Raw genomic sequence first — 72089 nt, 5'->3', positions numbered from 1 at the left:
AATTTGTCTATGGAAAAATGCTTAAAAATAATTGATGAATTGATGCAAGAAAACAAAAGTTTAAAATAAGAAGGTCGCTGATCTTGAACAGAGGATTGATGATATGGAACAATACTCCAGGGCAAATACCATAGAAAATACAGGGAATCCTGGTGCAGCCAAACGAAGACGTCGTCAGCGTTGTGAAGGAAGTGGGAAAGCTCTGGACTTAACCGTTACGGACTCCATGATTGACGCCTGTCATCGTCCCTTGGTAGCAAAGTCGGTCACAGCGGCCCCCCGCCTGGCATCATTGTCAAGTTTGTTAGGCGCATGGACAAGGAGGATTTCATGAGGAAGCGTCGTGTCAAGCGAAACCTATCTACCAGACACATGAACATGCCCATGGACCAAAATGGTGTACGTCAATGAGGCCCCTGACACCGGCGAGGAGGCGGCTACTACTGGGGGCGGCGCGGCAGATCAAGAAGGAAAAGAACTTCAAGCACCTCTGGGTGAGGGGCGGCAAAATCTTCTTAAGGAAAGACGATGGAACCAATGTAATTCAGGTGACTTGCCAAGCTGACTTAAGTAAACTGTAATTTTTATTTGCCTAAAAACGAAAGAAGTATACTTATAATTTTTATTTATTCTTTGTATATAATTTTTTTGTTTATATAATATATTTTACATTACTATATGTGGAACAAATATTTATTTTGGCTATAATTTATTCATATGTATTTTACATAACACTTAACAAATATTTTATATAGATATATGAATTATTTTTATCTTATAATAAAGTATAATGCAATCATATTAAAAGATTGTGTAGATTTTTGTAAATAAATAATAAAATTTTCATTTAACTGCTTAATTGAACAGTATGATAATGTGCAAGGATTTATGACATGTATATTTGGATACAGTTATAGATAAGTGTTTGTGAAATACTTAATTATTACTTTATAGATTTTATGTAGCAATTATAACTATGAGTTTTGTTTTAATTTAATTTTTTCTTAAAATGTATAGATAAAAATGTCTTTTTTTATTGTTTTTCTTCAGTTAATGAACGATAAAATTTTAGTTGTTCATCAAAATGTTAGAAAGTACGAGACAGAATTTTGATATTTTCATTTCTGAATTGCAGGCAAATTGTATCTTTCCTGATATTATCATCTTATCAGAAACATGAATAAGTACAAACGAAGTTGAATTTTATAAAATACCAAATTATAATTTAATAACTCAATGTAATGATAATTAATAGAGCTGGAGGTGTGGCGGTTTATATTAACGATTTAAATCAACAATGTAAATTGTATCCAATTTGAGTTACAATCGGCAGATGCGTTATTGATATCTTTTGTTTTTTTTTGTAAAGAAACATTTTATTTACTTGCTGTATATAGGTTTGTGTTTAATGCAGCTGATATTTTCATCGATGAGTTGAGGAACCAATTTAAATAAGTCAAATTGTAATTTTTAAAACATGGCAAACTTTTTACTTATTGGAGACATTAATATAAATTTATTGGACAATGTCTGTGCGTCTGTAGATAGTTATAAACTCTGATGGCTGTAAACGGGTTTGAGAGTTTTTAATACGGGAGCCAACACGAATTACAGAACAGTCTGAAAGTTGCATCGATCATGCTTATATGAGAGTATCCAGTAAAAAACAGGATTATTGTAGACGCGTCTGTGATGCACGCGGACATCACAGACCACTCCATGGTCTGTGTGAGCGTGCAGGTGTGCGGTGCGCGGGGAGAGGGTGGCAAGCCTTTGCTGTACTCGCCCCGCTACCGCTCTGATTACGCTCGGCTCGATCAGCTGGTTGGATAGCGCAGACTGGTCCTCTTTGTCTATAATCAGGCAAATGCGTCTTTGGCGTTTTGATGAGTTTGTGGGAACTTTACAAAGTTTCTTAATACAAAGTAGTGTGGAATTACGACAGATAAATCAATATAAATTAAAGAAGCCGTGGATTACTAATTTTATTTGTTCAAAAATTAAGAGAAGGAACCATATTTTTAAACTGGTTAAGAACTACCCAAACAATACCAAATTGAAACTATATTACTTAAAATTTAGAAATAGACTTCAAACATACATAAAAGAACAAAAAAAATAATTTTTATAAACGAAAGTTTAAAAATTGCAATAGAAATTCCCAAGGGCACTTGGAAAGTTTTGAAAGAAGTGACTGTCAAGCTAAACAAATCAAACAGACCTATAACACTAGACATAAATCACACATTGATTTCTGATCCATTTTCTGTTGCAAACTATTTTAATGATTACTTTTTAAACATAGTGAGTAAACTAAACTTAAACGATCCTCAATTAAAAAATTTTCCTCTACTGCATTATAAAAAATTCCTTTACAAAAGTATACCAAGTAAATTCAATTTTTATTGATACAGTTCTACCACATGAGCTGGTGAGCGTTATTAAATCACTTAAAAATAATACTTCACCGGGTCTAGGATGGAATTAGTTCCTTCACGATTAAGAATAATCTATCCCAAAATCATGGATGTCTTGTTGTACATAATTAATTTGAGTTTCAACAGTGGAGTCTTTCCAACGCAGTTAAAAAATGCAGTAGTAATAACCAATATTTAAAAAAGGTTCTGATTTGAACAGCAGTAATTATCGTCCTATATCTTTGCTTTCATGCTTCTCAAAGATTTTTGAAAAACTAATGAAACAAAAAATTGTTAAAATTTTTTGAAATGACTGATTTTTGTATTAATAATCAATTTGGATTTAGATCTGGTATGAATACAGAGAATGCACTGTTGCATTTCATGACAGATGTGAATGATGGTTTGAATAGGGTATATGTATTAGTGGTCCTTTTCCTTGATATAACAAAAGCTTTTGTCACTGTGAATCATAAAATTTTATTGGATAAATTACATCAATGTGGAGTGCGTGGAATTGCATACAAATGGTTTCAGAGTTACTTGGAAGATAGGAAGCAATGTGTAAGAGTTAATTCTGTATTAAGTGACTACTGGAATAATAAAGCAAGGTGTACCCCAAGGATCTGTCCCTGGGAGCAATATTATTCATTGCCTACATAAATCACTTCTGCAATGGTAGTTTACAAGGAAAAATAACTTCTTTTGCTGACGACACAGCTCTCTGCTATTCAGAATCTAGTTGGAACAGTATAAGGTCCAGTATGGAAAATGATTTGGAAGCGCACTTCAGTGGTGGTTTACTATGAATCACATGCTGCTGAGTGTAGAAAAAACTAAATATATAAATTTCAGCCTCAAAAAAGATATTAACTTCGAAAATCAAGTTTATTACAAATGTGCTAAGTGTCTAGGTGTTCAAACTGTATGTATTTGGGAATAGTTGTGCTGGAGTTGATAGAGTAACGCATATAAAGTATTTAGGAAGTTTTGTTGATAGCGAGGTTAATTGGAAAATTCACATAAATCATTTAAAAAACAAAATTAATAATATTTTAAGGTATTTTTATTTTTCTAGGAAGTTATGTAATGAAAGAGTTATGCTTATGCTATATTTTTTCATTGATACAGAGCAGAATTGATTATGGAATTATCTTTTGGGGCAGTACATACGATACTTATCTGAATGCAATATATGTTTCCAACAAAAACATGCAGTAAGGTTAATATTAAATAAAGGAAAGACAGTCCATTCTCTCGTCCACTTTTTTTGGATTTAAAAATTTTACCATTAAAATATATTTTTGTTTATAAATTTCTGAAAATTTTTCTTTTGCAAGAGTGGTAATATGCCACAAAAAAAATATAGAATATAAGCTAAAATTAAGATCCAGGAATCAATTTACAGTTCCTAAACCAAATTCTACATTTTTTACAAGAACATTAAATTTTATAGCACCAAGAATTTTTAACAAATTAACCAAGCAATATTAAAGAATTATTAAATATTGACACATTTTTGAAAAGACTTAGAGAGTGGCTGCTAATTTTGGAACACATTGACTTTCTGATTCAAATTCAGCAATAACATTTTATGTTTGTATACCATAAATATTTTCCATCTTTTTCGCTTAGATGCTCTTTTACATACAGTAAACTGAAAAAAAATAATATATAATATTTTCTATATGACATATTTATTCTATCATTGTTGTTTCAATAATTTATCATGCAACAAAGAAAAGAAGCACTGATAGGTAAGAAGAAAATTGGCCGAAAAAGTTTAAATAAAATATTCATTCTTTCACAATCTGGACGCTGTAAAACAAGTTTAATGTTTAATATTTGGAACCTCCGAACAGGCCACGTGCCCTTGGAGGCCCTAAATTTTCTCTTCTGATATTTATATAATCTAGTATATTTACAAGTTTTTTTTATAACAATATTATATGTAAGGAGACTGAAAAAAATTATGTTAAGTTATTTTTTAAGTTACGTTATGTTATTTTTAAAAAATCTAAAACATGTTCATTTAGTACATATAGTCCAGTCTTGGCAAGTATAACTATATTGTTTATGATTTTTAATCATGTAAGTTCTTCATATATTTTATGTATGTTTTTGTGGCAGAAAGAGAAAATAAATACATTTATTTATTTATTATAATTTAGCCGAGTTTTTAGGAATTGAAGTAGGCGTATTTTGCTATGAATAAATAGAAAAGAACAAAATGTATGTCAGTGTGAGAGTATATTTAAAATGATGTTTAATATACTATTGTATTATTTCTGAAATTAATATATCACAATTAACTACCATTGACAATGGTGGTGGAGGAACGAAACGCATTTGTAATAAATTAGATATAGCTTATAATGTAGAAATTGCATTAGGAGAACTGTTATATTTCTAGAGGTTTTAGATCTCTCTAGACGAACCTTGACTCCAGGAGCTAAGTCTGTGAAAGTGCCAGAATTTAGACGCTGCACTAAGTGGAAGATAAAATTGTAAAAGAAGACAAAGATTCACTTGAAAAGCTATACTTTCAAATATCTAAAAACATATACAAATTTAATTGTTCTTATTCGTACTATGTACATTTTAAAGTTAGATAATTCAACTTTCGGTAGGATGTTAAGGTAAATCGAATAAATAATTGAACTAACAATAAACTACCATGTGATGAAATTAATAGCTAAATTTATTACTTAGTTTATGTTTAATTAATATTTTTAAAGTCTATAAAATATTAAACTGTTTTAAAAACATATTTGTTATTTAATATTAGGAGAGAATTTATTTTAGTACTTTTGTGAATTTGAAAACGTTTCTGGTTTGATATTAGGCGCATTTTATTTTAATGTGGATTTTCATTGTTGTTCTCGATATTTGTGGCAACTATAATTAATTTAACGTTATATTTTGATTTTGATTATTAATTATATTTTATGATTTTACTTCTTCCTTAACTGTAATTTCAGAGGTTATCCTACTGGTATTTATAATGAAATATGACATTCATATAATTACTTGTTTTCTTTTGAGGACAATTGTAAACCAGTTTTCCCTCAACGCTTAGGGTAACGGCATTGACAATTTCATAAACTCATTTTATACCAGCTTTTCTGTAAAACGTATCAATAGAATTTCATAACTACAGTAATCTTTCCAGTCTAAGAAATAAGTTCAGCAAAGACTAATGTAAGTATTAAAAATCCATATCTTAAATTTTACTTACGCAATTCCTGTCCTGTGATTATTAGTTGCTAAATTTAGGATGTACAATAGTTTAGTTAACGAGAGATGATGACGGTGGAAACTGTTATATTTGAACAATAAAAGTAACTCATCTGCAAGTCTTGATCCTGGTCCTGGTCCTGGTTGTCTGTTCGGTAATGATTACACTCTGCTCTGCAATTTTTAGACTACACCAAACTAATATATACAAAATACTAAAACAACTGTAGTCTTTCCCATATTGTTTCCCTGGATTTACATGAGTTTGATATCGATTGTTCAGTATTATTCACAAGTTTTCTAATTTTTATCTTTTACCTTCTTTTGTGGTTTAACCTCAAGTCAAATTTAACGAAATACTTGTCATGGCAGGTTTCCTGGGTCTCGTAATTGTTAGTATTGAACACCTTCTTCCAGGTTTAAGCTATGTCAAATCCCGAGCCTTATGCTTAGCTGCTCCAATATCTCCTTAATACGCCTAAGAAAACCAATGATTCTTACTAAGTGCCTTTAGCACTGACTTACAATACGCAATAAGGAAATTAAAGGTTAAATTATTTAGCGGGTTATAGGATTTATTAATAATGTCATTCAATTCACAATGGTAACCAAGATGCTTACTAAAGTCATTATGATAACGGTTTATTCCTGCAGTGCTTTCACATTTTAAAATTTCTGCTGATAAATTTTTCAATACAATAGTTCATTTTAGTTTGACGTGAAATGGGAATAAAATAATTATTAGTTACAGTGAAAATTAAAATTCGTAAAGTGATTTGGAAATATATTTTCCTTAATTTACCACTTCAATAGACTGTATGCTATATCTTGTACTGGGAGAGAGAAATCTGGCGTTAAAATCAATAACTACGTGAAGACCTCGAACATTATTGACCATATGTCTATCAAAACTGGTTAACGCAGTTTTAGACAGTTATTAAATATAAAAATAGTCATACTTTACTTAGAAGTTTAATTCTTAACCTGCAATCACAAAACTTTTTCAAACCAATTTCTATATCTATGTTACTTGAAATTGCCAGAAACACTTCTGATATATATCTTTTAAGAAATAACTCTCCCCTTTCATTTTAAATTTAAATCAAATATTAGATATAAAATGCGTAGTGGTAATGTGTGGAAAATGTTGAAGAATTAGATTCTGATTCAATTCTTTCTGTACTTTTTACGAACAGACAGAATTAAAAACAGCTCAAAGGACAAGTGTTTACATACTAATTATCAACACAATGCATTAATTAAGGATAATGCCTACGAAACAAAAAGATTATACTACCCGACCAGAACGTTTTTTTTTTTTTTTTTTTTTTTTTTTTTTTTTTGTTCTCTTAGGACAAGAAGCTTATAAATTGCACTTAGTCCTGTAAGGACCTTTGCGCTGCTTCCGGAGTGATAGGATATTCAGGATGGGTAAGGTTAGGGAGTAGGGGCCGCCTCCTATCGAGATCCATGAGGAAGAATTAGGGCACTACATCTCAAAGTCATCCCGGAAGAAGGGAGGCCAGCTGTGAACCAGCCTCTCCAGTCAAAGTAGGCAGGGGGTGGCACACCCTTGTTGAGGTTAACAAGAGCCTCTGAGGTAAGGGAACAAACCCCACCAACTCCAACAGCCATCATCCACAGTAGGCTAGACCTATCGAATTGCCCATGAATCCCAGAATCTCAACATTTGCGGTTAGTGATGTGCCGCTACTGGACATCCATAAGGTTGCCCAGATTGAAGTGGCACATCGGTTTTTGCTGTGCCCAGTGGTGGGTTCAACTGGTAGGTATAAACCAGCCAGAAGTGATCCCTGCTGGGTAGACCAGAACGTATTAATTAAACACCGCTACAAAAGCTAATTAAAATAGCAAGTGTAGAACAGACTTTATATATTAACTTTTTCTCCATATAGAAGAGCAAGTTCTATGACGGTGCTTGTCCATAACTATGGCATTATTGATACCTTTTAGGTGATACTCAGTAGGCTCAAACAATTTATAATATGTCTGCTGGGGGAAGTAAAAATGTCTGCAAGATATCTCAACATTGAAATGAGCAACATACTTTAAGTTTTGCATGCAATTTCAGCGAAGCCTGTCACGTGACACGTGGTGTGGTATAATCCTACCTTCTTGTAAGTCATCGTGGAATAAAACTTGTTCAATGACGAGATGTTCTCTCAGAATATAAAAATTGAGAACTGTTCATATTATAGGCAGTTTTAAGTGAGCAGCCCCTTTCATAAAATACATGGTCAATGTTATTTATATTTTGAGTAAAAGTTATTGCTAAGGATACGAATCCCCGAAATGTAAGAGTAGAGTGCTAGAACCAGTTTAAAATCTTTGTGTTGAAATAAGATAAATCAATATTTCAGGTTTTAAATATAAATACCACTTTCTTGTCCCATATAACATTTTTTTTAATTTCACTGAATTGTACACCTAAATATTTGTTTAAAAATAACCACCTTAATTAATGACCTAAAGTACCATATAATCTAAATTAAAATTGTGTCGTTGCTTGTATGATTTATAAATAGTTCATTCACTTTGATATCATAATATTCCTTCTAAAATTAAATTGTTTAGTTCTGTAGAGTGATATCTCATTTTAGAAATTCTGCTGACCTATTTTTCACCTAATTGACTTATCATGTGACTATAAATTATTATTTATTACAATGTACAAAAGGTAATTTTAAAGTTTAATTGGAATATATTAAGGCATTTATATTAATGTATATCACTGCAATTTTCTATTCCATACTTCTTGTATTCTTACAGAGAATTTTAGTGTTAAATTCATTAACTAAGTAACCAACTAGAACATTAGAGACCATATTAATCTCGAAACTGATTAACACACTTTTAAAATATTATTAACCCTAGAACTGGCAGTCTTTTAATCCTGTAGTGTAGGGCTCTTTTAAAGCTTCATGCAAGGGGTTTTTAAGAAAATTATAAAAAATATAAAATAAAGGCAATATATATATACAGGGTGATTCAAAACTAAACGGCAATCTCTCGAGAGCTTATTCTATAGCTAAAAAACGAGTAAAAAAGTTCATATAACCATATGCCCGGAAACGCTTCGTTAGCGAGTTACGCCTAGCGAAAGATTTCGCCCGGATTTCAGAACCCTTGGTGAAGTCAGGCCGTATAAAAATGGTAAAGGTAGTTACAAAGATACAAATACGATTGTTTTTTATGTTTTTATATCTGAAAAATTTATTAAAATTCGTCCCAGAGCTGTAAATGCAATACTTTCAGAGATATCTTACGTAAAACACAAGAATTGGTGCAAAGAAATAACACATTTTTGTGTTTAACGTAAGATTACTTCCATAAATGTTAAATAAAGGTAATTTTTTTCTTAAACAGATTTGTAGAACATTTAATTCTGAAAAGATTCATGTGAATTACTTAGGAAAAAAAATTAATAATAGGTATTGAAATTTAGCTTTATTTAAAAATAAAACAGACGCACAAAAATGCAACTTTTTTACTTTTTTTTAGCTATAGAATAAGCTCCCGAGAGATTGCTGTTTAGTTTTGAATCACCCTGTATATATGTATATAGAATTATATATTTTTGTGTTTAGGATGAAATATAGAATTACACTATATGGTAAAAATGACCATAAAATATCTGTACTAAAAACCTTTTTTTATGAAATTTAAAATTTACGAAAAATATTTCTTAAATTTGGGGTGACCATACCTAGCAAATGAAGTTATGGTGAGAAATGTTTAAAAGAGAGATAGATAGCCATTATGTGTCAAAATTTAACTGATTTCAGAAAAACATAAAAATTATATACATTTATGGAAGTATCATAAAAGTATACAAAAAACAGCAGCGATGCACATAAATTCTGAAAATAGGGCGTATACGTAAGACTTTAGTAAAACAAGTTTTGCTAATACAATTTTCCATGAATAAATATTATATTGCATATTTTCTTACTCAGAATTATATAAACTGTAAAGCACCAATGAAATAATCTCCATAAATAATTTTTTCGAAAAGTAAAATAGTCGCATTTTACCACTATTCAAAACTTTTGCAAAACAATTTCATGCAGCAAAATATAAAATGGGTTTGAAAGCTTGTACAATATCAAAATTTATAAATTTATGGTTTATAAGTAATGGAAAATATTATGAGTTTTAGAAAACCATAAATATAACCAAATATATGAAAAATACCAAGTTTATAAAATAAAGTATACTAAAGCGCACCAGCCAGAAAAAATGCAAATCTACAATAAAATACACAGTGTTACTAAATTAGATTATCTTTCTTTTAATACCATAAAACTTATCTGTTCCGCAGCGTTTTTCTTCCCAAATCCAGTGTTGCATGCATTAAATCGATAAGTTGCCTGAGTATATTGTAGAAAGTAATTATACGAGGGAATTTTTGACCAACAAAATGTTGTGGGTTAACACTACAGAAGCTGCAATGGCCAAAATAATTTTGTGGAATAACAGTTGGAGGGTTAAATATAATAAAAAGAAATAGTTTTTTTTTAGTAATTCTATTCTTAAACGGCTAGCATAAACCGTTTTAAACTCAAGGTCAGTTTTTATCCTACTGGAAAATATCTGATAGATATAGTTTAGGAAATAATATTAAAAATAAACTGTAAAACTATTAGCAAATATGTATGCACAATACGAACTAAGGCTGAGAAGTTCAAGACTTTGTGCATTAAATTCTTATTTGATTCTTTCAGTACACTATGGGTACAGACAGAATGAAAAACAGCCCAAACAAAAGTATTGAAATAAAAAGTATAAATGCTATTTATTGGTTAAGGATAATACGAAACAAGAAAATCGTGGAATTAAAACATATACAAAGATAAAAATTCATTTTACACCATTAACATTACTGTTCCAGTGTTTTGTGCTGTGATTAACCCTTTGACTGGTGGGTTTTTCATATGTAAAATTGTCCTAAAAGTGGGGTTTTTTACTTTTTAATTACTTTATTTTTTAGTGTTTTGCGTTTAATACATAAGAAATGTGGTATAAAATAACCAATTTTACATTTTTGAAGTGGTTTTGTTTTTATAAAGAAATTATTGTAACTATGCACAAACGTTTTTCTATTTACAAAATATGGATATAAAATAAAATATTGTCAGTAATTTTTAATAAATATTGTAACAAATAAGTGACAAGTTTGATTACAAGTAAGTAAATGTAAACAATTAATTGTTTGTAAACAATAGAATTATAACTAACTGGTTACACGAAACAGCTGAGTGAACACTATTTAGGTTGCTAAAGGACAGATGAATAGAAATAGACGTAAATGTACCTGCAATCTAGCGGGAACGATGGAAACTACTAAAAGTGTTTTTAATCTATTCCGCTAGATCGCAGACGCATTCAGACCGAAGGTTATTTATCACGAAACTGTAGCGTGAATACTGTTAAGTGCCTTAGCGGTCCCCGCACGGGTGTCGGGATTACCGCAAGCGGCACGCGGCGCGCTCTCGCATACGTTGCGGGAATACTAGTCAAAGGGTTAATTATGTTAGTTAGTTAAGGATGTAAACTGCGTTGGCTAACAAGAGATAATATGAGGAGAAACTTCCCCTAAATAATAAAAGTAATTCATCTATGTAAGTCCTGGTCCTGGTCTTAGCCATCCCAAATTATTCTAGATGATTTGTTACGTACTGCATGTTGAATGAATTCTGAATACAAAAGATTTGAAACATCAAAAAGTAATTTACCTGTCCTTTGATGTTTCCATTGATATTAAGTAGTTTTTTGTACGTACCTACGTTTTACGTGTTTACCTACATTTTCTTTTACAAACATTGCTTCTTTACGAAAACAAGTAACTTACTTACGTTTAACCGGATTCTTGTTATGTGATTACCTAGCCATAAAAACATCACATGTTCGTTTATTAAAACTAATTTTGTTTAATTTTTTAGTGTAAGCTGGTTACTAAACATTCATTTCTTAGGCAGTTGTTCAATACACTAACCAACCTAAAGGTTATTTGTGCATATATAATCCAACTTGATATCACCTTATTTTCTATAATGGTTTATATACATATGTATTAGTTAATATATTTTAAATGTGTATGATATTGTTTTACTTAATGCATCTGAAAATGTTACGTTACTTATTTTTGACATAAATTAGTACTTAGTTTAAATGTATTCTCTGCGTCATCTAAGTAACTGATGAAAGAATTAACAAGGATAATCTCCTTGAACATGAAATGGTGTTAAAAAAGTCGGATTTAAATGCATGCCTAAGCCTAATTTTCTTCATAACTAAATTTAGGTAACATTTATTACATTTATAGAGGTAATAACATTTCTTTAAGTTAGATAAAATAAAGAATCAAGCATACTTCCAACAGCAAAATATTCTTTAAAGCGTAGTTTTATACATCTTTACTGATGGTACATGAAACAATTGAATCCGTCTCATTGGTTATTCTGTTACCTTGGAGACAAGTTGGCTACTAGATGACAGATATTACAGTCTGATACTGTTGTTATATAATATCGGCGCTACTACAACAAAGCGTTTTGTTCCTTTGACATGTGTAAAAGGAAAGCAAACAGAAGAAAGATTATAAATTCTCTTTTTATAAACATCAACACTCTTCCATACCTGTAAGAGCCATCTTTTAAACTTAAATTGGAGGTCAACGGCTTAAAGGTGAGTTCCGAACCACCACCAATGGCCGGGTAGGCTGACTGCTTGCACGGACAAGATCGCTCAGCGGCCACCCATCCAAGCAGCAGTCACGCTCGACGTTGCTTGATATATGTTGTGAAATATTACAGTGCGTTTCAAGAATTGAAATCCACCCTCTCTTTTAGGTATCAAAAACCGTAACACATATGGTTAATGAGCGTGCAAAGAAACTTAAACTTTAAAGTGCTGCAAAGAACTTGCCTACTATTATACAACATTAGTGGCACAATAATATAAGGTATTATTGAAGCTAATACTATTTACTATAACATAATATAATAAACATTATGATAACAAAATAATAAGATAGTCTTAATCTAGCTAAGGAGATCAGCTGTTGTCCTGAAATTGATTTCTGGCCACTCCAACCTTCCCACACACTGAGCATCATGTGTTCACAATGGATTGCTTTTCTAGGTTAAGTCTATGTCCCAATAATTTTGATAAAAATAAAACACCTTTACACTAATATTGCGAAAATTTACTCCCATGTATTACAAGAAAATGTAACAGGGTTGTTATACATTTTTACTTTTGTATTAATGTTTCACAATAGAGCCACTACGTAAAATATGTTTCTTTTTTTAATACCTATTTTTAGAATTGGTACAAACTACTTCCGATAAGACGCGTTACTGCAACCTAGTGTTTCCACATCTAAAAATTTACGATATTGAGATTCTTATTTAAATTAGAGCTGTTTAGAGTTTACATTTTCAAAATTGGAGTTACACGTTCTCAAACCGTCACACTTCATCTTTTTGTAACCCAAGTGTTGGTTTCACATAGAAGTTACATGTAATAATTTTGTAAATAAACAATAATTAATTCCTACAATGTTTAAAGTTTACAAAAGTACCTAATGTAGAATTCAATCTTATTTCTCTAGAGTCTGCAGTGTAAAGTGTTTATCGTGCGAATACACAGAAATGGATTAACAAAACTTACTAAGGGACGTCGATTGGAAACATGCAATGCTATTCGCACATTAAAAACGAATACGACGTCGTTCAAGGCACTCACGAATAACATTGATTGTTCAATGAATAGAAATTCCTTAACTTCAGAATGGAAAACATTTTACAACTTCCTTAAGTGTTTTTTTTTTTACGAATACAAGTTAAATGTATCTGTAAATATTTGATATATTTTCAAGTACAAACGATGTTGAGAAGCAACATTACTAGTAACAATTTCAGGCACCCAATCTTCAATACTGTAAGTACCACATGATATCAATAATAGAGCATAAGTAATATAGTTGGGTTAACATTATTTCTTCTCATATCTGCTAAATACTATTTATCCTTATATCCGCTAAAAAGTATTTATCCTCATATCCGCTACAACTTTGTGAGAGCTACCTGTTCACATATAAAACCCAAAGATGATGAGTTTTAGAGACATTATTTATAAAAAAGGCAACCAATGAAGAGTTTTTTTTTAAGGATTTTCTAACCTAATAAATATGTGGAGCAAGTACTTGTTATAATTCATTGCAATAAAATTAAATCACACTAATGCAGTTTATACAAATTTATAGAATAGTAATACTAAAACAGGAGTCATAAGTACTGTGGCCATAAATATAAACTTTTTGACAAATTTTATTGATCATATATACAAGGCAAACAAAACACTGCGTGGCGTCGGAAATATAATTCCCTCAAGCCTGTGCTCATATCCTTTCAAAGCCAAGTAAATTGTCTGCGACACCTCGGGTAACGGCTAGTTTCTTTATAATAATTTTTTGTTACATTATCTATAGATAAGTACTGTCTAATAAGTAGTTTTCTGACGTTTTGGGAACCTGATAATTAAACAAAATGTGTTTTGAGCTTACAGAATTTAAACCTTACTGCATTGATATATATCTAATGATATGGTACATTAGTAGAGTGGTAATAGATAATACTCTTTGCGAATCAGTCTTTACGCAGGCTAGTGACATGCAAATCTTAATTAATAGTTAATCACTTATAAGGACATAAAATATGTCAATTCTAAAAAATACGATATGTCGGTGAGCAAGGAAAAATTTTGGATAAGCGATAAATGGGTTGGAGAATGTAAGAATATAAAAATTGGTTTAAACAGGTCCCTCTTCTAGCCCCCCATAAAACTATACCAATTTAAGGGGGTTTGGATGAATAGGTTCACTTATATATTTGGTTCATTTAGCTATCGACTAATCGGTTTCATGTGAAATTTAGTGCAATTTTTCCCTTGTATTTTAACAAGGGAGAATAATTTAGGCTTTATTATCTTTATAAAAGTACGTTGAATAGATATTATAAAACTTATTCATTTTTAAAATATTAAATTTTAAATTTAATGTGACCTTGAGTATTAAAAATATATGTAGACCTGTTTCAGTAATAAATGTTTACACGTATCGTTACTTTGATCCGCAAAGTAAGCGTTCTGCCTAAATGAACATCGTTATATTTTAATTGAGTATATCTTTCCCAACACAGCACTGCCATAGCAATAAACCTTTGTATTGATTACTCATAGCTGTATCAGAAAAGGAAACGATCTATTTGCTGTTTCACCTTTAGCTGGGCATTTAAAAGTAATGTTTCACTAATTAATAACATGATCGCAATTGAAAAACATAAACTTAATGATCTTGAACAACTTTTAGTAGTAACTATTCTCTCAATAGCTTTTTAGCAATGAAACATTTAAAATCAGAATAAATGATGATGAACTGCAGTAAATGGGACATAGATAAATTATGACCTACACAAACACGTGCAATCTGTATATATAAAGCAAAGAAAAACCAAACGTTCATTGTTAACTATATTCCCTGTCTTTGGATAAGTTAATTTAATATAAGCTAATTTACCACGTAACTTCCATTATTATTTTAACATTACTTTTATTACTTGTTATTGTAGACAGGGTTTTATTTCATTTGAACTATCAGTTTACAAAAAAACTTAGTTTTTTTAGGACTTATGTTAAATATTATATTAAAAAATAATATTATATATATATATATTATATTATATTAAAAAAGGACATCCTTTCAGAATTTGAAATTCCTCCATATGCTTATAGAGAGTAGTAAATGTTTTTAGTGTTGAGGCGTAAGACATAAAGTGCCTTTAACTATATGATTAATTTGTCGTTAGCTTTTGGCCTAAATTTTCAACTAATCATATGATTTAGTTGTTTAAAAATATTGTTTAAAAATGTGTGTGTGTGTGTGTGTGTGTGTGTTTTGCCAAACATCACTTAATACGAAAAAGCGAAAATCTTTATTTTTTGACAGGCCTATATCTCAAAGTGAGTGAATGCAAAAGTTAAAGTGAAATGTTAGATATGTTACACACATAAAAATATGTTTCATGAATATCCAACACCATGCCTATTTTCAATTTAGTATTAGTAGTTTCTAGATTAAACCAAATTTCTGGTCTTCCATTTGTTGCATGATACAGGTCATCTGCTGCCATTCGCAGCCTTTTGAAATTGGACCAGAAAGATTAGAAAAATGTAAACTATTCAATATTGATTACTTGAATACTTTTTACGTTTATAGTAAGAATGTTAGAAGACTTTTACAAAAATGGCCCACTTATTGCAACATTATTATTATAAAAGAAAGATTCCTCATAATAATTTCAAAGTTATTTTTATGTGGTGATAGAGAGCCTTAACAAACTGAGAGAATTTTCCAGCTCCAACTTCTCCCATTTTGTTATTAACGACGTATATATCTGTGTCGCAATGAAACCATGATGTGGTAAATTGTGCTAGTCGTGAGCCTCATCAACCGCAGACCTGTTTCCTCGGCTTCTACTCCCATTATGTTACTTATGTCATACATCGAAGGCTTAAATCTGTAAATACCCAAGGCCACTCAACCTCTAGCTATGTTTGCTCGGTTTTTGACTTTTCAGCTCTAGCTTCGACTTGGTTTTCCAGGACTTAAGGACCTAGAAGATGCGAGGAGCCGTGGTGCTGACATTCTGCAGTCTTGCCACTGCATGCTTGATTACCAACTGTCCAAAGGGTGGCAAACGCAGTATATCTACTGTAGACAACACTTTGGGAACTGAAATAGTGAGTCTAGTATATACAGCAACCTTTTTTGTTAGCAAGTGATATTTTGTTTAAGTTTAGGTTTGTACACTTTTCAGTGATAATTTTAATTTAATGTAAATTTTACGTCAACTCTCCAGTACTACAAACTTAGCGCTAAATGAACGTTTACAGCCGCTCTAATTCTCTCTGTTCCAGAGGAAGGCAAGATTCGTGGTTATTTTGTGCTGAACTCATTGGTAGAAATAAAACAATCAAGACTGAACTATAGAAGTGAATTATTCCACACAAGAACAACTTTGTATATCCCACTTTTCAAATATTTCAAAACTACTGCTAAAAGATTAAAGTATGAATGTGTTAGTATCTTAAGAAGTTTAATTCAGAAAAGGTGCAGTAAATTGAATTTATATTAAACTGTAAGATCATTTGTTTCGCTAACTGAGCCTGGTAATAGAATATGTACATTTGTTACATTAACTAGTATCAAGACTATAGGTAGCACTCATTCTGCAAGTCATTCATCTAATGCAAAGTTCAGTTTGGACTACACCATGACAAAAGTTTATACTCCTTCCAAAACAAACAAAAATCAAACTTGATAGACATGTAAAAAAAATAGAAGAAACTTAAAAGACTTTGAAGCGTTGTTACCTTAAATTGATAATAAAACTTTCGGATGCATAATAATAAACTTCAAACCTGTACAATTTGCGTTTTTATGGTTAGTTAATGATAATGAACTTCAGAGTAACTCTGGCCTTGTAAATTTCTAGAGTTAACAGAAAATTTTATCATCTTTCAAGATAAGTGCTGAAGGTATTATGATTAATTCAGAGGGAAAAGTAAATTTTAAAAAGAACTGAAAATTCTTAACTTGACGTAAGTCATATTTCACCCATATACTATTGTACAAACAGAGGACTTTACCAGCACGTCTGGCCTTGAGTATGTGAGTGGCGGAATAACGTTATGCGCTTTGTTCCGAAAACATTTCCTGTGGCTCATCGGCAGCATCCTTTCTAGGAATCATATTGACATAAATAACTCATCATGCTTACTAAAATCAGTTTGTTCTGTGCTTTACTGATAATATCTGACGAGTTAAAGTCAAAAGTCAAAGGTAGAATTATTCATAGTCAGGTTTGCTGAATCTTGAGTAATGTTTAGAAATTTATGAAGGTAGAGGCAGACCATCAAACTGTTAATATTCTGTTATCGAAGGCTCGTCAAAGAACTGCTGCTGCAACTGGTGTATCAGAGCGAGTTGCTACTCAAATAAACAGTAAGATTAAAAAATTAAAGGTTAGTAATCAGTGTGAGGTAAGTTTTACAACACCAAATAAAATCCGACAACGACGTAAAAGAGTTACTAATTTAAATGACTTCGATAAATGTATAGTGATGAGACTAGTATACCTACAACTTTCGCACTATAGCACATCAAATACCGACTGCAAAATTATTGAGGGAGGAGCTAAGGGTTGTGAGAAAAGTTTGAGGTGGTAAAGGTCCTGGAGTTTAGTTAGCAAAGGACAGCAAATAACAGAAAATTATTAATTGAAGAGGATATTATAGAATCCTTTATTCTATCAATTGGAGATTTACAGATAGCAATGTCAGTGACCCATAAGAGGACCAGTTGAGCGGGATTGAAAAACGTTTATGAAATAGACCATTGTAAGACACATTTGATATTAGGAAATTATATTTTTTCAAGCCTCTTAATAAATTAAATGTTATTGAAGTCACTGAACGTTAAATATTTAAAGAAATCCAAATAATAGCAATAAAAGGACACATCCTTGTTTTTTCTCAACAAATTACAAATTGTTATAGTTTTGTTTAACATGTTTTTCAAAATAATTTATTTGTTGATACTTATGGGGAAACCGAAATGGCGAGGTTAAACTGATGTTAAAGTGATTTTTGAACCGTGATCTCAGTGGCTGGCACGTAAACACAACCCGCCACACAGGTAGCGTTTCTTTGTTGAAAAGGTAGTATTTGGGTTCCATGCGCGCATCTAAATTCCTATATTTGTTTTCTGGAGAAACACCTAAGTAAGATCTCCTGAAAGCAAATTAGGCTTTGTTAGAGCAAGTGCAAACTATCTCCTCTACTTTTGTTTTTGAGTTTACATTTTAACTTGTGTCAGTTCTGTAAACAGCGAGTTTATCTGGGATGAAGACGGCTGATACTTGGTCTAACTACTAGAGCTAGTACCAGTCAAGAAATGTTTCAGCTCAAGCATCCACAGGCATTCAGATCTCGGAAGTGTCATCATTACAGAAATATTACCAACAACGTTACAAAAATATTTCCAAATGCAACAATAAATTTTCCAGCAACTTCCCTTTTTGTGAGCTTTAATGAAATCTGGACTTCAGGAAGACTGTTTCTGAATTTAAAATAAGATCGGAATTTTTCTTGCTCAGTTTACATTAAACTCCTTGTCCTTGTCCTTTTCACATTAATGATTTACAAATAACCAAAAGACACTGGGATTTTCAGACGTAGATATCTTAGAAACAGGTCACTTAGAGTTTCAGCCAGGTGGTGAGGTGTGGAGTCTGCGAGCCGAGGTCAAGTTCTGAGAGTGCGGAGAACTAATGCCGAGAATAGGTGCTGGACACTATTGTTGGTAGTGTTAGCACACTATCGGTCAGCAACCAAATTTTTAGCTGTTGGCAATCGATTCAAGGAGGCAGGGCCGCATTTACAAATTCGGCGCCCCTAGGCCTACAGACCAAAGAGCGCCCCCCCCCCCCAGAGGACTCTGATTACACTGACGTAGAAATCCAGTAAATTTCTTAATTACGTAATTTTGATGAAAGATAATTACAATAGTATATATATATATATATATATATATATATATATATATATATATATAGAGGAGTGTTTTGAATAAATAAAAGCAATGAACCAATGAATGAGTCAACGTCGCACCCCGGACCTAGTTGACCTTGGCCACCCGCCCCGCCGAGCGCCAACACCACCCGCCGCCGCAACTTTTTTCTTTTGTGTACTTTAAAATTTATGCGCCCCCTAAAATTTTGCGCCCTAGGCCTGGGCCTAGTGGGCCTATAGGGAAATGCGGCACTGCAAGGAGGTTAAAATCAGAAATGAATACATAACATTAAAAATAAATTCAAGTCAAGAAAAAGAAAATTAGGAAAAAAAGATAAAAGTAAAAACATAAATTGGTTTCTGATCAACATTAATCTCATCAAGGAATTTAACAAACAATCCAACATATCCTCTGAGTTTGGTTGCTATGTAGGCATGTCTTCGCTGTGGACCTGGACTACAGGGCCGCTGCCTAGGCCCTGCCGTTTGCTGTGGCCCGCGCCTGGGCTGTCTGATAGCCACTCCTAGAATAGTGAGACAGTGTGCAGGTGCAGCAAAAGGTCCCAGCCCACACGGCAAGCCTTGTATCACCCCCTCCGGTCCGGGCGTCTGTGCCACTGATGGTGTCTGCTGCAATTCTGGTAGGTTCTACTTCCCTTCACCTCAAATCAGGCATATTTACACAAATTTTGAAATATCTCAATACTAAAATATGACAGAACAAGAAGTGAAGGTTCCACTTGCCATTTATAAAAGGGAATTATAACAAGAATTTAAACTCAAAAAGAAAAACTTTGGCTTGCCTTATATTCAGCCAACATTGGTTTTGTATAATTTATATTGCTGAATTTAGATTAACTTAATTGTTATAAACCTATTTTTCATAAATAATAGTCATTAAACCAGACTTAAAAACAATTATTTCTGGAACTAACAAAAGAGTGAAGATTATTCAAAACATCTTCTAGTGTTGTATTTGTTGCTTGGAATATGATAACATACACATACACACTTTTATATTAATATATATATATATAATATATATATATATATATATATATATATATATATATATATATATATATATATATTTGCTCATTGATCATTTGCTGTAATAAGTATAGATAAAATTTGTGAAATAAAAATAATTAGTACTTATATTCTGTTTACTAGCAGTCTTGAACATTATTTATTTAAAATAGGGAGTTGCATTTTTCAGACTAAAAATTATATAACTACATCTGACTATTGTGTTTACATCATATAAAAATCCTAATAACATTATAAATGAGAAAGTGCCTTTGTTTGATGCTTTTCTTTCATGCCTAAACTACTCAACTGACTGTACTGAAATTTTACATGGACATTCTTATGGTCCCTGGGATGAATATAGGCCCATTCTTAGTTCGAAAATCCCTGACATAAAAAAATAGGGCTAAGCCCCACCGGTTTTTTAAAGGAGCGAAAAGTGCCTTCTTTTTCTCTAAATTTGTGTAATATTAATTGAATGAGCCTGCCAAATGTAATCAACTGTTCTGTGTAAGCATAGTTTGTTTATGTTGTCTATTTATTGTGAGTAAACTGAACTCAACTGTGTCAGAGGGGATAGTTCCCCTCAAAGCAGCTTCTGAGACAAATATCCCAATGACTAATGGAGAGCAGAATCATTAGTGTATTTTAGCATACTCTTTAGTGATGGGGAGAATGGTACATTTTATGAAGTGTACTGCACTGGAGGACCAGCATGGAGCAGTACTCCACGGCACCAGCGTCAGCGTCCTGGCCATACGCCGATTGACCTCGCCCTTGTGGCGAGGTCGGAGGCGTCTCTTCAGGCACTGCTGGACGTCGTCGTCCCAGCTGCGACGTGGGTTGGACTCCGGTTCAAGCCCACCAAGTGTGCCACGCTCCATGTTGCCCGGAGGACTACTAGACCGTCAGTCTTCCGGATCTACGGTGCGCCGCTTCGGGTCCTCGGCGAGGGGGATTCCTACCAACACCTTGGAGTCCCCACCGGGATGAAGGTGGATCAAACCCCGGTCGCCACCATTGCCAGGTTGGAAGCTGAGACTGAGGCCGTCCTTCGGAGTGTGCTGGCGCCTTGGCAGAAGCTGCACGCCTTGCGGACCTTCATCGTTCCGCAGCTGGAGTTTAACCTCAAGACCGCGCGGATCCGCAAGACTGCACTTAGGAGCCTGGACAGTAAGATCAAGTGTGGTGTGAAGAAGATCTTCAACGTCCCTTCACGCGCCAGTGCCGAGTTGGTCTATCTTCCACCTTCCTGCGGCGGGGCTGGACTCGTCCCGCTGGCTGACCTCTCGGACCTGGCCCGCCATCAACCACACGTTCAGGGCTCCTCACCTCACCGGATGCCAGGGTGGCCTCGATTGCGCTGGAGGGATTGGCGGCCTCTGCGGGCCAGAGGAGTGCCGCCCGCGCTGGAATGGAGTTCCTTGTGGGATACCTCAACGGGCGACTTCCCCGGGAACTCCAATGTCGCCACCACTTTTTCTGCCGCGCGGGCGGCTTTGAATCGGCTGAAGAAACGCCTGCCTGACCTGCGCTGGGGTTGGTGTGCCGGCAGCAGGGCAACATTTCAAATCACGATCCCTGGGGATAGGGCCCTCAGGATCGTTGACAGGGGCTCCCGTCACACGCTGTCCGCCAATCTGCGCTCCTCGCTGCAGCAGCACTTCAGGGCCATCCTTTCCGCGAAACCCGACCAGGGAAGGGTGGCCAGGGTCACCACCACCTGCGCCACTGCCAACCACATGCTGCACGAGGGACGCTACACACGCTTTGCGGACTGGCGGTTTGTTCACCGGGGCCAGGTTGAATGTTCTCCCTCTCAACGGCTGTCGACGCTGGGGAGTCAACGATCGGCGTGTAGGCGGTGTGGTCAACATGATGAGACCACCGCCCACGTGCTCTGCCACTGCACCTCCAGCCTCGCTACTGGCATCACGCGAAGGCACAACGCTGTCCAGGATCTCCTCGTCGCTGCCATCAGACCTACGGAGGGAGTTGAGGTCCGCGTGAACCAGCGGGGTGCCCCTGCAAGCGCTGCTCCAAGGCCGAGACGATTTTCCCGGAGGAGATGGTGCGTTGCCGTCCGGATGTGGTGATGATCGACGCCCACAACAAGATTATCAAGATCGTCGACATCGCCACTCCGTATGAGGACGGCTGGCGGGCCATCGAGGCTGCGCGGGAGAGGAAGCTGGACACCTATGGACCACTCGCCCGGATGCTGACGGCCGGAGGCTACAGGACTTCCGTGGACGCCTTCATCGTCGGCTCCCTGGGTGCGTGGGACAGCGCCAACTGGGGGGACCCTGGCACGCCTCGGGGTTCACCGTAGATACGGCACATCCCTCTCCCGTCGCTGCGTCTCCGAGGCCATTCGCTGGAGCCGAGACGACATATATGTCACCCATGTATCCGGCGTCCAAGCAGTGGCAAGACTGAACTTCCATGTGTTTTTATAGTTATTTATTTATTTATTGCATGTTATTTAGTATATATTGACGATTTTAACTATTTATTACCATTATTGCATGTTATTTAGTATTTTAGTAATTTATTGACACTTGATTGACTTTTCTCCTACCTCCTAAGACTCGACAATGTTACCTTAAGTTTATTTAGAATAAGATATTTGGAAATTGTTTTTAACTATATTAGAATTAAGACACTAGTAATGTACAAAGAAAAATAAAGGAGTAAAGTTGATGACAAGTAAATGAACAATAAAGACGTAGTGGTTGGCAGAGTTTGAGGATGGACGGCAAGTCTAGATGGGTGAAGCACCTAGGGAAGGTCATCCAGCAATGCTTTGAGTTGTCTCAGGTTACATTTGTAGTGAGTAAAATGTCTAAAGAAAACCAATAATTTTTAAGTTTCAGATTTCAGCGATTAAGTAAGTACTAATCTACCTTATAAAATGTCCTAAAAGAAAAGAATTTCAGAATTTGACCACAAAGACTCCCTTTGAAGCAGTACGCAAGAACTATGCTAGATGAAATTTCGCTGGACTGTTCTTTTCAACTAATATACCAATTCCAGCTCTACATGTTCTAAAATAATTTAAAGACTGATAAAACCCATCTTAGTTCTTTTTTGACAGAAGTAGGCTTCTCAGAGATATATATTTTCTTGATCAGGAGAGAGGCAAAATCAGCTTTGGAACAAAAATTACTAAACCAAAGTAAATTAAAATTACTATAAATATATTTTTGATTATGGAAAGAAGTCAAATTCAACATTGGCTTCGGAAATATAAATAACTTCAACCAGAAGTGCTCATGCAGATACAAAACAAACAAAATTGCGTGCAAAGCTGCGGGTAACTGCTAGTAAGGAATAAAATAGTTTATCCTTATGAAGAAAGTTTTATTTAGAGAGTTACAACTTTTTATTCAACGTTAATAACAATACGACAAACATGTTTTGTTTCTTGTGAGTTGCTTTGTTTATAAAGAGATATTGGCTGCTTTAAGATTTCAAAACATTGACTGCTGTAAACTCAGCTCATTATTATTACCTCCTGCTGTCTTTAAGTCAGTTCATGACTCGACTCGTGTAGCATTAAAGGTGTTAATATGTATATTTCACTATAACTTTACATTGTGTCAGGAATTTCATAGTTATTTGAAAATTTACTAGATAATAATGGAATTTACACCTGAAATGTTGAAAAAGCTGTTGATACATAAAAAAAAGTAAATTATATTTCGAACTATAAAGGAAAACCTACTGAATATTTTTATTTTTAAGAACCAAATTCTTGGACAGGATTGATTAAAAGGTTTAATATGATTAGAAGTTTTGTGGACACTCGGAAAAAGAAATCGGAACAGCAACAGATCAGAATTATTCTTCAATGTGGTAAACATTATATTTTTGCTGTTGAAAATAAATTATGAAGAATCTGAATGTACCTCTACAATAACAATGTGTTTCAAATGCTCATCGTTGTAGAAACTTTGGGTGTGTACATTTGATTCTTTACACATTCCTATAAGGTAAATACAGAAACGATTTAATGACGAAATTGGGGAGTCCGATCTAAAAGTTATTTCCAAAACCAATACATAAAATATGAAGAATGGCATTTAGTAATTGCTTGACTGAACTCCAATGGTACATTTTTACACCATATTGTTAGTAAATTACTTGGCCCATTTAAGGAACTGAAATATGGAGAATACATGTTTACATACAACTTGTTCTATTTTTCATCATAGTACTGTCTGACCAAGTATTAAAACCAACCATAGAATAAACTGATACAACAGAGTTTAACTAACAGAACCTGTTTCAACTGAGCAGAATTTAACAAAAGGGTTACCACACAGACAGACACAGGTGGTCGGACTGGCCCTTTACTTTTTGACCCTTTTGATTACCTGATAACTATCTAACCCTCAAAGAGCTGACTATATTCACATGTAGTGCTACACCTTCTTTAGGAGTTTTGCAAGCATATGTTAAAGTAAATAATAATTACCGTACATAAAAATTAACAAAGTATGACAACTAGCCAATGGTAGTGTAGCGGGTACAGCGGTTATCGCGAGATAACCGAATTAAGCAACGTCACATCGAGTGTGGCTGCTGCTTGGATGGGTGACCGCTGAGTGATCCTGTCACAAGCAGCCCGCCTACCCAGCCATTGGTGGTGGTTCAGAAGTCACCTTTAAGCCGTTGGTCCCCTGGTTAAGTGTTAGAGAGGGCTTCTTAGCCCTAACTTCGCCTGGTAAAATAAGACATTACTTTCCTTACTTTTCAACCTATCCTAATCCTAATATTATAAATGCAACAGTGCCTTTGTTTGTTTGTTTTACTTTCACATGATAACTATTCAAACGATTGTACGGAAATTTTACATGGACATTGTTATCGTCCCTGGGATGACTTCTTATTTCAAAAATCCCTCAAGACTATGCCCCACTGGTCTTTAAAATAGCAAAAAATCCTTAGTCTATTAAGTTGTGAAATATTAATTGAAAGAGCCTGTCAAATTTAATCAACTGTTCTATATAAATATTATTGTATGGCAGCAGGTTTTTATATTAGAAAATAGAGCAAACTTTCTGTAATGAAAAAATCTTTTTACCAGTTTCAAAGTTTTCTAAGTAAGTTTTAAATTAGCATTTCCGCTCTGGTGTTTTTCGTTGTTATAGAGAAATGCCTGCAATTTCTGTTTTAACTTATAAAAACATCTGGCCCTCAATGGATTGAAGGAGAAATAATAATCTATTTGGTTCAAAAATCTTTTAAGGGGATACGGCACTGAAAATCAAGAAAAATTTTAAAAAATTAATTTTTTTAATTTTATTCTTTTTTTAAACTATGAAAATGCATTAAAGCATTGTTTCTGAGTGAAGAACATATTTTTGGCCTTTTATATCAATAAGTATTCTATGAACAGTGTAGTAGTAGGCCTAGCTTTCAATGACCGTCTTCCGCAGATCAATTTTTTCATGTTTTTCCACATATAATTTGATATTACTAAAAAACTATAAAAGCTATATGATTGAAATTTTTACAAAGTGTTCTAAATAGTATTAAATAAATATTTAGGTAGAATTGTAATCATAGGTTAAATACAAATTGATATATATATATATATATTTGTATTTATAATAAAACATTTTACTATAAGAAAATGCATATAAATGCTTGTAAAAAAATTATATAATTGTGTAAAGATTTCATTCTAACAAAATTTTTAGAAAACATTTTTACCGATAAAATGGCATGTTGTTCATCAAAATCCGATTACTAAAACTTGAGTTATATCGATTTATATGTATTAACAAAATTGTTCATAAAAAAAATTCTGACCCAATATATAAAAGTAATAAAAATCTTTTTTTTAGTCTTGGCTATTAAATAGACCTAGAAAACAAATTAAGAAAATTTGGAAAGCCTATTTTTTAAAATTAAATGAGTTGCCATTTTCAGATATTCCCTTAAATGTTTATATAAAAAGACTTTTTGAGATATTAAACAATCCGACTTGCATGCTGTCATCAACAACACTCAATGTGTATGTCCATATCAAGCTTTTAATTAATTGCCCTTTACACAATAACAAAACTCAATCTTTCATTACATAACATGGAAATTTAATTTCAATCGAGGTGCATTTTAGGCCATTAAAATCATTTTCAAAGTTCACTATAAAATCTTTTTTTTCTTTATGGATAAAAAAATAGCAAATTTTTAAACGTTTGAAAAGTTAGTAAATTATTCATGTATTTACTAACTATACCCTCAATCCAATTTTATCAAAACTCGTCCATTTAGTCAAATAATGCTTATGTACATTCTCATACATACACTTATATATAGACATTTTCCTAAAACTGACTTGACTTCGGGAAATGTTACTGACACAAATATCAATTGCAAATTAAATTATATGTTTTGAAGATCACAGTACTTTCTTGTATGGGATAGAGTAAAGTGCAAACATATTCTAACCGTTTTAGGACTGGAATAACATTTCAGATAGACATCCAACAGAAAACTCAAGAATTACTGGTGATTCCAAAATCAGAGTTAAACACTACAAAGTAATATTCTGTTGTATTTATCTGTTGCAGAATCCTGTCAAATTGACCTCTCCTGTGAGATGGAACCGTTTGCAGATATATGTCCTGCCGATAAACCATCTCAATAAAACCAGTTTTAATTTTACAATAAATTGATTTTATTTTAATTTTAATTTACCTTTGTCTTATGTATTCCCTGTTCATTAATAATGAATGACTGAATATACTGTGAATGGAGTAAAGTATCATAATGGTTAGTATTGTAATTATATAATAGAGGAATGTATATGAATGAATCATAAATGTACGCGGTTAGAAAACCCATTTCTTAGTGAACGCTTTAGGGTTAAGAAAAACTTGTTTGTTTGCTATGCGACATATAAATCGTTTTAGTACAGTCATAGATGTTTCGTGAAATTCAACATTACCAATAACGAAAAAATCCATTAACGTGAAAGTTCTAATAATATACTTGCGAACTTAAGGATCATTGTAATATTTCAACAACTCTAAATTTGTAGAAAATTACGTTTAAATCATTAGGATTATCAAGTATTTTCGTGGTTAGACTGTGATTATTTCAAAACGTTTCTTAGCCAGCATCTAGAGAGTAAAACCAACTTGTGTACAAAATGTCATGTCAATGCATGGTCTGCTTTTTGATATATCATGATTTTTCTACCTAATAGTGGTGTTTTTGGTATTTTACTTTAACAACTATCAACAAACGCTAATATTTTAATATTACAGAAAATAATAAGAAAAATAAATATAATTTCCCTTTAATTATTATAACCTATGTGACAAATTTTGTTTCTGTACCTTATCTAGTTTAAGAGAGATTTTTTTTAATACTAAAAATGCGGCTAAACGAGCATTTCTCGGCATATGTTTATATGACTTTTTTGTTTTAAATGATGAGTACTATCAGTTAGAGAAGTTTGTGATACCGTTTTCTGAACACCCCGTTGTATGTATTATATATAAGACTAATAAACAAGACAAATAGGGGTATTTCAATCTACTATACCTTTTTAAATTATGTTTATTTCAATTTTACTAAACAGATTTTATTGTTTATGCTAAATTTAAAATATATTTTAGTGCAGAGAGTTAAGTTTCATAGCAGGTTATAAATAATACAAATTAGAGATCTTTTATCATGGACTATAACATTTTTACTAATAGAATATGTAATTTAGATAGTTGCTCGCATGCTCCAGTTTCATATGATGTACTCATTTTCTTTACAAATTTATTTCTTCTGGTATTTTATCGTTTCCATCATGGTTACTCATAATTCAAGGTAAAAATATTTGACCCCCAACCAAATTCCATGGACTCGCATGTACCATCATATAAAATTCATGCAAAATTTAATGAAGAAAGACAGACACACAGAAATGAATCTTTTCAGCCTCTCAAGTGATAGGCCTATAGCTGATCTAGCTTAGTCTGTATCAATGATATACATAGTAGGCCTAAACCTAGAATTAAACTTACTTCTAGTAGGCTTGCTAATTCTACTGTTTCTTAGGTATTAAATATCAAATAATTAAACTGTAGTTGGAAGCCATGTTAAGGCCAAGACGCCTTTGGAAATATCTACATAGAACGACAGTGTTTTAACATTGGTCATCTCAATAAAAAAACCATACTTAGTAATGTGAACTTTATTTTTGTATGATTTTGTTTACCATGAATGATTTATTTACTCACCATAGTACTTACAAGTTTTGTAACAGAAACATATGCACAAACTGAACTAAAACAAAACGAATGGTACAGATTATACATTATAATACATATTTCATTATATACATTTTCCAGAAAACAAGAAATGAAGTTACAACTTGCTGTGAGAATACTACATGCTAGAAAAGCGTATGCTTCCTGTGTGCATGATGAGTCGTTATTTGTTAAACATATTTATTTATTATTGTTATTATGGTTTAATCTATGCGACATTCATTGCTTAACATACTAAATATAACATAAGTATTTATGTCTCAATTATCTTTCAAATTAAAGCATATTTTATTTTCATTAAGACAAATTACCTACCAATTACGCTTAAACCAGCTCGTAAAAGTGGCCTTCAACTTTAAACAAATCCGTACAATAAAAACATATTTCAACTAGGTAAAATAAATACATAACAACGGTTGATCTCAAGTAACCACCAAGTTTTATTATTTGAAAATCTTAATATCAAACAAGCAGTGGTATTTATTTCTACTTTATATTATAAATAATGTTTCCTTTCTTTCAATAAAAATAGTTATTGTTTATATTATATGTCAAATTTTAAACTATATTTTTAATTACCACTAAAGTTACCACTCAAAGTTTGGAAACATCAACCTAGTATTGATTGGGTTACGGGACTAACACGAACAATAAACTTATCACCTGGTGGCCAATAACAGAACTAATATTACCTCGCTATGTATTAAGAGAACCTTTACGAGTATCTAACTGTAGTTGAATATGTGTAGGAAATAAATTTTAATTACAGGGGGAATATATTCATACATGAAATTTACAATTTGTTAAAGAAACTGAAATATAAATAACAATAATGTTCTTTATATAATAACTGATCATTAAATTACACACATATATTATTATTTTTTCTTACAATATAAAATTTTGATATCTTATTTTTTGACAAATCTAATGATGCTGCTTTTACTGTCGATAATGTTTTGATTAAGATTTGAACTGTTAGTGATCAGATTTGTAATACTTTCAGGTATTATGATCTAAAGTTTTACGCAAACTGGATTGACAAATTTTAAAACATTGTCGATCTATGTTTTGACTTCCAATGGTACATTTGCCTTAACATAGCTTCCAAGAAATAGTTTTTAGAAACAAAGGGAGGAATTGTTTTATATTTAATGCCTACAAAAACACTAGAATTAGTAAGCCTATAAGAAATAAGTGTAATTCTAGTTTTACTTTGTGTATAAATGATACAGACTAACCTAGACTGGCTATTGCCTAAGCGTTAGCGAAGCCTATTACTCAAAGGGTCGGAAATAACTTATATATAACTTAATAACTTTAACAATATACTAATAACTTCCATGATGATACATGTCACTCAATGGGATTTGGCTGAGCGTTATTGAATATATTTACTTCGATCTAATGGATAACGAAAACGGAAACGAGAAAATAACAAAATAAATAAATTTGTAAAAAGAAAATCAGGACACACATGTGAGATTGTAACATATTATGTCATATTATCTCATTTAGATAATCCATATGGAAAAAGAAAACAATAAAGCGACGTTCTTATTGGAAATTGATGACAAGATCTCTGACTCACTGCTAAGAAACCTAACTTAGTGAACAAAAAAAATTTAAATTTATCATTTGTCAAGATATCCTGTTAAAGATCATTTGCAGACTTTAAATTTTGCACAATATTTTTATACATAAACAAGAATAACTCCTATGACTTGCAAGGTCAAACACTCAAAATGAAGAAATGCTTCACCCGTATCAATATTATTCTGTGACGTGCATTCTGTGATGACTATAACAGACGTTCTATCTTTTGTCTGTTGCCACTGAACCACATTACAGACTACCGCAACTTTGTGCCCAAAGTTCTCTAAACAGATGAAGCTCATTTTCGAAATATTCAAGATTCATTCCTCTTGCACGTCTAGCATTGTTCTACCATCACCTAGTCAAAAAAAATTTATACGGTAAACCTAAATAATACGTTACATAATATACTAATTAGGAAAAACTGACCCATCCTTTGGCGGACTAGGTGACCCGAAATTAATCCATGTTCTTTTTACTTTAGGGGAAGTTTAAAGTAGGTATTCCAAAATCAACCAGTGGAAATTTTTAAACAGTTGGCAGTAATGATTATTTATACAGCCAGTGAAGATTGTAATGATCTCACGACAATCACTCGAGTTTATCTATAATTTGTTAGAAGGTGAAATCTTTGTATCGAAGAAAGAAGGACATTTTGAGCATTTGTTTTAGTTTTCAGGTTCAAATATTTTTAATATTACAATGAGGCTCCTACTGTTTCATTATTTATTACAAAACTAAAAAACAAAAACTTACTTTAAAAATAGAAACTGAGTGTTTTATAGTTTATTTATTTATTATTTATTTATTTTGTCTTCCAACGGCTTAGCCAATTTACAAACAGTATAGTTAAATACAGGACATTATACATATATAGTAAGCAAAGTAGCACAATGTTGAGACGGTGTACAAGAGATATACAAGAAATATTAAATTGTACAATTGCAAAAACAAAACAAAATATTTTCTAAATAATGGAGACAACAACGTGAAGAGTACAATGGCAAAGATTTAGACAAGATGCTGACTTAAGGACTAATAAATGCCGACTAGTCAAACGTAACAATAAGCTAGAAGTAATAACAAACAACGGTGCAACAGAAAGCAACAACAATCAATAAACACAACAATAAACTGCAATAACAACAAGCTAATAAAAATATGCAAAAATGAATAATGTGTGGTTAAAGCTATAACAATGACACAAACAAGAGATAAACTATGACACTAGCGATAACAACAAAGAATAATCAGTAACTTGATATGTGAAGTTTCGTAGCGAATTACTGGCATATAATATTAAATTATGGAAATAACTACATTACGATGGAAAATATAGAATATTAATAATAGTGGTAATTAAAGTAGCAACATCGCTGTAACATTTAATTGAACTGAGTACCAAAACCCTTTTGAGTAGTCTGACTGGAACATATTAAACACTCTTTATAATAAAACACATTAGTTTTGCACTTTTTACCTAAATATGTTCAGTAAAATTTTCTAGTTTTCAAAAAAATTTGCATAAGAATTTGAACCTCCACCATTATTTACACAAAAAGGAAAATGTATGTTTTTCGTACAATTATAGACAACTAACTTTATAAAATGTGTTGACCATATTTGAAAGCTTTCTCTCATACAGTTTGCTAATAAACATTTATTTTTATAAAAAAAAGAAACAGATTCGGACATAAAAAAACAAAGCGCTATTGGGAATAGGTTGTATTGAATTTCTTAGAATTAGACGTGTTTTAAGTGGTGCCAATAATTATAAATATGATTAAATTGTGATTTATGAACTGTAATTAGCCATCAACCGTGCTTATAGAGCTGCCCATTCAGGTGGTCCTCAGATAAATGTGCATAGAAAGTCTTGTAATGAACATCAACACTCATCTAGGTGGTGTGAAATGAATGCTGTTTCGTAATTTTCGTATCACACTCTTTTTAAACCTATATATTTATTATTTGTTTCTAAATATAAAATACACAGATGAATTTCTGCCTACTTCATCTTTTCAAACAAATGAATATTTTAATGTTCAACAAATGTAGCATTTTTACGCTATACGTAATGTTTGATCTTATTTTAAAATAAAATAAATAAATTATTTTCCCAACAATCCAGTAAAAGCATGCTAGTATCGAGTTATGACACTAATACGACCAATCAACAAATCACCTGGTGGGCATTAACGGAACTAATATTACAACCCTAGCTGTTGAGAGTACCTTTACGAAACGGGATATTATGAATATGAATGAAACCGAATTGAAGGGTTAGATTTCATACCTTTCTAAACGAGCAATAAAATATAAACGCTGTAATGCTAATATTGACAAACTAATCAAAATAATATTCTTCATGGTGTGATCGATAATGTGATTTCGTAACTTTTTTATTAATATTATTATAACTATTATCGTAATGTCATTTTTAAGGAAATGCATAAGATTTGGATTTTGTATTGTTGGGGAAACGCTGGGTTTTGCATTTATAACCAAATGATCATCGATTATCATCTCCACATCCATCACGAACTCTTCAATAATTTAAAAAGTCCTTCACAGTTTGACACCTTGAATTGGTTTAGTATATCGTTGAAATGTTTGTGACCATTGAGTTTTACTATATCTTCATATACAAAGATTATTTTCACCGGAACTGGAGGAATGTAAAAACAATGTCGTACTGCGTTATTGATTTCCAAGGTCACTTTTGTCTTATAACAGCTTCCAGAATACAACTTCAGAAACAGGACCAACTGCTTTTTACTTAATACCTAAGAAGCAGAAGAATTAGAACTATAAATGAAGTTTCATTCTTATAAATGTGTGTATAAATGATACATAACCAATCTATACAGGTTGTAGGTATCAGCGTTACACTAGATAGAGATTGAAAATATCATAACTGCTGACGGATATATCTTAGCTTTCTAACAATTATTTTGTTTGATTGAAGTGTGTGGTTGTGGTTCTTAAATGCACGAGATTGTCACAGTCATCACTTTTGAAAATAAAAGTGTATTTATACAACAATACGCATTTCAGAAACAGGTAAGAACCTCGGCAAATATATTTTGAATTGCTGATGTTTCTATATCTTTATGCCCTATGGTACTTATCTAACTTTCAATTACGTATTGCACTTGAGAAACTTTTCACACCACAAATCCATATATTTCTGTCTATTTTATCTGTTCAAGTAATTGCAACTTAGATTTTTCAATAATAAATAGTTACTGATTATGCAATACGTAATATCTGAGTTGATTTAAAAATAACTTTACCCTTAAATTTGCTCAATGACCGGAAAAAAGTAACCTAGTGAAAAAGTTATGGCATTAACGCGAGCAATCAACTAATTGTGGCCATTAATGGAACTAAGATTAAGTTCTTGGCTATAGAGAGAACATTCAACCCTGAATATGTTGTATATTATTTTTATTTATTTACACAAAAGAGTTTGATTTGTAATTTCCGATTTTCATAAATAAAACATTAGATAATACTACTTGTTATTATGATTAGCATCACAGTACGAATACATATCATTTGTGAGAATAGAAAATAACAGAACACGACTTCAACAGAAGAGAATAAATCCTTCCTTAAATACCGGTATCATTGTGTTTATGTTGGAAATTCAACCTCAACGAAAAATAAGAATTAATCTTAATAAATCTCAGGGGTCAGTCCTCGGCCCAGTTTTTTTTATTTACGTCAATAACCAGATCATACATGCTTAAAGCAGGTATCAAGTTTAGTATGCAGACGACACGTATTCACTGTGTATTAGCAAAATCGTAAGGCGATCTGAAAACCAAAATATTTGTTCAAATACACTCATGTATTCGATTCCTAGCTGAAAATTTCTTGCAACCAGCAGTCAAAATTCGAACTTCATCAACTTTAGTTTGCGGCAGGAACAGTGTGGGAACCCTCCTACAATGATGATGGACAGATATCTGTTCTTTGTAGTTTGTTCTACTACATTCCCGGGAATGTATCTTGACAGATGTCTGACCTAAAGTAATCATGTTGACTTATTTTTTTCAGAGCCACCAATGGCAACTTTTCAATTACACAGAAATTCTGATTTCGAGTAATTTGCAACTCCTGTAGTGCATTAGACAATTCTCAAGTAAGAATAATTTTAAGTCTTGATTAAGAGATCTTCTATTATAGAGAGCCTTTTTTCATGGCTTCATGGAAAACTACTTCATTAAAACTAAACGGCAATCATTAAAATGAACTTTAACTATGTTTCTGAGAAATTGTAATATTGAGTAATAAAATCTGTGGAATGAATTGAGGAGCGAATGATAATACTATAATATTTTACTTATTATTGTTTGAATTTATCTTTATTCGACTATTAACGTAATAAATACATTTGTTAAAAATTGCCAAAGTTTTCTATAAAGATTTTAAAAATCCCGTCTTACTTTTTAGTTTGTGTTACGCAGGATGTTCTTTGTCCTTCGATGCTTCAAGTTATTAAAATTTTAAATAATACTTGAAACAAGTTGATCTGTATTTTGAACTTGGTTGTGTTAATTCCAATATTGATATTAATCGACTGCCATGGAAACACGGATTTAACATACGCCTTAGTTTAGTGCGAATACCATTCAAAGCTTCGTATTATAATTAAGTTTCATGCAACACTTGAATGAACATTAAAGCATATTCTTACTGTATTAGTTAATATGTATTTGTACGTTTAATTTGTTCAACCCGTGATCGATCCACGACGCAGTGTTTATCGTTTCAAAGAATGGCCCAAACGGTCGGAAAATTACATTACTAATATTGTTATGTGTATTTATTAGTTGTAATCACTAAGGGCTTGTTCACATGAGCGCGACGTGTCGCGCGACTAAAAGACAACATATAAATATGGCAGCATACACATGGCGCCGCGCCGCTGAACCTGCCGCTAGTTGTGTCGCGCGAATCGTAGTATACGCGTCAACCGCGCGACTTTAGCGCTGCTTGTTGCTTGTTTTTGTATTGGAGCGTACACACGCCGAGTCCAGTAGTGATATTGGTGAGTGAATATGGAGATGGAGCAAGACCCATTTGACACCGAACGTTTTATTGATGAAATTGAAAAGAGAAGAGCATTGTGGGATCTTGAAAGTCCAGATTACAAGAACAGGGTTTTAAAGAGATCTGCGTGGGAGGAAGTTGTAGATATATTTTCTAAAACTGAAAGCACAGTTGAAGAGAAAAAGCAGTTGGATAAGTGCTAGTTTTATATTTAGAGCAATAAAGTAATTTGGTAAATTTTTTATTATATAGCCTTTGGATTAACTATACCAAATGCAATGTGTTTAGAAAAGCCAGAGGTATAGAAATGAAGAATATTAAAAACAAGTAACTTACAAAGCATCAAAAAATAAAATTGGATGCACCCACCACTGCCTTTGTCGTTGTTTTGCGAATTTTGTACCGACGGTACAAAATATAGAGACATGTTGCCTCTTCCACTTCATATTTCCTATTTCCATACCGGCAGTGCACTAGTTGTCGGCCGCCCGTTCTGCCGCTCATTCGGCCGCCGAATGTGTACGGAGCCATTTTTCTGTCGCGCGGCGTGTCGCGCGACACGTCGCGCTCATGTGAACAAGCCCATATCTACAAAATGATAATAAATTTGTGGTTATATATTCAGAGGTCATAGGATATAAGCATTAGCCACCAACCGCTCGAATAACAATTCGTAGAAGCATTTTAAAACTCGAAAGCGTACAAGGAGATTGAAATTAAAATTAAAGAAATAAGTATTATTCATCGATGTAATCTTCTAGAAAAAGAATAGATTTGCTAGTAGAATACATCGATATAACTCACCTGTTAAGGAATGGAAATAAGGTTATAAAACTTTCTTTGAAAAGCGAGAAGTTAATTATTTAAGATTATAAACATAAGACAAATAGGATTATTTTAATTTGTAATTCATAATTTAAAACCCATATACCTGACATAACTATGACATAAACTTTATTTTATTTTATAGTAGGCCTACGTAATTTTAAATTATTATTAAAAACTAATATTCTATTACTATACCTGAGGTACAAGTAGAGCCATCTAACGTTAAGTAACGGAACTAACATCACTTAACCACCTGGTGGCTATTGACTAAACTATCACGAGATTCCTCGGTAGAAACAGAACCTTTTTATACTGAGCTGACAATAGTGTGTGAATTTAATTGAATTTCCACTATAAGAAATATATTTACAATTGTGCATATTCACTTTTTAAATCATTTCATTTTATAATATAACAAATAAATGCCATAGTTCAACTTATACACTTGTGTTTATTAGTGTACTATTAATTTTACACAAAGTCTAGAGAATTCAACCTACTATCAAGTTATATGAGCAGACCACCTGACGGCCATTAATAAAACATGTTTCATTTCATCATGTGGCACATTAAATTCATTGTTAGAAGTTAAATTTTCATGATGAAATGATTTTGGAAGAAATAGGATTTTTCAGATATCTGCGATTGTTTAGTGAAAGGTTAGCTACAGAACGTTTGATCTGCAGTATGATCTCTTCTTCAGGTGAAAGACTAACCTAACACATAACTGAAATCTAGGTTAAAATAAAAGTCAGGGTCACAACAACCAAGTTGTGTGTCTACTCCATGCACACTAACTTTGCAATAATCAACAATAAAAAAGAAAACACCTATTATTAAGATTGAATTAAAGATTACCGATCACAGTAGGTCTGCATTACAGACCAACCTCAGTTCTTTGTGAATTCATGTAAATGTTCTAGTCTATAGTTTAGTTCGTGCGCAAGTTAATGTGTGGAAAGAATGGTATTCCATTTCCCAACTAATAAGTAATATGTTTCACTAACGATCGGCCAAATAAATATTGATTAAATTCTAGTTAAGTATTTAAAATTTAGATTGCTTGTCTATTCCGAAATTAACACAGATACTTCAGGCTGGAGAATTGCACTGTCGGCTGCAATAAGTTGCAAAGTTGGGTTGCAAAGGTTGCAAAAGTTGCAAAGGTGCTTTACTTTTTCTGGAAGTACGTTTTCAGTGCAAATTTAAATTATTTACCTATAGCGTATTAAAGTCAAACAAAATTAATTTAAGTCGATCTTTTTCATATTATTTTAGCCTGAAACATCTTAAGTTAAAAATATAGAACATTTATGTTTTGTTGTCAATGATATTATTGATTGTGGATGATAACGATTTTACAATCGATGTTTATCTATCGATTATCGTTATTCGAGTCATTATAGTATACACCATATCACACCAATAATAGTGATTAACCGAAATCTCTATCTGTGATTTAACCACATTCCGACCTGCATTCATTGTTCTGTTGGGAACAGCTCTTTACAGTGATTCATCTCAGACCGTTCAGCGCTACACGAAAGTACTGACCAACACGTTATCGTTCCTTACTATCGCACTGATCAGGCTGTCGCACACATATTGCGCAACACGTGGTGTCATGCATTCCTGCTTTGTTTTTTTTAACAATAGAGTCATTAGAATTTCCATAATAAACAAAAACTGTACACTACACAGAATCACCGTGAATCACATTATTCTATCTCTCTATCGCAAGTCGGACAGAAGAGCTTTAAGAAGGTTATCACTAGAGCGGACCGTTCGGTCACGTCAATTCGAAAGGGTCACTCAGTTGAGAGAGTGATCCGAATCATAGTATTTTAAAAGAACCTATCACTCCGAACCGTTCACTTTTCCCCGCTTTATAAATATGAAATTATATTTTTAATCAGATAAATTATTTCAATGAATCATTACAAATAATAACATTAGAATTAAATTCATTTAAAAATTGGAAACGTAACTCAACATGATATGGATCTTACTAAAACCTTGTAGATTGGTTACAACGTTATAGGTAATAACAGGTCGCCAAAATCGTTCAGGCGTCCATTCGTTCAGTTGATATTTCGTTATTTTTGTAAGTGAATCATCTAGCTCATGATAAATCAGTCTATAGTTCAATAAGGTCCAATGTTCATAAAGTACTATTGTTAAAAATATTTAGTGAATTATCTGGTAATTTACAGTTAAACGTGTAAAATCAGATTTGGTGGATATATTTACATTTACTTGTTTCCAAAACTGTACAAACATTATTATTATTCAATGTATTCACTGCATCTGTTTATAAAATAACTTTAAATTACTTAAAACATTTTGTTTAATTCCTGTGTATGTGTGTACACATGATACAGAATCATGCCTTCAGTAATAAGGCATTCTCGAGTATGCGTGTTTTATGTGGTCCCCATATAAGAGGAACCACAGTGAGGTCTTGGAAAGAGTCCAACGCAGTTTCGTCAGATTTATTGGGATTCATCTGGGCTTCTCTTATTCTTTCGTCCCTGTCTGTGAGGTGCAGTGTGTCTTGTGATTACTTGTGATTATCCACTCTCAAGAAGGAAAGTTATGGATTTAGCATCAATGGATTCATCGAGTGTCCTGATCTGCTTGCCAAAGTTGATCTGAAGGTTCCTCGGAGCATCAGATCTTCTGAAGTGTTTGGTAGGAAACTCTTTTACGCCCTCTATGGTTTCTCCAGCAGCTTCCCTTGTCTGCAGCGCTCTGGAAACCTTCTATGCAGCAGCGTTCACTTCTTCAGCCCTTCCCTCCACTCTTCCAAAAGGCAACTGTGTACTCTGACAACATATTCATCTCTGCTGTGTACACAAGTCACGATTACGTCACAGCTTGACCAGTTGGAACGAACTGGACGAAATTAAGATAATAACAATTCCTTATTATTTTACAATGTTTATTGGAGTTAGAGTTTATTTTATTTATAAATAAAAGTCTGAACACTAATATAAACTATTAAAACTATCTAGCCGTATAAAATCAGACGCATAAAACATTTTATACGAAAAGCTAACATATAAAATAGGAACGCTCAATATTTCAACAAATAATATTAAAACGGAACCTGACGCCTGGAATTTCTGTAACAACTATTAAAGCACAGCTCGAGCTGTGTTTTACGGTCAGTGAATTTAAGGCGCTAAGATAATAAGACCACAACTGATTTTACAAGGACTGCCGAGAATGACTAGGGCAATCACTAGCGGGAAATCGGGTTATAGTCGCGGCACAGTTGGCAACACTCTTAAGCTATCAACGATGCGCAGTAGACCTAACCTCCAATATTATGATCCCAGGGACCAAATGTATATTTCGGAAATCACAATTTCTTATTAACTAGACAAACAAACCAGTCTTACGAACCCAACAATTAATATTTACAACTCCCACATAGGTTATGAACTCTTAAGGACACTGTGTCGAGGTTCTAAAGATGTGAACAAGAAGTGAACAAAGAAAGTGAACAATTTTTAGGAATAATTTCACTGGAGTTTTTATTCTATGTTGCATTTTACACAAATGAATAGCTCTTAAGAGTTAACTTTTTTTAGGAAGAATCCATGTACTTTAGAGCGTTCAAGTTTATATAATAAAGGTTCTAAGTGCCTGATACATAATTTCCAAGCGATTAAGTGCTTGATGTTCAACTTCATAGTGTTTAAGATATATACAATCAGGCTATAAACAATAAATATGCCAAACAGACTAAGTTATTAATGGAGGAATATCAGATGGATGAAGACATGTACATTACTAAATAAATCCCTCGCAGGCCCGTTTTACCGAATAGGCAGGGTAGGCCTAGGCACGTGCCTAGGGCGCATTGCAATTGGCATTTTGGGCGCCAACAAATGAAAAATGAAAAAAATACGGTGGTTGTACTTACACGGGTGATTACGGTATTGCCGACATCCGACATAATCACAAACGCTCGGCGCAGTGCCTGCGCTAGACACTATCATGACGTCTACCAGCCACAGAGCCTACCCTCGCCTCCTTCCACAACCTTTCGTTGCTACGATACAACGCTGGAGCGACGATCACTCATCAGGAGTTCTCATTCATCCAACAAGTCGGCCGCGTGTACACGGCGGTAACTCTAACCCAGACACAAACGTCAAAGTAGAACGTCTGAAAATCAAGGACTCAATTGAAGACCTAGAGCTTGACGACCCGGCAACATGGAATTAAAGAAATGAACTGCAAGTAAATAAAAAAACTATATTCTGAATTTTTATCAAAATTTTCTGAAAAACTTATTTTTCTAAGTCTAAACAAGCAAAAATGGACTTCTAACAATCCAAAAACAACTAAAAAAATTTAGTTATAAAAATATTGTAAATCCTAAAGTGGCAAGAAGGAAGGTGAGTGGTCAATGATACCGTGAAGTACGTCTCCCGCATTCTCGCCGGGCGGAGGCCTGCTAGATACATCACAGCTACCGGTTGTCAGTCTGGGACACGGAGGGTCCGTAGGTTGTGTTTAATGGAATGTCTTTCGAAATAAAACTAAAGGAGTAATCGTATAAGGATATTAAGTGCCTCCTAAACTAAAACTAGCATTCCAAACTAAATTTAGGGGATATGCGGTAGGCAAGGGGGCGTGTGTAGAGAAGATCGGCTACGCCGGATCTTTGTTTTTGCGGGGCAGTGCTCGCTCAGACACTCCCCTGGGTAGTGGTTGCCAAGCACTCCCATTCTGCGGCCTCTCTCGGCTCGCCGTACCTTCTCCTAACCGTAGAATGTAAATTAGAGGGTTTAGTCCCTAAACTTGAATACTGAATACGGGAATGGTTTACAGTAACCTACCGACCTGACACCCTTTTTTGACCTTTTAACCTTCAAATAAGCAATTTTTATTTAATGGTTTTTGCAAATTATGCACCAGTTGCGTTTCACTACTGAAGTTTTTATCATATCGTGTTTTACACTTTTGAAACTCTCATAACTCTACTGAAAGGATACAAAATAAAACAATGTATGATATTTTTTAAAGCTTAAGTTTTGAAAACAGTTTCTATAAAATTTGCTAGTCCATAACAGATTTATATAAATTTGTGAATTTCAGGGTTTTTTATATTTTTTCCCCAGTTTAAGTTAATTTCTAGAGATGCATACGCATTAAAAGTTATCTATAAATTTTAATGTAGAATACAAATGTAGTAATTAAATAAAGTTCGAGAAATGTATCGAAATGGCTTCAAACTTTAAAATCTTTTACGGAATTTCCATGTTTTTATTAAAAAAGAACTAAAATAATTTTTTTTTGGAGTGTGTGAGTAATTAAAACTTATAATTTCCGCATTTGAGTCACATTTATGTTGTACTAACACGCACACAAAAATGTTACACTAGGGCATGGCCACTCTGTATATATTGAACTGTTATAAGATTTACTCAGTTACTAAAATTCTTGATTGTTATTTATTATTCAATTTGAACAAACCGATGCAACTCATGTAATGCAACGCTACCTACCAGAAATGTTTCCAACTACGATCGACCTAGTACTCCTATCGCTACGGTGCGGTAATTAATGAAAACACATGCAAAAGGCCTATTAATAAATAATGAATTGTTTTATATGTGCAGCAACACCACATTTTGATTTATTATCCTCATCTTAGGTGTCGTTTAACTGTCGTGGCAGCTCGAAAGCAAAACAAATAAAATTAATTAAAACACGCAATTAATTTATTTTAGAACTGTACTTTTTTGTTACTTTACGCTATTGTGTACTGGTATTATTACAAGCGTTGGGTTTGTACTAATAAGAGACATTATCTACTTTATGACTTCAAAATCTGAGATCCATTTATACAAACTACTCAAAAGTCTTCAACTAATTAGTTAGGATATAATTTACAATTTCAAGATGACGACTTATCAAACAGTAGTAAATCACGTTATTTACAACAGAAGGGCACAACGAAATCAAAATTATATTTCTTAATAACCACAAACAAAACTATCAGTGCATTTTTAACATAATTTTCACAATGATTACCTGTTAGAAAATTACTGTTATTCATAAAGAAATAGTTATTTGTTCAGGAATTTGTGTACTTTCACTAAACAATTGCTATAAAAGTGTTAAAATATGACATTTTAGTATTGATAGACAGACAATACAAAAGAGAAATTTACATAATAATTATGCGATATTGAGATCATTCTTGTAGAATTGAAGTTTCCTGTAAGTTTACAGTCTACATGAAACACATAAAATGCATGTGAAAACATATGACATCATTTTCGACATATCTTATATATGAATACATGATAGGCTACAATAAGTTTTTTCCATTAAATTGGTTATCATGTAAGTTGTTGAATAATACATTCTACACATCAAATCACTATAAAATTATGTTGTATAGTTATTAGCTTTTACTTTTTAAACAGATTTATTTTTAATTTGATTATTCTGATACCTGTTATGTACTATAGCAAAAATGTAAACAATTTAAAAATCTATTTGTATTTCATATTTACAGTTATGAGAATAAATCAATTCGTCTTATATTTGTAAATATTTATTATTTTGCTACGGTAAATTAAATATTGTTATTATAGATTTCATGAATGAACATTTTGTGAGATGAGAAGTATTATTTGTTCTAATTTTACTAATATTCTATAAAAAGTCATATATTACGAAATAAATAAATAAGTTTAAATAAATCCTAATACAATTATGACTAAAAAAAGTGGAGAAGCCGTGCATTTTAAAGAAAAACTCCATCCAATAAAGAACACTTTATGAAATTAAAAGAATATTAAAAGTGTATTTTTATTTCATTGGAAGAGAGTAAAATATTTTTGCAAACAAAATATTTCCAATGATATTTTGTTTCTTAGATATTGCGTTTGATAATTAAATTATAATTGAATACTGCTATTTGTTATATTAGCGGCAACAGATAGTAATATAAATGGGAGTTATTTATTATTTAATAACCTGTTAAAAACTTGATGAACAACGCACAATTGTTACATTGTTAGAAATAGAAAAATCACTAATGAATTTCTGTGAATTCCAAGTTTTCTTTTGATAGATAAATTATTATTAGAATAATTTTAAGGGTTTAAAACATTGTATATACGAGTATAAAATATATTATAAAACTTTATTAAATTAATTAATTAAAACGGTCCAGATCAAAGTAGGCTTTTAAAAATCGTATAAATTTGTTTTCTCAAAATCTTCAGCTGGAGGGCAGGGATCATCCGAGAAACACAATTCTGTCCACCGTTCTGGTGAGAGTCCTGGGAATTTCCTGATAAATTCCTTCACAGTACACGGATCGGGACATCTTCTCAGAATCAGTCTTTCGAGGGTATGACTCATAGAATGGTAATATAGGACCTAGAAAGAACAAAATAAAAATTGCATATTGGTTGAAAATTTATTTTCTAGTGTAGTATAATTGACTATGATTACAACCCAATCAATTTTTGGACTTGAATTTTGAATCTCCTTGATAATCAGGGTGTTCGGAAGAGAGCATCACAAACTTCTGTGGCTGAATTTGTATTCATAATTTCAAAAAAGAAATGATCCATAAATATAGGTCGAGGAACATTTAATTTAGCCGCCATTTTGTATTCCTTATATTGTACAACAAACGCCTTGAGCAACCAGTCAAAACAGCTGATGTTTTCAAGTGACAAAGTTTTGGTTGCTCCAGGCTTGTGCAAGCATACATTTAAAGTATTGGCCGTGCTCGCTTATTCGTGGACGGATTTTTGCTTCAAGGAATATCATTGGAAATTAAAAAGATGTAAAACAGTTGGTTTTGTTGTAAATGGTTTATAAAACTATAGTTTTTTTTGTATTTTGATTTTAAACATTTTCAACTGACGCCATGTTGTTAATATTAAAGCAAATTACACTAATATTTTTTTAATTATCCATTTTTTTATTTATTGCTATCAATGTGCAAAGGTTGGTATCAGTAGCTTTACCAGTTCTGGAGATGAAGTTTTTTTATAAAAATACAAAATTGCGTCTAGCGGCGAAACGACTCATTTCGTAACCTATGTTCATAGGATATTTTTTTTAACTATAAGTATCATCAAAAGTTTATGATACCCATTTTTGAACACTCCGTATATGACCAATATATTTTACAAGCAGAAGTTTTTCAGTTTTATTTCCCAAAAATGTAATAATACTAGGAAAATGTAAGTAGCAAATTTTGTTGCTTTTGTACTTTAATTAAAATGGTTTCTAAAGAATTAGTTTTAACGAGCCCGATTAAATTTTGATAATTTATAAACAAAATTGGACCGGCAATAATCTAACAGCGAATAGCCAATTTGCAAAGTACATGTACGTAACCCAGGATTTATTTAAATTTATAGATCAATTTCTAAGAAGAAATCAATCGGCAACCGAGCTAAGTTCGGCTGGAAGTTGGTATTTAAAGGTACCATGTAAAAAATAAAACGATAGTTGCTTTATCCGATTATATTTTTATTAGCGTAATAGATAAAAAAGTGACAACCAGATAATTATTAGTTATATCACCGTCAAGGAACTAGATAAAGAGAGTATATTGTTAACGGAGCTATTTAAAGCTTATTTAAGTCTGACGCAACCATGATAAGTGTGTCAAAAATTGTTGACAACGTTAGATGAATGAGGTATACTAATTATGCCACACAATGTGAAGATCCATTACCTATACTATTTAACTGACATAGAGTAACCTTTTTATTAACATATATAATTTGCTGTGTAATTATTTTAAATGAAATTGGTTTATTTAACATAGTTCAGTGTAAATTTGAATATTTTTAGTTAATATTTATATTTAACCCTATTTGCTATCGTAAGTTTGTATTAGTTTGGTAACATTATCTTGAAGTATGAACGTAAACACATGGTTTAAAAATGTTTTCAAATCAATTAGTTTATTCAAGTAAAAAAAAATTATTCGAGTTAAAAACAATCGATTGAAAAGGTGGGGGTACACTTCAACTGGCTCACACATCACTTGACTTTACTGGGAGACCAACAGCTCAACGGTGATTACCGAAAGAACACCATTGGCCGGGCAAGCATTAGATGTCCAAAATAATGGCGTAATGAAAAAAATTCCAAATCTTTTCACTCGCCCGGTCAAGAATAAAAGTTTATATGGTAGTTTATTTGGCAAATTTGTTTTATATGATAGTTATGAAATTTTATACTAAAATAATATATTTGTAACAATATTTTATACAAATTTACTTGTAATAAAGGATCACAAGTATACGAGTGACGAATTTAAAAATTTGTGGTTTGTTTGAAAAGCACAAAATATTGGTAACCTTTTTCGTTCGTTATTGAAATAAAAATTTGACGACATAAACGAGCTAAACTTTAATGAAACTCCCGTTGATTTTGCTCTACCAGTTCGTTGGTGGTATAACTTTTAAATTTTGGGGTACCTAAACATTTTTGATCGGAGAGTAAAAAACATCGCATTGATTCAGTGTTCTAGCAATAATATTGTTGTTATAATTCACACAAAATATAATCTCAGTGCCCCCCTCCGTAGGGCTTTAAATGTGTGTTTCTTCATATTATTTCTGTAAATAGGAGTAGTAGGCCTACCTTGACTTTTGAGATTAGGTTCTCTTGATGAACCTCGAACAAGACACCATCGCCGGGGTCAATGATTGCCCTCACGTCTACCCCCATACCACACAGCACACCCATTATTGCAAAATCAGATGTTCCGTGAAACCTGAACTTTTCTTCTCCTGGCACTTCGTGTTTTTTCAGTTGTTGGTGAATACTGTACAGTAGTGGCCCTGAAAGAAATATTAAATGGTGTTAAACTTTACACAGTAAAATTGTATTATACCGAAGTACAGTGGGGTTTATAAAAATAAATAACCCTTTTTTGTTATCATAGGACAAGAAGCTTATAAATTTCACTTAGTCATGTAAGAACCTTTGCGCTGCTTCTGGAGTAACAGGATATTCAAGATGGGTAAGGTTAGGGAGTAGGGGCCGCCTCCTATCGAGATGCATGAGGAAGAATTAGTGCACTACATCTCAAAGTCATGTCTCCCTGGAAGAAGGGGAGGCCAGCTCTGAACCAGCCTCTCCAGTCAAAATAGGCAGGGGGTGGCATACCCTTGGTGAGGTTAGCAAGAACCTCTGAGGTTAGGGAATACACCCCACCAACTCCAACAGTCATCTCCCATAGTAGACTAGACCTATCGAATTGCCCATGAACCCCAGAATCTCGACATATGCGGTTAGTGATGTGCCACTCCTGGACAACTATAAGGTTGCCCAGGTTGAAGTGACACATCGGTTTTTGCTGTGCCCAGTGATGGGTTCAACTGGAAGGTATAAACCAGCCAGAAGTGCTCCCTGCTGGGTAAATAAAAAAATAAACCTTACCCTTTCAAATAATTATAATAAATTATAGACAGTTACACAACGTAGAGAGTCAGATTTTGGTCATTTAAGTCTATTTTTTGGTTTTGGATTATTTTCCAGTTTATTTCCTTTTGATAAATCATTCAAAGATGAATTTTAAGTTACTTTTAATATACTATTTACAAATTTACTATGATTTTCTGCCAACTTATCACGTAATTTTTGTAATACTTTAAGTAAACGTTGTTTTTCTTATTTATGCGATAAGCTTACAAATATTTTATACTGTTGTATGTGATTTATTGCTCCGTTTACAAAACACTTTCAAAATGAAACGAAATGAAATTTACTTTAACTGATGCCAAGATTTCAAATCGTTTTATGTATCACCCAAACATAGTGAACAGGGTTTTAAAATTCGAACTATTTATTTTTTATGCAAACAACTTGCCAAATAATAATACAAATGTCAATAAGATAATATCAGAAATACAATGTATGCATTTTAAATTTTCAAAAGTTGAACAATCTTTAAAGTGTGTACACCATTTTAAATGTGCTAATTACGTGTACTAATGACTAATGATGAGCTGATACACGCCATGACGATGATACACAACAGTCACGCCAGACACATTATAATCAAACCAGTATTAATATCATTCAATATCAATTTATCATAAACTATACCTGAAATAAACTGTAGGCAGCTCTGTTTGTGTTTGAAGTAAATGTTGTTATAATAGAATTCTAAGTCAATAGGTTCTAGAAGATCGGGGAAGAGGGGTTTGTTATCCAACTCTGGCCTTGGTTCAATAACCCACTCAGGTTGTGGAAGCCAATTTAAGCTCTAAAACACATTTTAACTACTTTGGAATTAAAGTGACAAACAGATTATTAAAACAAACATATATCGCTAAAATATACACCAGTGAAAAATATTCTTGTTCTTCTGAAAAAGAACACAGTGGAAGTTGAACAATGTTTCCGTCGCACATTTTCATATTCTAGATATTTTTAGGGTTTCGTGTTTCTTTTACATCTGAAATATAAATGGCATAATCGTATTTATATAAAATCAATTTGGCTCACAAAAATCTCTTATCAATAAATAGATTTTATATATTAAAAGCGTTTTACCACATTTTACATATATCCATTGTACTTAATTTTAGTATACGAAAGAGATAAATACTGAGTTTTACTGTAGCTATAAATATAGTCCTCATGGCTCAGACAGAAGAATAGGTAGTTTTTCACACCTGAAATATTATTAATTTACTCCCATGAGATTTAAACGTACTCAATTTCTTGAAAACTGCTCGAGATAAAAAAAAGAGCAAAATGTTAGAGAAAACTGTTGTGACGATGAAAAGTTTGACAGGATTTCGGACATTTGCCATTGTTATGATTACAGAAGGTATAACACAACGTTTCGGTGATTGGAATCTATCCTCTTTATCAGGTGAGCGAGGTATTAGTACATACAAAAATAGAGAACAGAGAGACGAAAAGAAGGGAAAGCAGAAAAGCAGAGGGTTCAAACATACCCACAAGCTCCTTAGAGGCCAGTCCAGGGTTTGTCACTGCAAAGAACGGAGTCCTGAGCATAAGTCAAGTGCAATCACTCACCCAAGCAGCTTTTGGGTATATCCGAACCCTTTGCTTTCCCTTATTTTCTTCTTTCCGCTCTCTATTTTTGTATGTACCTCCCCCACCTGACTCAGAGGATGGATTCCAATCCTCGAAACGTTGCGTTTAGAAAATATAATAAGCATTTTAGAACACATTTAATTTTTTTTCTCTAGGTTTATAAATAACGGAGTTATTTAAGATATTCCCATTATTAGTATGGATAATTTCCCTTTATGAAGAATCTATCACAACCTTAATTTACACCCTTACATGTGGGGGTTAATTTTCCCATAGCTTTTGCTAGTCACGTCGTAGTGATGTTTTGTTCATGTAATTGTGTTTTCATTAAATAGACTTTTCAAATGACATGTCACAAGATAGGGGACGCATTTTGAATATTTAAAGTGACCCTACTTACCCTTAAAAAAGTCCAAACAATTATTTGAATAGGCGTGGTGAATATTGTACATCGATATCTCAATCCGCTGGCAACATAACCAGGCGAAGCAGGGATTAATTAACACGCTATACTATATGAATATGCCAAGAACTCTAGAAATGTCACAGTTGAGAGGTATCAGTTGTTTGTTACTCCCGGCTTGTGCAAACTTACGTTTATAGAAGTCGTGCTCGCTTACACGGCGAGGGATTTCGTTTGAAACAAGTATTATTGGAATTGCTATAAAAATTTAAAAAACGTTCGAATCTTGTAATTGTTTTATAATTTATATAAATCAGCTGATTCGTATAAAAAAATATTTTGTGCTCCCGGTTTGTGCAATAGTACCTTTAAATTTGATTTTATACTGTTTTTTTTATTTTTAAAAATTTGACTTTACAATTTTTCAATAAAAACTTTTTTTTATATTAATGAAAATAACACAATAACTGTTTTCCTCTTATCTATTCAAACACATGTGCCAAATTTGATTTCTTTAGCTTAAATAATTCTAAAGATAATGTTTTTTATGCAAAATACAAAATGGTCGCTAGCGGCTAGAAAAAGTGTTTTAGATGTTTTTTGGTACGTCAAGTATAATTAGTTGTAATAGTCTGATGTTTTAAACTAATTCCACCTAAAAGACTGTAACTCTCTAAACAAGACTTCTCTGTTTTACATCTTGTACAGATCATAACATAATTACTTTTAGTTTATTTGATTTTTGCTAAAAATTTTAAACTATCCAATGGCAAAATGCAACTAACAAGATATGGGGGAGAGTCGATACAGTAAAAGATCAACAGTACTGATAAAAATTCCTACCGTCACAGACTACATTTGAACCTGCAGTGATTCCCAGCTTGATCATTCTTTGTGAATATAAACTGTCATTTTACTCATTTTTATTCATTATCAAAATGAAAGTAAAGTAGTTTATATAGCAATAATAATATATACTACAATATAATAACTGTTCGCTGTAACATATACAAAGAAAAAAAACAAGTTATTATACAAAACATAGCATTGGAATCTTAGAATATGCCAAGTAAACTCATAGCGGTATATTTGATAATTTGTAATTTACAGTATTTTATTTCACTTAGGAGATAATAAACGTTTAAGCTCATGGAATATAGTTTTTGTTTTGGAAAATCTTTCTGTTAAATTCATACCCATTTGAAGTACAAAAGTATTTTTATCATTTCCTGTGAAACTACCGACATTCGAAGGATGCAGTTGAGACAATGTTGTAATAAAGCACAAAAGAATACTGGCTAAAGATAAAACTGTGGAATTTGTATAGCATGGGTATGAGCTATAATTGTAGAGAGTAAAATGTTTTCGTTTATAAAAATATTAATTTCGTCGGTAAAAAGATATTTAAACATGACAGTTTCTTAAATTATGTACAATTCTTTTCATAAGTCATGAATGAATAAAGTACTCAATTTAACTTTTTATCTTTGGCCGTTTGTTCTGTTGCATCAGCTGTTATTTTGTGTTTCTTGGTGTTATATTGTGTTAGAAATGTCTACAAGATAGCTGTCCAGTTGGTGGTGCCATCTTGTGGGCATTACTCAAACTACTTGGACGCAACTTACCTTATTGTACACGAGTTCGGAAAGTTGATGTTTTACGAGGTGTTTTCTGATTTTTTTTATTCGTTAGATAATTGGGTGATACTGGTAATAAGTTGTAATTATTTGACAAATTGAAATTGACATTAATTAAGACGTTTTTAAACCTCATTAATTGTTTACTCTTCTTAATAAACTTTAAATAACGCGTTTAATGTGTTTGTCAAAATCTCCTAAACGTTGGAGAAATACTCGGCGTTGGAGGAATCTTAGTGTGTAACTAAACCAGGTGCTAGTGGGTTAAAGAAGTGGTCCTGATAAAAAACCCTACATTTGTTTTTAACGCATTTTTGCATCTATAGGCTATAGGATTAAAATGCCGTAAAACAATCCAAAATCGATTGCACCACCTTAAATGAAAACTTGCCTTGTAATTTTAATACAGCATTAAATCTATTTAACTCACCTCAAAGAGTATAACGTCATAGATGTTTCCGACAGACAATATTGAATCCATTTCTGGGTTTCCACTATTTTCTCGCAGCAGTTTATAAATCAGTTGACGATCTTTTCTACGATCGGGTTGCTCGGACATATTAACAGCTGCTGCGGCTATGGCTGCAATTTTTGGACATGTGTACTTGGCGATGTTAGGAGAATCATATAACTGAAATCATAAACTTCCATCAGTACGAAATAATACTAATAATAAGTAAACTATTAATAATTAAAGTAAATTAATTGGTACTTTGGGATTATACCGACCACACCAGTATGAAGAACACAAAAATATAAATTTATAGAAATAGACATGATAGAACGAAAAAACAACTCTTTAATTGCAAAATTACAAACTTACAAGCATTTCCAGGTATTGTGATCGGTATTTTTGTCGCTATTATCTTATCTTTCTCGAGAATCCCGATTACGGCAGGCCGCGCGGCATCACATGATTTGCACTGTACATAATTGCCTTTCCATTACAATTCAATTTATATTTCTGATCAGCCCCTCTAGAATTTGATATTTTACTGATAGGTACTATCTCGAGGGATGTTTTTCTTTCCTTGACATCAGCGCACCTTCGTGCTGCCCCGCGCTGATGGCCGGAGGCACTCGCATTTTGGGTGGCGGAATGTGATCAAGAATAAAAACAAGTTTTGAGTGTTTTTTCAATAAAGAGTTTAGTTTTAGTTTGGTAATGTTTGTTTTTGTTGAATTTTTGTGTTTGGAGAAATGAAGAGGTAAAACACGGAAGTACAACAAAGCGACGAACCAGCTGAACGGGCGGCGAGACTCTGCAAATCACGTTATCTACTAGACCGCTCGACTTCGACCTCTGTCTGAGGATGGGGAGGGGTTTGCGATAAGACAATTCCTGTTTTATATTGACGAAATATTGTTCTACGCTAATCTAGTAATCAGTAGAAGCAAAATGTCAAATAACGATTCATGTCTGGGTGTGGTCGGTATAATCCCAAAGTACCAATTAATTTATTCAATGTTGTGTATTGATTACAATTGCAAGAAGTTTAAAACGTCGATTATTTATATTCAATATAATATTTCTTATGTGAAAATCTACGCTGAATAAAAGTTATACGAAATTAGTATTGATATATGATCGTATTTTTATTATTAACCTCAATTGAGACAATAAATTCTAGGTTTCTATAGTGGAAAATTTCTTGATTTGAGACGAGTACCTATGTATAACGCAGTTTTAAACTTTAGCCGCATGTTTAGAACGGAGCCTGAGATGCCTGTCCAGCTGACTAGCGTCTCATCTTAAGATTTCAGTGCAAATTTTTAATGGACTACTCCTACTTTCAGCAGTCCATCTACCAAACTCTGACTCATAGTTAATTTTAGACTACTGGTGTATCTTAAGAGTCCTTCCAGTTCAGAAAGAAGAAATGGGTATTTGTGACACCTGAAATATTATACTTTTGGGATTTACATGTTATCGATACCTCAAAAACAGTTGATACAGTTTGATACATACAGTTGTGATACAACAAAATTGTTAGTCGCAAAATTGTTAGATACAAAATTTTCCGTCGGAAATTTGTAATAAATGTTATAAACATTCCAAAATACCTTCTAATTTTGTATATAAGTTCATAAACAACGGAGTTGTAATTTTTAAAGTTTAAATGGTTGCCATATTGAAATGAAATTGAGTGCCGAGATGGTAAACGACCTCAGTTGAGATATTCATGACCTGTTTTGTACCATTATGTGTTAACATGAGGGCTATTGCAATAGTGTGATTTTAGGTAGATATTGTATAATAAAATCCTCCTATTAGATTCAGCCTTTTGGTACCACTTACTGAACGGTTTACCGAATATGGCCACCACACCCAAAACCACTCTCGTTCAAAATATTATTATATATATATATATATATATATATATATATATATATATGTATGTATATATATAACAATGTGTTGGCTGTAGCAATGATGAAGCGAGTTAATACGATAACCGCATATAGATTTTTAATACCTTAAATAAGTTCGTTTACCAGATCGGTACACCATTTCTTTCCATTAAATTCATAATTCCGTTATTTATGAACCTAGAGAAAAAAACTATAATTGTTTTGGAATGCTTGTGACACTTCCCAAATGTTTTGTTTCAACGTTTTTGTACCTCGAATGAATTTTTACTATTGAGCAAATAATAATAATAAAATTGCTTTATTGCTGTAGACAATTAAAATATTGTATGACACGCGTGATATCGATTAAAACATATTATAATATAGAGAAAAGTTACAAAACAATAGAAATAACAAACAGGCACCCTTAAAAATATAAAATAATTGTTTATTGCTTATAATTGTGAACAAAGAATGCAAAAAGTTTGCAAGGTAAAAAGGTACAGTGCTACACATAAAGGCACCCCCAACCCAACAGAAATGTTTAATCCTCATTGCTCATTAACTCACTAACAGATTAGTAGACTCCTTGCACAAGTAGGCGCCTTAGCTTCCTCTTAAATAGGGGAAATCCCATGTAAATGAATCAATAGTATTTCAGTGTCCACAAAATCTACTAAAACTAAGAATAAATCTTAGAAATCACTAGATTATTACTAGTATAAAATACTCACATAAACTTTATCGAATTCCGTAGAGTTCTCGCAGACAGGGATGGGCTGCCAGGTCGGTAAATGTTTGAGTATCGGGGCGGCAGGAGGGAACAAACCGGCCATCACACTGATGGGAGACACCACAGTCCTGGTGCTCATGTTGGATGCAGTCACGTGGACCTTCTCTTGACTGTAGTCCCCAACAAAATCTCCATATCTTGTCTTTAAATCTTTTCCGACGTTATACATTTGTCTAATGCCAGCCTGTTTCGAAAAATTCATTAATTACAATACTATTATCATATAATTTTGTTATTAGCCTATCGTCTGTAACATGAATATGAAACATTTACAAGGTAAGAGAACTCCAAGCCTCGTGTCGGATCCAACCTTTTCCAATAGATTTGCAACGTATCTAGTTACCTACCTAAAATAGATTCCTTTAGACTTTATATTTTCAGTGCAGAACAAATCAGCGAGTCGATTTAGTACTTGAAACCTATTGTACGATGTAACAGCTGTTCCCCATTGGTGGAACTCACCGCGTGGTCCCGTCAGTCTGTCTGCTGTCCTAAGCGTCTCTGATGGAAACGTATTGGTAGGCGTCTCTTCTTCGAGCTTAACGCGTTAGGAAGTATCAGAAACGGTCCCAAAGAGAGGTGCGTGGGTGTGGAACCCCCTTGTGTAACTCGGCTGCAGGAGTGTCGCTCTGATCTTTGCCTCGTGTGCGACAGACATATGGATTCCCTCCAAACCTGTGTCCTACTCCGATGCCAGCGACTGTATTAGTGACAAAAAGGAGGTCGTAAATGGCCTGTTCTTCCATGAAGCTCGTTTCAATGCTCTGGAAGCCCTGGACGAGCTGGAAGCGCCTCCCCTGGATGAAGCCAGGTAGGAAGCTAGAAGAACCCCTGTGGCATCATCCCATGAACCCTTCTCTTCTAAACCTCAGTAATAACCCTATCCAGCAAACACTATAGATAGTATTACTCTATAGTCTGTAAACGATCCAGGAGAAACCTCATTAGGTAGCCTATAAAAATATCGAAAAACCTAAAAAGTGTATCGCTTTATTAATAGTGTTTTAAAAATAAGATATCACCCATAGTTGTACTACCAAGGGCGTGCAAACTGCATGAAGTTTAACATAGTTCTTACGGAGAAAAGCAAATTTAATTTTACTACAGCCAGTTCTTAATCATATATGTGAAAGTTTAAAGTGAATATTAAATTTTCTTATGCAATTCGATCACTGTAAAATATTGTACGGTGGGGTTAATGTCTGTAAATAAAAAAATGTTTATCTACAACTTTACACCGCCATGCAAAAATATTAAAACTTCTTTGTTTTTATTATATATATATATATAAGTCCATATACGTAACACTCAACTATATTTTGGACAAATAAGTAACTCCTGTATCTTGAATACTTTAGATGATAACCAATTATCTAGTATCATTTGCTCGTGATAATTCATGCAGAAACCGCCTAAGCGAAATTTACGAAAAAGCAATTTACTTATATGTATGTACAAAATTAGATATTTTAATTAAATTTGTATCGTAATAAATCGTGAATTGACGTTATCTCCTCTATGTATATTAATAGATTTTCTTTGTTTGTGTGAAAGTGTAATACCGTTTCAACGTCTTGTTTAATATTAATTTGTAGTAGAAACGTATTTCCAGTAATGGTTTGCACCTGCAGATCCTGCAGTGTATATTATACATCTTAGGAAAGATTTACCTGGAATTCAGAAACAAATATTACAATTAAATTCAATCGTGTGGCTGGAGGAGAAGAATCCAATTAACTCGTTCCCTGACGTGTGTTTGCAGGAAAACAGTTCGGTCTGTCGGCATCTGCACAATTTATTGCTAAGAATTATTTTAAAAAAATTATTCTTATATCCTCTGTCAAGCGAAAAACGCAGATTTTACATGGATAAACTTTTAAATCTAATGTGCTGGCTGTATTTACCCGAAGTGCAACACGGTCTTTTGGAGTTTTGCAGATATATGTTTTAAGTAAATTATACGTACATAAAAATTAAGAAAGTTTAACATACTACATATATATTTTTGCAGTAAAAGATATAGAATAACAAAACAATAACTACAATTACTTACCATTCATTACGTGTGAAAAAGTTGTGTTTACTTTTTTATATTTAGCACAGGATAACACATCACTAACCTCACTTAATTAACAATCCAAAATATACTAAATAAAGATAAATATATTTGAAATGAAAAATGTTTTGTTTGTGCCATTTAAACCCGTTAAAAATATAGCAGTCAAAAAATTACTTCAATAGATGAGATTTATATCATCCAAAAAGAATCATTGTTAGTATTTTACGCTTTTCTGGCCTGTTATGATTAAAAAAAGGTAAAAATCAGAAATAAAACACTAAAAAAAAAGGGAAAACTACTTTAGCCATCAACAACAATAAAATAACTCACGTAAAGAGTTATTCCAATAAGAATCCAAGATTCCAGATGACGATATCCTAAGCTAAAATCAACCATAGTTTAGCAGCAGCATTTACGACAAAATAAAGACAACAATAAGTTAAATAATAGTGTAGTTTTTCTAGTTTATTACTATACAAAACACGTTTTTAATCATCTATTACCGATGTTGTGTAGTTTGCGATAAACGGCAACCTTACCTCGTCAAGAGAAAAGACAGCAATACCAGACGGCTCGCTTTATCGCATGCCATGAAGTCAGCACTTTGTGGGTTAAATACATACAATTATTCTGTACAGTTCGTATACGCTGCACAAAACTTTCGAAAAAATAGTGGATGTTACATCAATAAGCTAGAAGTTCGAAAGAAAATAAAGATGTCATTTAGGGGAAAAGTTATGATTTCAGTATTGTGTTTAGGATTATTTTCGTTCAATAAACAATGTTTTAGCTTGCATTGGCTTTGAGTTGTTATCTTTGGTACGAACATTTTTCGTCAACAAACAAACTTATTTTGGGATTGAGAATGGAGAAGAGCAGTTAATACCGTAATAAATAACGTCTTTTTGTTCATTTAGGACAAGAAGCTTAGAAATTTCATGTAGTCCTAAAAGAAACTTTGCACTGCTTCTAAAGTGACAGGATATTTTGAATGGCTGAGGTAGGAGCTGCCTCCTGTCGAGATCATGAAGAATAATTTAGGTATTAATTAAAGATAATGTCCGCAGGAAGAATGGGAAGCCAGCTTTGAAACGGCCTCTCCACTTGTAACATGTAGGCTAGTCATAAGGGCGACCCACCCCCTGCCACCATAGCTGACTTCTCCTTCTTCCGAGGGAACAAGACTGAGACTGATAGCCAAAATTCTACCTCATGGATCTCAACAGGAGGCGTCCCCTAACCCAGACCCATCCACAATATCATATCACTCCGGAAGCAGCGCAAAGGTCATTTTAACACTAGGAGCAATTTCTAAGCTTCTTAGAAATTAAAAGAAGAAAGAAATCTTAAGAGAAGAAAAAAAAATAGTTGAAACTTACCAATCTGTTCCGATAGATGTTTGCTGTTCCTACCTTTATTCCATTATTACTCCCACTCCCCCACCACTTAATAAAAATTTATTATATAAATACTAACTTGAATACTGAAATATAAAGTCGTTGGTAAAATTATAAGGTAATTGCAGTTTGTAGTGTCAGAACATGACCATGATTGTTCGTAGTGTTCATGGTGCAAAGGATGGTTTAGTTTGAAATTAATTATATTCTGTAAATATAATAACACACTTCATTTAGAGGACAGTTGGGCAGAAATGGTGAGGTCTGGGTTGGACTTTAAAGAAGTTTTTGTTGTAAAATGACTAACTCAGAGTATTAACTAGTTAGCCTATATTGTTAAGGAAACAGAATTTATCCGGACATTTGCCATCTTTCAGTGAAACAAAAATTCAGTAACAATACGTTTCAAGATCTGTGATCTGATCTCTTCTTCTGGTAAATAACTAAACTAACACATACTTACAAACTAGGTTAAAATAAACAAATCATACCAGAGCGTACATGACTGGGTCAGTCGTAGGTGGTTGGTCAACGAATGCAGACGTATTGTGACCTGTATTCTGTTAAGCGTTTCACAACGCTCTGGTATGATTGTTTTATTTTAACCTAGTTTGTACTTATGCGTTAGGTTAGTTATTTACCTGAAGAAGAGATCGGAGTGCAGATCTCGAAACGTAGTGTTACTGATTTTTTGTTTCACTGAACAATGGCAAATGTTCGGAAAATCCTGTTTCCTTCACAGTCCTTCCATCGTCAAAAATAAACTTCAAACATAACCTATATTGTCATACCTTAGTAAGTTTTCCTCGAACTCCTGGGAAAACCTTTTCATATAACCAAGCGTTTGGACTCGTTGGGTATGGCTCATGTACAGGCGATCTTATTCCATGTCTAAAAATCTGAAATTGAAATCACCTTATTAGTGTGCTAATTAAGAAATAGTATTATAATAGTAAAATAAGAGATGCTATATAATGTGAAATAAAAATATCTTTATTCCTTCTAAAACAGTACATTACAATATATATATATTGTATATATAAATAAAAATGAATTTCCGTTCGTTAGTCTCGCTAAAACTCGAGAACGGCTGAACCGATTTTGCTAATTTTGGTCTTGAAATGTTCGTGGAAGTCCAGGGAAGGTTTAATCGATGAGAAAATATAACAACATTGCAAGGAAAATACTAAAAACGACAATTTGATTTTCCCATACAAACTGTTCTTACCCGTCAAACGTTGGATTGATGTTCATGTTCATGTTTAACTTAATTTAATTTAACAGCTGTAACAAATACAAATTAAAATGACGGTGTCTCAGTATCATATGTTTACTTACTACTGCATGCAATTTTGGGTAAAAAAAGCTGTCGCCATTATAGGTTAACATTGTTAGTGCAAGAAAACATTAATATCAGATACTGCTTACAATGCCGAGAAGAAAACGACCTAACATAGATCGTCGAAGTAGATCGAATGTGCGGCGAGCTACCGCCTACCTCACGCGTTAATCGCACTGATGACCAGCAAATGATAACAGTCGTATTGGTATGGCACATTTGCGTTCTACATTAAATCAGAATGAAGTGGATAGACAAAGAATGCAAGAAGTTCGGGCACATCGATCACAACAGCAGCGAGCCCGGGAAAAGGAAATTGACCGATTCCGCAAACGCAATGCTCCTGTGAACACGGAACGAGCGGCATTCTCCTACGATCCAGAAATCGATTATAGTGCCGACAAATCAAATTAAACATATATTGATCAGTCTTTATGGTAAGAAACATATTTTCTTAAATTTCTCGGCACTTGAATCTTTAAACAATATAACTTTCGAATTATGAGGGTTAAAATTAAATACTCCACCTCTGTATCAAAATTATTTATAAACCCGGCTTGCTAATGATGTCTTCACTTTGCTCGCTAGGACCTGACGGCGTGGCGGGAAGCCTCGGTGACTCGGACAAGTCTGGCACAGCCAGATTATTGTTGATGTTGTGCTCTTGACTTATTCCTATTTCATCCAAAGAGATTGACGGCGTAACGGGAGGCCTCGGTGACTCGGATAAGTTCGGCACAGCCAGAATATTGCCGATTTTGTGCTTCTGATTTTCTTCTATCTCATCCAAATATTTTAATTCTTTACCAGTTAAATTAAGTTCTGAAAATTTTATTACTTCAGATGATGATGATGATAGCATTGTTGAGACGAACTTCGGTTTTGATGACAATTGTTGTTTCACTTGATGTTTTTGTTCCTTGGCCCTGTTAATTCTTATTATGCGGCTCAAATTGTGACCGCACTTGATACAAAAGTTGAAAGTATCAGCGGTTATTGTCAAACATTCGTCGCATCTTAACAATTTTTTAGTGCAACTGGGACAGCTAGTTGTTTATTCTGCCGTTCTATCCACTTTTTGTAAAAGGGACAATGCTTTGTAAAAGTTCTTCTTCTATAAAAACAAATCAATAAATCAATTTAAAGGAAAGTGACTATCACGTTACAATCGAATTCAGACAATTATAAAAACAAAGCGATCTGACACTTGATCCGACAGAAATTCAAAACACCTTTTTAAAGACACCTTTATGTTTTTTTTTATTAATTATTGTGGCATTTTTCAACAGCTGCGGTGTAGAAGGCGCTGTATTCATTGAATTTTGAACAGTTCTAAGATGCCATAGCATGGCCTATACTATGAAAATGATGCCTTTATAAAGTTAACGGTTTTGCAATACATAATTAGGGTTTAAATTAATATGGTTTATGTTAAGAGGTAAGTAAAACGAAGTTCACCGGGTCAGCTAGTATATATATATATATATATATATATATATATAGGACCATCCTACACAGTTTTGATAACCGGCAGTCAAACCAAATGTTATCAGTAACTAATTTTACGACAGTGAGAACTGGTATTCGGCCTCTGTAGTGTTATCACTTGATTTGTTTACAAACTACAGTGGAAAATCTTAAACTTTACTTATTAATATAACATTAAGTAACAGAAACATAATTACTAAAAAAATTATAAATACTTCTTATCAAATATTGCTACTTTCGTGGGAGTTTATTTATTTTATTATAACCCATGAAACATAAATTTCCCTATACTCTATGTACAACCTTTTCATCACTCACATACATTCAGAAATATTTTATTAAACTATACCTGTTAATTGTTTGGTTTCCTCAGAGTTCATCAGCCATTTGTTTAGATGAGCTTTAAATGTTTTATTAGATTTACACTTTTTTATATCAATTGGTAACATATTAAAACACTTTAGGCCTAAAAAAACAAACGAGTTAAAAAAAAGATTTTTTAAATGCTCTGTTCCTTTGTTTCAGCTTCTTTTGAAAAAATGTTTAATGCTTTATAAATAAATGTTGACGTGGTAAAATATTCAACCTTTGATAAAGAGAAGAAGATGATTCTCCCTTGTTCTTATATAAAATAGTGATTATCCAATATGAGGAAACTGCCAATATTTTTCATAAACGAATTAATTTTGTAAGTCATGGAAAATATTATATAGACTGTGAATATGTACTAGCTAAAAATACCCGTGCTTCGATAATATAAAAATAGAGTAAAAATTACGTCGTGACTATCTCTTTGGTTTGTTTAGAGACAATATAATACTTGTATTTACAGTGGAAGGAATTTGAGGCTTCGGACAGCTTTTGACAAAAACACTAGTGAATTGCTGGGCAAAAGAAATAAATAGAACCTTCCATAAAACCTTCTGGTAAATAATGGGGGTTTTCACACCCATTTATCAAGAGAACTTACAAGTGAACTGGCAACATTTTTTGCCATGTGCAGTGGCATTTGTGCCACATGGCCAATTATGCTTTGTGTAACACAATTGGTCATTAAATCCACTCCAGCCACTTTTAAGGTCACCCCTTACACTTTGTATATTTCCATGAAAATATTTTTCTTTTTTTTTCAAAAAGGAGAGGACGATATCCTTTTTAAGCCTTATGATGCTCGACCTCATGTGCGAAAATCTTATAAAAGCGAATAAGGAGGTGAGTCAAGCACAAGATCGATGATACTAACAAAAAGTAAAACGGCCACATACAGGTGTTTCTAACGCATACCTAAAGTCCAACGTCTTAGACCATTCGGGCACCAACACTCCCATCTGTCTTAGTAAACCAACGCAACCGTTTAACTTAGAGTGGCAATTTGACGAAATCAAGAGACTTGTAAGTGAAAACCCGCTTTTACCACACTGCGAAGATGGTTTCTTAAATAACTTGTCTGTGTAAAGCTTTATCTTGCAGACGTGTGCTATTCACAATCTTTGGAGGAATCATTATTGGATTGCTTCCAGCATTTAAATACCAGATTTCAACCGAAGATTGTGACGTAGAGCCTTCGGTGGATTAAAAATATCATTTTATAGTGTAAGAATTGATGTTTGCTTCAACTACATCGTCTGTGCCTTAATTGATAAGAAATTAAAATGTGCATCGATCGGGATATAACTGCTCTAAGTGTTAAGGTCTTAAACGACTATACATTGATTAATTGGAATGTTCACCATTTTCTTCCCTTACGCCTTCATTTAAGAACTCCCCTTAATCAAGTTGGCCTTTCAGACATAACCCTATGAACACTCTAGATATTAAACCCTGCAAAACCATGGTAGCTGATAAAACTTATGCTAATCGTCCTCTTTTTATTAAATTTGCATACTGTACCATAACGAAGTACAGGTTTATGCTAGTTCGATTCGCAACGATAAATAACATATTTTCTGTCTAACATAAAAGTAATTATCTTATAAGGGAGGTTTTAACCCTTTTTGGGTGTAGGGGTTTAACCCCTAAATAATACAACTGAGCAGTTGTTTCTCCATTTACGACGACGAATTAGTACAAATTATGCAAAGTAGGATTACGTCAGACCACATTTCGCGTAACAGGCTTCACAGAGATTGCACGCAAAATTTAATTATCTATTGCTCATTTTATTTTTTAGATGTCCTGCGGACTGATAGACAAGACAGAATTTGTGTTAGCCTACTGGGTGATAGGGGTCAATGACGCTCAGCCTAATTCCAAGGGTGTACATACAACATCATACAACTCGTTCATGTCTACGTAGAAGTGACCTTCCATGCAAAAAGCAAAGTATACAGAGTAAATCTTTCTCGGGATATCTTGCCACATGATGCATTCACATTTTTATTAAGTTTTTGCAGTTTTCAAATAACGCTACTAAGGGTGCATTGAATTCAAATGTCACCTACTTTTTTCATTGAGCTCAATCTATTATATTTTATTTTTACGCGTTGAATACAATATTTACTTATTAAAAAGTCATATGATTGTACACATTATATTTTCGTCTTCTCATGGTTATCCATAATACCAATGTAAAAATATTCAGTAACACCTAGCCAAATCCCATTGAGTGAAATGCACAAATATCGAACTCAGTTTTTCTAATATATAATTACAGCTTCGTGCCAAATTTTAACGTTATAGGTCTGTTCGTTTTCGAGATATCGTCCGGACAAACTAAGGGACAGAAATAAAACATTTGCGACCCCACGAGTGATAGACTTCACTACAGCTCAGCCAATTACTATAATTTGTAAGTTGTACTCGTAACCAACAGACGGTATGGGCAGTTATTTTCTGATTATATTTTACCTTGTAAATTTATTAAAATAAAACATAAATTTTAAGAATATTCCTATGCTGGTTAACGGGTTTATGTTTTTTACTCAAAGATGTCCTGCTTCCAAAGTGTTCCCTACTTGAGACTTAATAATAATAATAATACACCTTGTAGGTCCTTCTAATAACATACTTCTATCATTATTACAAAGACAATAAGCAAAGTTATACTCACCGCGTAGACATATTGAAGAGTAGATGTTGGGGGAAGCGTAGTGTCGAATTCGTGATAATGCGGTCTGCGTGAAAAATCCACGTTGGCAAAAACCAAGCCTGGAAAAGCCTCGTTTGCTGTGAACAGTCCAGCCAGCATTACAAACAGAAAACAGAAAACATTATTAGAATAATTAATGAATAACTAAAGTTCCTTTTCTTATATCCAAAGTGGGTTTATCCCCAGAATTACCAACTATTTTGTAATAATATACTTGTATTTATATCAAACAGGATCGTCATATGAGAACCTGTAAGACAAAGGACAAGTTCAGTCTACATGTTTTAAGTTAGTATTGGAAATTTTGAATTTAAATCAGAAAAAAGTATTACGTACTTCCAATCCTTAGACATGACCAGGATCTGGCACTAGCCGAGGGCAGTATTCAGGCCATGTACATATACAATAGTGGACATATACCCCCGGAGGGTGTAGTTCCACTCCTTGGACATGACCAGGATCTGGCATTAGCCGAGGGCAGTATTCAGGCCATGTACATATACAATAGTGGACATATACCCCCGGAGGGTGTAGTTCCACTCCTTGGACATGACCAGGATCTGGCATTAGCCGAGGGCAGTATTCAGGCCATGTACATATACAATAGTGGACATATACCCCCGGAGGGTGTAGTTCCACTCCTTGGACATGACCAGGATCTGGCATTAGCCGAGGGCAGTATTCAGGCCATGTACATATACAATAGTGGACATATACCCCCGGAGGGTGTAGTTCCAGTTCTTGGGCATGACCAGGATCTGGCACTAGCCGAGGGCAGTATTCAGGCCATGTACATATACAATAGTGGACATATACCCCCGGAGGGTGTAGTTCCACTCCTTGGACATGACCAGGATCTGGCATTAGCCGAGGGCAGTATTCAGGCCATGTACATATACAATAGTGGACATATACCCCCGGAGGGTGTAGTTCCACTCCTTGGACATGACCAGGATCTGGCATTAGCCGAGGGCAGTATTCAGGCCATGTACATATACAATAGTGGACATATACCCCCGGAGGGTGTAGTTCCAGTCGTTGGACATGACCAGGATCTGGCATTAGCCGAGGGCAGTATTCAGGCCATGTACATATACAATAGTGGACATATACCCCCGGAGGGTGTAGTTCCAGTCCTTGGACATGACCAGGATCTGGTACTAGCCGAGGGCAGTATTCAGGCCATGTACATATACAATAGTGGACATATACCCCCGGAGGGTGTAGTTCCAGTTCTTGGGCATGACCAGGATCTGGCATTATACCCCCAGGGGCAGTATTCAGACCATGATCATATATAATAGTGCACATATACTGTCCTGTATTATCCTGTACCCTCGGTATTAGGCTCCAGGGAGCATTATACAGGCTATGTACATATTCATAAGTGCACATAATATTGTAGTTCATGTCCTGGGATATGACGGGGTTCGTTATTATACCCCCAGGGGCATTATTCAGGCTGTGTACATATACAGTAGTGGAATTTAACCCCCGGAGTGTGTCGTTCCATTCCTTTGAAATGACCAGCAGGTGGCTGTATACCCCGGAAGCATATTCAGGTTGTGTACAAATACAGTAGTGGAATTATACCCCGGAGGTTGTAGTTCCAGTCCTTGGATATGACCTGAAGGTGGCATAATACCCCCAGGAGCATTATTCAGGTTGTGTTATGACAATATAACTTTAGGGGGAGGGGTGCAATCACGCTACTCTTTGAAGTAACTTGATTGACCTTTACTTGTACGGTTCGAACCATTTGGCATGAAGCGCATGCACTCTACTCCCGCAAATACCCCTCCCTACTCGCGGTTCGACCGTGTACAGCCCTTTCCAAAATCCATGCCACTGACAGAACAAGTCGCTCCACATCTGGTAGTATTTTGGTTTGGCCTACATCATGAGTTTCCGCGTGGAGTGGAGAATGAAGGGTGATTTGTACGCATGCGCGGACCTCGCTTCGAGCTATATGGTTCGGTCTGTACAGTAACTACGAATAGGCTTACTTGGTATCTCAAACATACATTCTTCAGAGGCCTCGGTCAAGCAAACGTAGCGATCATCTGGGCAGCATTTGCCGTAGTCGCTGTTGCAGGGTTGGTCGCAGTAACATAGAGTCCCTGGGATGGATGTGTAGCAGGACCTGCAGCATGGGGTGCGGTGAAGCTCACAGCAGCGGCCTGGGGTGTCCGAAGTGTCAGAGATTGCTGCGACCCTTACGGCCAGTAGCGTTACTGATAGAAACACCACCTAGACAGAGCAGAAGGATATGCAACGAGTAGAGTAGCCAAAATTGTTGAGATACTGTCAAAATGAAAGGCATTTTTGGTGGAATTGAGATGCTAAAGTTTGACAATAGAATTTTAAATGGATTTTATTAAATAAGATAAAATTCGATAAATAAAATGTCCTATCCAATTACTTATTCTCCTTTAAAGATCATATCTAGGCGTACTATATTCCCGAGAATAATTTTGAAATAATCCAGTATATTTAGTTAGTAAAGTGACGTATTCGCCTTATACCGTCATTACCAGAAAACACTGTACAATATAAGAAGTGAATTGTATAAAACAAATGTATAGGGAAATTAATTTTATTCGTGTTACAACACCCTATTTAACTAGAACTGATTAAGCAGTTAATTAAATAATGTAAACACTAGACTTGTGAATCGGACGAAAGGAAATTATAAAAGAGGGATTTATGCTATAAAATCGGCGAATTTACTATAGTTTTGTCTTAAAGAGCTATTCCCGGTATGATGGATAGAGATAGGGGAAACCCACGAGAATATCCCTTACAGGTAATTTAATTTCCTACCAAGATGTCACATTAGATTTGTGCTACGAGCTCTAAATCGGTCAAAAAACACAAAACACTGCGAAAATCTAACCTAAAATATAGTCTTCAACAACCACGTTTTGTGACTTAACCAAGTGAGATAGGGTAACCAGTCACTGTGACTTTTTTTATAGTTCACTTCATTCCACACTATTATTTTTAGTCGGAATCTAGTTATGAACAATGACTTAGAGACTATAGTCCTTTTTCAAACAGAATCAACAAGACGAAATTGGGAAAATGCGACAAATCATTCAACTTTGCGGGAGTTTTTCAGGTTAACAGGTGGAGATATGGAAAAATTAATTTTTTTACAATTTTGTAGATCAGCTCATTTTTTAAAACCTGAAAAAAATCATACTTGAGGTGCGACCAACGGTTTAGCCACTAGTGAGTACAAAAAAGAAAAAACTGAATTTATAATGGATATTTAAATGTATTGTGTTGATAAAATATTTTAATGTCTGGTTTTCAAACTTTTCTTGATATTCATACAGTAAAAGACACCTGCAAGTATCTAAATTTCAAATTTATAGGTAATTTAGAATTGTTATCCTTATATGTGTGAGTTACACTCATGTGGGTGGCTGTATACTACTTTTTATTTTTTAAATATGTAAAAGTAAAAAAAATGCTTCAGCTATTTCACTGAATTGTTAATAGCTGTTTAATGTAAGATAAATTTGGAACATTTCCATATAATCATTATTTTATTGAATTTTAGTAATTCAGAGAAATTTCATCCGGCGTTTATCTTCTTACAAATATTTCTTGGACAACGAATGACAAAAACAGAATTAGCCAAATTGTACCTGCTCTTCTAGAAATTACAGTTCATACCAACACACTTAAGGGTTCATTTTTTTATATAAGATAAAAAATTGGTTAGCGTAGGTAACAATTTTTGCAACAATTTTAATTGTCACCAAAATTACATCTGATTACTTGACATTAATAAGTAGCCTATACGTGTGCTAAGTATCAAAATTCGATATGCAAACTATCGTGTAGTGCCTAGGTCTGTAACATGGAGGAAAAATAATAGTAGATTATTATTGTTACTGCTATGAAACCCCACAATGAAAAATAACATTGAATATATCATTAGCAAGGCATCCCGAGAAAGATTTTATGTATATGCGTTAAATTGAATATGAAACTTCTTTTCTACATAGACAAGAATGGTTTATATAATATTTCATGTTCAACCATGCAATTTGGGCTTATAACATATTTCCATATAATTGTCTTGCTCCCTGTCTGTCTTTAGGGCGTTTCAAGCCATGCAGGAAATCTCAACGAAGCCTTTGACGTGACGTGGCGTACGGTTTCTTTCTAGGAAGGTGGAAATAAATATATACAAATAATAAATCGTTCCCGTCTCCAAGTAGGACATCTTTGGATAAGTTCTTATCATTATAATATTGATCTAATATCCTTTGCTTCACCCCATGTTATCTATAGTGATGAATCTTCCTGCATACTCAAACAAATATTTCTTTCTTTTCTATCCACACAAATATTTATTGCATCAAGGACAAGGGGAATCCTATTTCTATACATTGTTCACTGAATGAGCTGATTAACTCAGTCCTTACCATAACATTTACAAACATTTTCTAATTAAAATTTCCGTTCGGCTATTATACAGAGTGTCCCGTAACTCTCTATATAGGTATACCACGATATTGCTCAGGTCAAGACAGACATATTTCCCCATATGAACATGGGTCTCCGATGGTTACTTTCCCGTCTGTCTATCCGTATGTGTTTTTTATAAAAAAAGTAATCCCCGAAAAACTAATTAAATCAACTATACCAAATTTGGATCGAATATTTATAATGACAAGGGTAGTTACTGAAAAATATATCATTAAATAATCTTTAGTATTTTCAAAATGGCGGCCATTAAAACTATTAAACTTTGAATATCTTAATAACACATCTTGAGAAAAATTGCAAGAACAACAGTTTTTAGAAAATTTTATCACAAATCTGATGACACTAAAATTATATAAATCGAGTAATAAATAGTTTATTTAAAGAAGATGTCCAGTGACAAGACATGGCCTATATTGAGAGCTGCCGTGTATTCAGTGTTTGTATTGTCGGCTAATAACTGAGAACCTTAATGAACTAAAAATATATAATTGTATAAATACCTGTATACTTACGATGGCTTTGGCGTAAACTAACTTCCCTTATTATTAAGGTTATGTTTCTTACTAGTAAACAAACTAGATAGTTCATAAAAAGGGGGAGTTTATCGTTTTTATAGTCATACTTAATTCTATTGACATTATATTAAACGTGTCCTCCTCCGATGGTTTTTACTCTCGGCTCTCTAACTGAGAGATCACGGGTTCAAATCCCGAGGAGGGTCAAACATGTATAGACACGATACAGTGTATTTACTTTGAAAATAAACAAATGAACATCGAAGTCTGCATAGTTGAAGCTGAAGTTTAAAAGAGAACAAAACAAAAGTTAAAAATTTCATTTAAATTTAACTCAAAAGCAGTGAATCTAATGCACTCATTATATGCTGTATTTAGACAAAACATAGATCTACATAATATTTTGTTTATTACTGTGAAAGCTTTTTAAAGTTACATATTATACGTTACGACCTCTTCAAATTTTAACCCTATAAGGTACAATCTCCTATGCTCAATATAGTTCTTAAATAACGATGTCTTGATATCGGCAGAGATAAAATACAAGGCATTATCTGACACAGAACTAAAATACTATTAAAAATAATTGTCAATTACACATTTTAAACCCCTTACAGTCCCTTTCTTGGCAGATCCATGCATATCTTGAAAATCCAAACAGAACAACTAATATATGTCCCTTTTTAGGTCTAGTCAATGGACTAAAAAGGTAATTTTTATTAACCTTAAGGGTATTTATACCCATATTAAGTACAAATACGAGAGGGCCATTGTCGAAATTTTCAAATATTACAGATCTTTATTTTACAACGCACTAAACAATTTACATTATGTTTATAAAAATATTGATTTATTTTTCTCAGCGTCAGTAAAATACTTAAGGGACCTCCAACAAAATAATGTTCTACGGGTTCGAAATAAAATCCACAATTTGTGTTGTCAAAACTATTTAAATGTTACCATGTTCATTTTGTTTAAACATCACAACTTCATTTTTACATAGTTTTCTTGATTTTACTGATTATCAATACGTTGTACTGTAGTCTGAGTTTCATAATCCACATCTTGATACTATTTATATCTTTAACCCTTCTACTGTTGTTCATCAAAATTTTGATGATCAAGTCCTATTCTGGAATGTTGTTCGTCATACTATCGATTCGATTCATGCACCATTGGATCCGGAAAAAAAGCCTAAGGAATACTATAGTTTTATTCCTCTTTGTATTGTAGTTGCAACGTACCAAGTTCGTAGTTTGGAACGTAAAAGAAGATGATGCAATTCATTGTGACCGCCATGTTGTCGATGCCGTCTGATTTGTTTATGTGACGAGTCGTGTTTATTAGTAAGTTTTAGTAGGTTTATTTGTGTTTTAGTGTTGTGTTTAGTGTGTGGTGAATTGTTAAATATTGCAGTAGTGCAAATAAATATATTTTAGAATAAATCAATTTCTTTTTACTGAAATATGTTTGATGAATTATCGAATCTGTGTAGGCTATTGCAAAATGACTTGGCTAAAATTCATTTCACGTAGTTTGTTACTGTTTTTCACTCACTAAACGTTATTTTAGGCACTCTTTTAGTTCTGAAATAACAATATTTAGTCTTAGTAAATAGATAGTTTTCACAACCAAATATATATTTACCATAATTTCTTTAGTTATGTATGATAACTGTTTGGACCATTCCAGGGTCATTGTTAGTCGCGTATATACTGTTATTTTAGTAATACATGTAGTTGTGGAATCCAAATTTAGTCTTGGCCAGACTAATAAGAAATTAATTTAATATTTCAGTAATAAGAAATTAATTTTTTCTTGAATATTGGTGATAAAAATAGTGATTTTTGTAGGCTACTGTAGGCTATTGTAACAATGGATCGTGCTCAAAACTCAAAATAAGTGAGTTTAATTTTGTTATACTGTTTTCTTATGGTCAATTCAACCTAATTCATCAATTTTAAGTGATGTAAATAAATATTAACATATTTTGTAAAACTGTGTATTTTATTGTAAATTTGAATTTTTTCTGATTGGTACGCGATATTATATTTTATTTTATAAATTTGGTACTATTCCATATATTTGGACACAGTTTATGGTTTTCTAAAACTACATAAAATTTCCCATCAGATGGAAACCATAGATTTATAAATTTGGATATAATACAAGCTTTGAAACACATTTTATACTTTGTTGTTTGAAAACTTTTTGAAAGTTTTGAGTAATGACAAAATGAAACTTTTTTCGACTCTTCAAAAAAAAGTTATGGAATTTATTTTAATACTGCTGTATAGTTTACTTCATTCTGAGTAATAAAATATGCATTATAACATGTATTGAAGTAAAACTGTATTAGTAAAACTTTTATTAGCAAACTCTTACATATACACCCTATTTTCACAATTTATGCGCATCGCTGCTTTTTGTTTTATAGTGTTATTATAGTTTCATAAATTTGTATAATGCTTATGTGTTTCTGAAACTAGAATAAATTTGACACAAAATGGCTATCTCACTTTTATAGTTTTATATAAAGATTGGTGTATAGGGGCTACTCGCTATTACATCCTTCAGACTAGAGAAAAATTTTTAACACTCACTTGTCCACACAAATTCGGTGTGTTTTTTATCTTAGGTTGCTTATTGGAATAAACACAGAGTGTTCAGTAAAAGTGTTCCAATACTTTGGATTTTGTTGCAAACATTCAAACGAGCAAAAACGTACATTTGAAGGTATGTCCTAAAGTTTTTTGTCTATATGTCTATACGTGTATTTTATAAAAAAAATTATATCTTGTGAACCTGTTAAGTTATGAAACTTAAGACTAGTATTAACCTTTGGTAGACCTTTTTGAAAATAGAATAGTGACAAAATCCTTTCATCGGTTTCACAACAGCGGACATTATTCGGTGTCGAATTATTTTCATGCAATAATTTAAACTTCCACCATATTGAAAAGATTTTGTTAATATTTAATTTCAATAAGATCAACCAAAGGTTAATATAATTTTCAAGTTTAATAACTTTTTAACTTGTTCAAAAGATATAATCTTTTGATAAAGAACAAATACAGACAGATAAACAGGAAAATAAAGGTTTTAGGACATACCTTAGTATGAACATTTTTGTTTATCTTATGTGTAGAACAAAATTTTAAATTATTGGAACCCTTTTACTGAACATCCTGTATATTAGCACAATTGTCAACGTTATTCCTGAAAATTTTTTTGACTTGTTTGAAATTTTTACGACGTTGAAAGTTCCTTGTGATTACCATTCTACCAGTATTTAAGATCAAACAGTATACTTTTAAATCAAATGATCAAAAAAATATATTTTGTTGTAACAAGTTTTTTATCTTAGTTGTGCCAAGTTTACCCAGTATGCTAAAAAAATGATAACTATGTTCGCTAATTTGATTTCATTATAGAAAATACTGTACTACAAGTTTATAACGTTAAAATTGCTTTCTAAAATTTGGAATGGAACAGAATTGAAAAGCAATTACCCTTTTTAAACAATATGTAACCAAATTTGGATACTTTAATTAATATTTAAATTTTGTTTTTGAACAATCTACGTTTTAAGCAATCAGTAAACTTGTCCTATCTATTACACAAAATCACATGGCCCTGACTTATATAGAAATTTCATAAGTATACCAGTACCGATTTTTGCGCAACATACTATATTGGTAGTGTAAACTAAAAATGTTATAAACCTAACCCTACACGTCTAAGGTTTCAATGGTTTCGTTTTAAAAAACGCGACAGTTAAAATTCGAACCTGAAACTAGTTGCAACGAAATTTATTTTTAACTTGAACCTCCAACTGGAGATAGACATATTACAAAATAGGTAAAAGAAATTATTTTAATTTAAAAATTTTTTACATAAATTTAATTGCACTCTTAGCTAAAAATATATATCGTGGTTGTGTTTTAAAAATAGGAAATATTCTTACGCTACTTGTAAAACTTAAGAAAAATTCGTTACCTGCATTCAGGTTTAAACAGAACTCACGCACTCCACCAGCCGTAGAGTTAACGCAGACTACGGAAGTTTCTGACCGTTAATCTTTACACTTGTGTGCCGTTCACCACAAGTAACCACAAGTGTTATTAATAGCCGAGTGCGTCGTCATGTTATAGCATTATCAAAGATAAGACATAACGTGCTCTGCCTTTATCACAGGATAAATTAATTCCTATTACACATTTAGGTCATATTTAATTTATGTTATTGATAAGTTCACATGATTATATACAGAGTGTTGAAGAAAGAGGAATATTTTGGGACATGGTTTATTATTGACATAGAAC

At 33.2% G+C, this 72089-nt stretch overlaps 2 protein-coding genes across 3 annotated transcripts; one reads left to right on the top strand and one right to left on the bottom strand.

The window, feature by feature from the left end:
* The first annotated feature begins 16306 nt into the window (after positions 1-16306).
* Positions 16307-27045, top strand: LOC124367086 (neurophysin 1-like). The gene is made up of 3 exons (XM_046823739.1): positions 16307-16478; positions 19744-19951; positions 26924-27045. The coding sequence occupies exons 1-3, from the start codon at positions 16359-16361 to the stop codon at positions 26998-27000; spliced, it is 405 nt and encodes a 134-aa protein (XP_046679695.1). The 5' UTR covers positions 16307-16358; the 3' UTR covers positions 27001-27045.
* Positions 27046-43261: 16216 nt separating this feature from the next.
* LOC124367230 (putative acid phosphatase 5) lies at positions 43262-71845 on the bottom strand. 2 transcript variants are annotated; one of them, XM_046823908.1, is made up of 9 exons: positions 71764-71845; positions 64750-64993; positions 62705-62820; positions 57620-57727; positions 53314-53556; positions 50658-50858; positions 47225-47384; positions 45755-45954; positions 43262-43519 (listed from the first exon to the last, which is right to left on the bottom strand). In XM_046823908.1, the coding sequence occupies exons 1-9, from the start codon at positions 71767-71769 to the stop codon at positions 43325-43327; spliced, it is 1473 nt and encodes a 490-aa protein (XP_046679864.1). In that variant the 5' UTR covers positions 71770-71845; the 3' UTR covers positions 43262-43324. The 2 variants fall into 2 exon arrangements, with proteins under 2 accessions (XP_046679864.1, XP_046679865.1); XM_046823909.1 differs by having other exon boundaries at positions 64768-64993.
* Positions 71846-72089: the final 244 nt, after the last annotated feature.

Source organism: Homalodisca vitripennis, chromosome 8 (assembly GCF_021130785.1).
Source record: "Homalodisca vitripennis isolate AUS2020 chromosome 8, UT_GWSS_2.1, whole genome shotgun sequence".
Taxonomy (NCBI): Eukaryota; Metazoa; Arthropoda; class Insecta; order Hemiptera; family Cicadellidae; genus Homalodisca; species Homalodisca vitripennis.
Note: the sequence above shows the minus strand (reverse complement) of the source record. Positions and strands in the feature narration are given on the sequence as shown.

What these genes read in the sequence shown, in the direction of transcription:
- LOC124367230 (XM_046823908.1), bottom strand. An exon ending in CTCTTCAATATGTCTACGCG is followed by an intron (nt 57,728 to 62,704) that starts GTGAGTATAACT and finishes TTTCAATTTCAG; the next exon opens with ATTTTTAGACATGGAATAAG. An exon ending in CGGAATTCGATAAAGTTTAT is followed by an intron (nt 50,859 to 53,313) that starts GTGAGTATTTTA and finishes TTATGATTTCAG; the next exon opens with TTATATGATTCTCCTAACAT.
- LOC124367086 (XM_046823739.1), top strand. Translation starts at nt 16,359, where the DNA reads ATGCGAGGAGCCGTGGTGCTGACATTCTGCAGTCTTGCCACTGCATGC. An exon ending in ACACTTTGGGAACTGAAATA is followed by an intron (nt 16,479 to 19,743) that starts GTGAGTCTAGTA and finishes GTTGCTATGTAG; the next exon opens with GCATGTCTTCGCTGTGGACC. An exon ending in TGGTGTCTGCTGCAATTCTG is followed by an intron (nt 19,952 to 26,923) that starts GTAGGTTCTACT and finishes TATCTGTTGCAG; the next exon opens with AATCCTGTCAAATTGACCTC.